Here is a 72,089-nt window from a genome sequence, read left to right as displayed (position 1 = left end):
ATGTTCGGTTCATTAAGGGTCTTAAGCTTCACTGGCGTGACTGTCCAGGTGATCCATGCTGAGGGAAACTAGAACAGGATGATTGCATGCATGCTTACAATACATATAACACATATAATCTAGGAATGTGTCAGGCCTGAGGCCTTAACTCATTTGGTGTCTCACTATATTTACTCTACTTGGCAACAGATGACCAGAGTCAATAATTAGCCCCAGAGACCCTGAGGGCTTGAAGTTTATTACCTTGTATGGAAGGTGTTACAGAAAAGAGAAGTTCTGTGTCTGTTTATAGCCATTAAACATGTACAAGATGTACCATTAACTGTGACTAATGTCTGGAACATATTTTACTCTGACTATTTTTATTGACGCCATGGGGGGGGCGTATACCCCACTGCTTTGTAAGTGTCCACAACATGTATTTTTGTCAGAAGACATAGGCTGATGTTTTCTCCTGTGTGTTAATAAACTCATCGTTTGATTGCACTTCTCTGGGGCCTCCGTGGTTTGTCTCACTGCTCTACATTGATAGATTTCGCGACACAATCCACTGTGAGCAGCACTTGGTGATGGTGGGAAGAAGAACTCCCTTTGACACAAAGATCCTCCCAGTGAAAACAGGCTCCAGGAGGAGCATCTACCATGACTGGTTGCAGGGTGAGGGGAAAGAGAAGAGATGAGCTCAGAGAGACAAGAACAAAACAGAGAGACAAAAGTTAAGGACATGCAGTAGTGACATATAAAAGCATCAGGAGTGAAAAGAGGGGAGAAGAAAGCAGAGCATCATGGGAAGTCCACCAACAGCCTGAGCCTATAGCAGCATAACTAAGGGATGGTTCAGGGTCACCTGATCCAGCTCGAACTATAAGCTTTATCAAAAAGGAAAGTTTGAAGCTGATCTTCAAAGTAGAGAGGGTGTCTGTCTCCTGAACTCAAACTGGGAGCTGCTTCCACACCCAGTCCAACATAGCCAGGCTGAGTCGTTAGATTAGTCCAACGTAAAGTCAGAAAGTCATTATTTATGTCACATTTTAGTGCAAATGTAGAAAAACTGTCCAAAAGTTATTTCTAAATCTGATATTAAACAGTTTAAATGGTGAAAAAAGCTGTAAAGAAAACAGAAAGAGTCAATAAAAGCCTCTTTAGAGGGTCACCAGTTTAAAACTCAGACATTTAAACTGGTGATTCTCCTTCTCTGCTCCATTTCCTCTCTAGACTTCCTGTTCCTAGGAGGGATTTGATTGGCTGAATGTCCTTTTAGCCTTTCTTTAGTTCTTTGGGTGCTAAGCAAAGAGGAAAACACACGAGTCATGTGACGTGACATAAGGAGCGCTCTGATTGGTTGGGATTGACAAACTATGGTGCTGTTTGCAAGCTTCGCTTTGCAGAGGCAAGAAAATCTCTTAGATAGGGATGAGATGCTCCACAGTGACATTTCCACACTTTGGAGCTTCTGAAGTGCAGATGTTTGGAAACGCTGCTCCAACGTCTGGTTCAAACACTCAGATCACGTGACCTCAGCTGCCACAGGTGGCATACCTGCGGCTTCCAGGCATTGCCAGTCTCGGGAATTCCCATTTTTCATTGACTGGTCTTTTTGACCCTTTTAATGGCTGAATGATGCTTTTATATCACTGCTTCAGTTTATTCCACACACATTCAGTCCTATCAGCAGAGAGAGAGCCACACACTGTCTGTAACATCATTAGAAGATCTCAGTAAAAACAGTAAAAACTGCTTCAAGGACTAAATCAAACAGGCACCAGGGGCCCGTTCTTCGTACCTCGCTAAGTAAGTTAGCTGGATTTGATTGTTGACGATTTCGCGTGATCCTGGATCATTCGGTTCTCCGAAGCTCATCCGGGACTTGCTGTCATAGCAACAGAGCCGTAAGCGTAAACCTGCTCGGGAGCAGGTTTGCTTTATGTAAACAGGATTAGATCGCGGCCACGCAGGTATGTCCGCTTCATTCATACGAAAGCAACAGCGATATTCCACCACTGTTTCACCATAAATAAATAACATCAATGTAACTAAAGATAATGCAGCACTTGATCCTTTTATTGATGTCACACAGATACATACAGGTCATTTCCTAAAAAAGGGAAATGTACTATTAACATTCTATTACATGTATGTGATTATTACAGATGTAATTCATATTTCAGAGTAGTAATTGTAAATTACTTCGTGTAATCAAGATGAGAGACCACGGCTATAAAAGCGAAGGTGGATTTGGGAAGTCTGTCGCAGCCATGTCCTGTCCGTATACGCGAGCCACCCATTGCGGAAGGTGCAAGATTGATAAGGAGAGTCCTCAGAATTCAGCGTATATTGCGGGATAGACAGGATCCTTTAGCTCAGCGCGACAGTGTGCTCATAGAGAGATATCGATTTTCCCGTGAGGGTATTATTTACTTAACCAACTTGTTGACGAGGGGGTGCAGGACCACCACCTGTCTTTTTTTTTGCTCTGCCCTTTTCTTGGTTGCTGTTATGAACAAACAAACAGATTATTCCAGGGTCTCTTTCCAAGAGACTAAAAGCAATATAAGTGATAAATATTACCATTCTGTAGAATATTCTTATATTTCACTTTTACTTGTTCCCATGTTCTAGTGGGTCCTGTTGTGGCTCTAATGTGACAGAGGATAAAATATAACATATTATAATATAATATAATGTAATATAATATTGGATAATATAGTGTAATATAATAAATTTACCCTACCGCCTACTGGTGTTGGCCAGAGGGGCCGATGGCGCGATATGGCAGCCTGGCTTCTGTCAGTCTGCCCCAGGGCAGCTGTGGCTACAACCGTAGCTGCCTCCACCAGTGTGTGAATGTGAGAGTGAATGAATAGTGGCATTGTAAAGCACTTTGGGTGCCTTGAAAAGCGCTATATCAATCCACTCCATTATTATTGTTATTATTAAATTACTTACGAGTTTAATTTGTCAGCAACTTCCTGCCAGCCCTCTCTCCTTGCTTCTGCAGCCTTTGCAGTGTTCCCTTGCGTTCTGATTAAACTCTGAAACTCCTGAAATCCCTCACTCAAGAGTTCTTGCTCTGCTGCCGGAAAATACCGAGCCGAGCGCACTCCTTCGACATTTTCGCCGACCAATCAAAGGGTTGCCGATCAATGTTTCTACTATCGACGCGTAGCCCCTTTTACGACACCCGGTGATCTCACATTACTTCATCCAGCTGTACTAATCGTCAACAACAGGTGTGTTCGGAGAACCGGAACAGCGAGCTCACGGTTAGCGCGATGATTTGGTCTTGGATGTGTCATTTGATCTTGGATGTAGTAAGCGAGGTACGAAGAACGGGCCCCAGTTTTCAGCTCTGTCTGCGCTTTTTTCTACTTACAACAGAAAATAGGATGTACTGCATTCAGGGATATCATCCTCACTGTCAGCTGTTACTCACAGACTGTGTGTAGAAATACAGAAAATACTGATCCTATAAAAAGGAAAGCTAGAAAAACACATTGATTCCAGGCTCTATTTTCCTTTTTGAGTCTGTCAAATCCAACAGGACTTGTGCAGGTTCACTATGAGCCAAACTCCAGACTGACAGTGAAACATCAGGCCAGTGTTAGAAGGTAAAGTTCAGGAAAGTTTTTTAATGGTTCAGAAGATGTTCAGCTGAGGACGACTTAAAGATGTGCGTGAAATGGAGGCTTCTGATTGGTCAGAATGAGCCTGTGAAAATGGGACAAACTTTGTATAAAGAAAGAAAACACATTTAATCTTTTCATGGAAATGTATCTTTTTCAAAGTGATTCCAAATCAAAGCTAACGCCACGCCAGCTTGTAACTTTGATTGACAGTGTGTAGAACTGATGACACAAACTCCCAGAAAACCTCAAAGTCAACATAACGCATCCAAAGCTTCACGGCTGGGAGCAAAACATGAGGCCAACAAACAGCTGTAAACCTGTGTGCCTATTACAGTAAACACAGCAGTCTGTTATGTTTGACTAAACTGATGTATTGTGTGTCTGTAGTTGTGTTGTGAACTGTGCTGGGCTCGTCTGTGTCCCCGTTTCACAGAACAGCATCTTCAAGATGGCACAAATGCTTCCAGTGTTTCAGTTTGACGAAGCCTGGCTTTGCCCATCGCTGCTTTTAAAACAGTGTTTGTGCTGCCAAGGACATCTTGTATTGGTCTCATGTCATGAATGGGAGTGTTTCAGGAGGCAGACTGAACCTTTGATGAGTTTGGTGTCTTAAACTGAGGAATGAAAGGACACGAGGAACAAACTAAAGAGAATCTAAAAGAGGCCGGCAGCACATGAGGAGGAGAAACTGACACTGACATAAAGACTGAGGGAAGGACAGAGCCATCTATACAGCTGAGGTCAACACAGGAGGGTCATGTGACACAGCTGAAACTCATCCAGACAACGTCTGACACCAGAGACCATACTTACCAAAATAAAACAGGTTATAATGAACAAACATGAGTGGAACAGCGGAGTGAACTGAGCAGCAGGAGGGAGGGCGTTTCTCCAAAACATGTGTCCATCAAAATTATGGACAGTCGTGTATATTAAGTAGACTTGTTCAGATTTGTCCAACACTTTTCTCTGTCAGTGTTTCACAGAATATCATCAAAGAGTCATGATAGTTACCATTAGTGTCACTGTGGAGATGCTTATTCCAGCATCACTGACTTCATGGTTCCAGTTTCCATCACTAAGGACTACATGTAGTGATCCTGCTGTTAGCCATGTTAGCATGTTAGCTCCAACAGGTGGTCAGTGTGAGAGCGGTGATATCAGTGACATCTAAACAAGGAAGGAAGAGACTGTTGAAGGCAGCGAGCTGTGAGCTGTTCTCACACTATTTTCTCCCTGTGTCAACATACATGAGGCTGCTTCAGCTGCAACACACCACAAACACCTTTATACAACTAAATATACTCAGAGCGCACTGCTGTGGTTGCTGTGGTAACCATCCATATATCCAGCTGTTTGGGGCCGAGTCTGCTTCCTCATCCTTGGGAAAAACCCTCAAAGTTTCATGTGTTTTTGACTTGAAGCTTTTTGTGATTTGGTTTTATTTGTTGTTCTACACACACAATAATGAAGAGCACATGTTTATAGTGACACATTCAGACCAATGACAACAGTCCATTCACACTGACCTCCTTCCAGCAACTTTTAGGACAGCCAATAGCAATTTTCCTTACTGAGGAGTTGGCAACATTGCCAGGAGCAGTGGGTGAATGGCAGCATCACCATGAAGGATTAGAATAAAAATACATCATCATCCACAAAGAAAACCAGTCTGAGTGTCTGATGCTCTCGTTATAAAACCGCAGTCGCAGCTTGTGGCTACATTTAGCTGGTTTGCTAGTTAGCTGGTCTGCTAGTTAGCTGGCTTGCTAGTTAGCTGATTTGTTCGTTAGCATGGAGCTAACCTAACTCACTAGAACATTTGATGCTAAACTGTCTAAACTGTGTGAACAGCTTTCATTGCTGCGCTGTGTTACTCTCCAGCCTCTCTTTAACTCAGTCCTCTCAGTTTTTTCCTTGTTACAAACTAGAAAACCTTCTTTTTCAGCTTTTCCACACCCGAGCTGTGGCTAAGGTGCTACCAGCATGCAGGCTCGGTCTGTGTCACTCAATAGTTACACTCCTCACCCAGACTAACACCACTCCACAAATTCACCACTAGGAGGCGCTAAAAGACCACATACAGTGAGATCATCACTAAATGTCTGCTGTGTCTGACGTAGGGTTGCCAACCGTCCCTTGAATAACGGAATCGTCCCGTATTTAGAAAGAAAAGTACACGTCAGTGGCGCGGCTGCCCCTCTGTTGGTCTTCCTTGGTCTCTTGTGTTCTGGGGGCCTCTGGATGTCTGGAGTTTTGATCTCCTCCACACCTGCTTCACGCCCTGGAGGACGGGGCTGTGCCCCCCCCCACACCCTCTAGCAGATCATTACATGAAGGAACCTTTTAAAAAAACAAGCGCGTCCATGCTCACAGGTGTACACACGGGTGATCACACCCACAAACTACACCCTTTTTGGCTCCTACCTCAAAGCACACTGTGTTCTGTTGATCTTATGTGCTGCACAATAATGTTTAACATTTAGTATTTACTGTCATATTCCCATATATCATTGTGATGTTGTTTATTCTATTACTCTTGTTCTCTTCTGCTTGTTTTCCTTTTTCTTTCTCAGCAGGTGATCCAGGTGATCGATAGATGCATTTTTTTTTTCCTGCCCATTCTGTTGGTTTTTGTCTTTTGCCCTTCTCCCCCGTCCCTCTTCTCAGCTGTTTCTCTTTCCCTCTTTCTTCCTCCCCTTCTTTCCCCCAGTCAAGTCTGTCCCGTATTCAGTAAGTGAAAATAAAATAAACAATAAAAGGTGAATCAAATGGACCATTATGGCAAGGCTGGGATGGTCAATTTGGTAAAGTAAATCCGTTGGGCATCTTTCTTTGCCTTTAGACAACAATTCTGATGCAAAAGAGCCAAACGGGACAGGCAAAAAAAAATAAAAATAAAATAAATAAATAAATAAAAAGTACCCGTCCCGTATTGAGCTCCAAAGGGACGCACTTTGTCCTGTAATACAGAGAGAATCAAAAGTAGTCTATAAATGTTAATGGAATTAACGCTTTGTTTGAAAACATAATTCCCAGCCCCTCTCCTGCTTTGTGACCAATGACCTTACGCACGAGTATGACAATTCAGATTACCGCTCATCTCATTGGTAGAGGAAAGGTCGCTCGCTGAGAAAATACCAGAAGACAACAGATGACCACAAAAAGAAGCATGGCCAACAGGGAAACAAACGCTGACACTGCGGTGCAAGTCTCGGACGACAGTACACCTTCGACCAGCAATGTTTGTACCCCACGAGAAAGAAAAAAAAAGGCTGCATAAGTGCAGGGAGGAATGGGAAAATGAAAACACCTCGCTGGAAAAAGTGCGCGATAACACCTATAAAGCGCACTGCACTGTGTGCCGTCGCACTTTTTTCATAGGCCATGGTGGACTGGCAGCATGCTTCTAGTGGTGGGCACATGAGTGGCATGAAAGCTCAGGGAACCCTTAACCAATTTGTTGTTCACCAGGCCATGGCAGCAGAAGATATGGTATGTAGACGTTGTTGTTTTTAAACCCTCTGGTTAAGGTTAATGTGAGCATGTGCAGTGAATATCAACTCTATGTGGCCAGAAGTGTGATAATATAATTTATTTTGTGTAATAAACAACTGCAAGGATAGATGATTACAACAAATAGATGACTAATACATAAAAGTAATACATAGATTAATAATGATGATGAGTTAAGATGCGTAATCATGGGAACAAGCGGGTTTACAAACAGGAGCAGCTGATTAGCATTAGAAAAGCTGAAATAATACCTCAACTGAAGCCAGCTGCACTAAATGCACTTTATGTGGACTGTTATAAGAATGTTTTTCTTTCTATTGTTTTCTATAAATTTATATAATTTTAAGTTAAGCAGGACAGAGTTCTTTTAAAGAAAGATTAACTTATATTCTTTAAAGTTAAGCATGACAGGCTTCTGTTTAAGAAAGAGACCTGTTTTACTGTGTTAATGTTGCTAAAAAATTCACCACACTTGGAAGGGTGGAGACAACTGGGTCGCCCGGCCCTGGCCACGAGGTGTCCCAGGAAGTTGGCAACCCTAGTCTGACGGTGACTTGGGTTTTTACTAACTGGCTACATGAGCATGATTAGCTGCAGTTCTATCTTTGTAAAAGAGACTCAGCAGCAGATTAGAACCAAACAGAAACATTTCTACTTTTTCTGCAGCACCAGCTGGATGCATGGAGCCTAAACTCCAGTGACAATGAGACACATACAGTGTGACTGCTGTGACTTTACAGCTGGGCCTCATTCACATTGGACTGTGGGAGGAAGCAGAGTATCTGAAGACAACCCACACACACTATCACCCTTATTTAGAGAAGTATAATGAATTAGCTGATAAAGTAATAAATTATTTGATATTTCAATGAAAATACTTTTTAACAATTGTTTAGAAGTCAACAATAATAGTTAAATAAATAGAAGCGTCAAATCAATAAACACGCAATAAAACCTTGTACAGCTGAAACTCATGTAGACAATGTCAGGGGAGGAAGTAAAACTAAACCTTTGACACCAGAGATGAAAACTACCAAAATAAAACAGGAAGTTAATAACAACCATGAGTGGAACACCTGAGTGAACCTAGTAAAGGGAGAATACATCATCATCCACAAAGAAAACCAGTCGCAGCTTGTGGCTGCAGTTAGCTGATTTGCTACTCAGCTTGGAGTTAACTCAGTAGAACATAGAATGCTAAACTGTCTAAACCAGGGGTGTCAAACATATGGCCCGTCGGCCAAATTCAGCCCCTGAGATAATTTCATATATCAGTTATTAAAGAATTTTCAGGGTTGCTGATATTCCATGGCAGCAGGGCTGGGACTTTATTCTGATGGACACATCATGTGGCCAATCACATTAAGAGACAGCCTGGGATCATGCCACTATTTAAAGAAAGGGATGGGGGCAAACGTTCAGAAGAAAGCAAGCTTAGTGGTACAGGCCTGGTACACACAGACACAGGTTTAAATTCAAGCGTGTCAGGAAAAAGTGAAAGCATAAAATGAGCAGCATCTGGCTGAATTTCAGTGATATTGGAGACGGCAAAGCTGAGTGCAGAATTTATAAATTAGAAGCTGGATAAAGTGATACCCATTTTCCATTGTGAAGGACAAAAGGTTTCAAACTTGTCCAGGCCTTAAGGTCATGTCCGTTCTCTTCTTAGTGGTAGTAAATGTATAAAATTAAGACTAATGAAAACACTGAATTAAAATTGCTTCCTTTAAAAACACCAAGCTTACAGTTCAGTTTTGAATACTACATATATAAACTATATATAACAAAGTGCCTTTGAATGGCAGGGATGCAGAAATGTCTGTATGTAGCACAGAGCCAGTGCTCACGGTCTGAATGAGTGTCACAGACCTGAATGTGCATTTAAAGAAATTTATAATTAAATTTCTAATTATGATCTTCAGCACCCAACACCATGACTATGTACATATTGTCGGGTGTAAGAATATTTGTGTTGTGTTCTGTGGATTCAACTCTGCAAACTCATCAGTAATTTCATCAGCAAGTTTCTACTTAGACAGCAATAAAACAGAAAGCAGTTCCCAGGAACTACTTCTTGTTTTAGAATCTTTCAACATAAGACTACTTTGCACATCAGAACACCCCCATATCTCCTCTTATTAAAGGATTACCTTATTATTAATTTGCTAATTCTGCCAGTTGATTACAAAATGCTTGATCTCACCTGAGAGTTTCCAGTGTACAGTGTGGACTCTTCAGTCCTTCAGACAGAAACTTCACGCCTAAATCCTGCAGGTTATTGTTACTTAGGTCAAGCTCTCTCAGATTAGAGGACTGAGAGCTGAGACCTGAGGACAGAGCTTCACAGCTTCTCTCTGACAGGTTACAGAGACTCAGTCTGAAAAATAACAGAAAAACAATTTAAAAAAACTTACTTTTGATCAAGTGTAATGAGATTACATAACATTTAGCAATATTCCATTCTCTTTTTGTCAAGAAAGTAACGAGCAACATGTGGAAACAATCAGAGAGAGAACAGAGAACAGAGCAGTAAAAGAACAGTGGATAGTTCAATAGGCTTTTGGTATCAACAAAACGTGCCAAATTTCTTTATTTTGTCATCGTTTAAGAAGAGTTCATGATTAAAACTCAGATAACAACTCAAGGCCAGGTCTGGGTGTAACTTTGATGACAGTTACACCCAGAAAAATTTCAGAAATGCCGACAGGTATTCAGTATTGAACAAAATGAGTACTGATTATCACTTAACAGTTGTATACACTTTTCAGACACCAGCACTCATAACTGTGGTTTTGGGGGTTATTTTGTTAGTGGTTTTAGTTGATCACACCTGCTTTTTGTCAACAAGCATATGAATACAAATGTACTTACAGAGCTTTGTTGGAGGCTTTGACCACTGGCAGCAGCCTCAGAAGAGCCTCCTCTGAAGCAGAGTATTTCTTCAGGTCAAACACATCCAGATCTTCTTCTGATGACAGTAAGATGAAGACCAGAGCTGACCACTGAGCAGGAGACAGTTTATCTGTGGAGAGACTTCCTGATCTCAGGGACTGTTGGATCTCCTCCACTAGAGAACGATCATTCAGTTCATTCAGACAGTGGAACAGATTGATGCTTTTCTCTGCAGACAGATTCTCACTGAGCTTCTTCTTGATGTACTGGACTGTTTCCTGATTGGTCTGTGAGCTACTTCCTGTCTGTGTCAGCAGACCTCGTAGGAGACTCTGATTGGTCTGCAGTGAAAGACCCAGGAGGAAGCGGAGGAACAAGTCCAGGTGTCCATTTGGACTCTGTAAGGCCTTATCCACAGCACTGTGGTGGAAGTGTTTCTCTACAGATGTTACTTCTTTTTCAGGTTTTTGTTTCCAAAACAATATAGACCATATGGACTTTGTTTGTTGTTGTTCCAGCAGATTGAGTCCAGAGTTGATGAAGGTCAGATGGACATGAAGAGCAGCCAGAAACTCCTGAACACTCAGATGGATGAAGCAGAACACCTTGTCCTGGTACAGTCCTCTCTCCTCTTTAAAGATCTGTGTGAACACTCCTGAGTACACTGAGGCTTCTCTGATATCGATGCCACACTCTGTCAGGTCTGATTCATAGAAGATCAGGTTTCCTTTCTGCAGCTGATCAAAAGCCAGTTTTCCCAGAGACTCCATCATCTTCCTGCTCTCTGGACTCCAGTGTGGATCTGTCTCAGCTCCTCCATCATACTTGACCTTCTTCACTTTGGCCTGAACCACCAGGAAGTGGATGTACATCTCAGTCAGGGTCTTGGGCAGCTGTCCTCCCTCTCTGGTTTTCAGCACATCCTCCAGAACTGTAGCAGTGATCCAGCAGAAGACTGGGATGTGACACATGATGTGGAGGCTTCGAGCTTTCTTGATGTGGGAGATGATGCTGCTGGCCTGCTCCTCATCTCTGAATCTCTTCCTGAAGTACTCCTCCTTCTGTGGGTCAGTGAACCCTCTGACCTCTGTCACCATGCCAACACAGTCAGGAGGGATCTGATTGGCTGCTGCAGGTCGTGTGGTTATCCAGAGGCGAGCAGAGGGAAGCAGTTTCCCCCTGATGAGGTTTATCAGCAGCACATCCACTGAGGTGGACTTTCTAGGGTCAGTTAGGATTGTAGTTTTGTGGAAGTCCAGAGGAAGTCGACACTCATCCAGACCATCAAAGATGAACACAACCTGGAAGTCTTCAAAGCTGCAGATTCCTGCTTCTTTGGTTTCAGTAAAGAAGTGATGAACAAGTCCCACCAAGCTGAACTTTTCCTCTTTCAGCACATTCAGCTCTCTGAAAGTGAATGGAAACATGAACTGGATGTCCTGGTTGGCTTTGTCTTCAGCCCAGTCCAGGCTGTATTTCTGTGTTAAGACTGTTTTCCCAATGCCAGCCACTCCCTTTGTCAGCACTGTTCTGATTGGTTCATCTCTGCCAGGTGAGGCTTTAAAGATGTCTTCTTGTCTGATGGTTGTTTCTGGTCTGTCTGGTTTCCTGGATGCTGTTTCAATCTGTCTGACCTCATGTTCATCATTGACCTCTGCAGTCCCTCCCTCTGTGATGTAGAGCTCTGTGTAGATCTGATTCAGGAGGGTTGGGTTTCCTGCTTTAGCGATGCCCTCAAACACACACTGGAACTTCTTCTTCAGGGTGGATTTAAGGTTACGGTGACAAACAGCAGCTGGAAGTTCTGAATAATAATAATAAAAATACAACTTTAACAATCATATTTTACAAAATGCTGATGACAATTTCTGACCCACTGAGAAATGACTGAACACACTGGTGTCACAAGTGTCTCATTTATCCAGCAGCTTAAATCTTTAGATAAATCCTCTTACGTCTCTGCAGACGGTCAGCCAGCTCCTCCTGCTTCATTCTCCTCAGGAAGTCCACTGTGATCTTCACAAATGCCTCTCTGCTGTGTCTCCTCTGCTCATCATCCTCCCTCTGAAACTCCAAGCACTGGGGCTTATTTGGATTCAGAGCCTTCTGGATCTTCTTCAGCTCGTTCTTCACAAAAGTGATGATGTTGTCCTCCAGCAGCTGGAACAGAATATTTATGAATGACCCACCACTCTGAACTTTAGTCCACACAACATCCACTTCTTTACCATCAAGGGGCATATCATCCACGAACTCTTTACCAATTATAGGTTTGACTTTATCTGATTAACTGAGACTTTGTCCACAACTCCATGATCCCAAAACGTTGATGCTGTTCATATGAATGCAGCGATTTCAGTGGGAGAAACATTTCACTGGTGTTCAGAGCTGAACTACCAACAGGTTGATGATCAAAGCCAGAAACTTGGAGATGTTTCAGGTGACTGAGTTGATCGTACAGACAACTGGTCTTAAAGGTTCACTCTGTTTACACATACAGATCAGTATTTAAGGTTTGACTCTCATCATCCACTGGAGCACAAACTGGGCGTCATCAGGACGCAACAACACAGAACAAACACCATCCCCACAGACACAGCAGCCAGCGAAGCAGAAGAACTTCACATCAAGAAGGTCCTGAGTAAATGTGAACGCTGGTTTGAGGGCGGAGTCAAGGAGGCCATTTATGTGAAAAGGAAAGACCATCTCTGAATGGAGGAGGGGCCTAAGGGTACAACTGTCACCATCTTACATGCTGTGATTGCAGCCATTCCCCAGCTCTCTGTGAACTGGACTCATGACCATTGATCAACAACCATTGATCAATGGTCCTGACAATATGCGTACCAATGATCAATGAACTGACCTCCCAGCCCATTGTTCCTTCAGTGGGCTGGTTTCAGTCATACAAATGTCCTGTTTATAAGATTGAAACCTGCAGTCAGCTGAGACTGAAGAAGTCACCTGATGATGATGAAACGTTTCTCCCACTGAAAACATCCAGATGAACAGAATCAAGCTTTTTGGGATTTACGTACCTGGATGATTGAGCATCAAGACACAACTCTGTGACTTTTCTCAGATGAATAAATCCTCTCCTCCAGCTTTGTTTACATCTACCAGCCCTGTGGCGCTGCCCAGGGAAATAATCTATGTGAGAGGTGGAAAGTCATACAGGTGTCTGCTCCTGCCTTCAGTTATTTTATCTACTGTGTGTCAACTGGCTGAACCTCCTCCAACTGTCTACTGTCTCCCTAAACTCAACAATGACTTAGTGATCTATCCATTCTCTGACCAAAGACATCCTGCTGCAGGAGGTTAACATAGCAGCCAATGATGATCCCACTCACTGTGAACAACACATTTGGACCTGATTTGCTGCTCTGGTTTACACGTGAACTTCCACTGCTGCTGTCACCAACTTGAGAGGCTCTACAGAAAAACTGGACTTGTCCATAAAAATCATAAACTACATTACAAGGACAGCATTGCTCAATCAACTCTAATTACTACTGACATGTTATCTCTTCTAACTAAGGTACAGACACTCAAACTTGCTGCTTTCAGTGAGAAGTCAAATGTCTGAATATGAGCTGGAAGCCGCTGAGAGTCCTCCTCCTTCCCGTGGGGTTTACTTTCTCTACTACTTTCACTATAAACACGCCCCTTTCATGCACCTGCAGAGGGCCACCAGCAGATGGAGCTGTCTTAAACAAATCCACTTGGATAGTTAGCTGTAGATGACTTTATCAGTATGATTGTAGGACTTTGAGTTATTCTTCAGATTTATTTAAACTCTTATATTGTGCACAAGTGTTGAGCGACCCATAATTTCTCTGTACTTTTCATAAGAGCAGCCCGACTTTCAGCTGGTTTTTCTTTGCTCTGCAGGTTTTATGAAGGTGTGTCAAAGTTGTTCTTTGGACATTAGCTGCTTATTAAATCATTTTCAGTCCTCGTACAGGAACATTCTTCAAGCTAAATCCAAGTGTGTTAGACCAGAGTTAACCTGATAGATATGTGTGGGTGTGTAACTCTTAGGAGCTGATTGGCTGCTTTTTATGGGGGCTGGGTCTTTGGAAAGTGTTTTAGTAACACACCCTGAACTGCACACTTTAACAAACAACATGAGATTTTAACAGTAATGTAAAACTCATGTGATTCACTGTTATTAAGCACAAACACATCTATGGCCCTGTTTCCATTAGTAGCTGCTCAGATCGACTCACCACAGGTCGCCACGACTGGACTGGATCCACTGGTTTCCATTACAGTTGAGGACCACCTAATGTGGTCGTCTCAATACAGCCGAGTGTCAGCTCACATCATTAGTAAGTGCTAATGCTGCTAATTTCCATCATATTTGTCATTTATTGCTCAAAGTTATTGAAGAAACAGTTATTCAGCTTCATTCCCACTGATCTCGACTACAAACTGTTTCACTTTGGTTTCTGTTTAAAGCCTCGATGTTTAAAACGTTTCCCTGTGATCACATTTGCACCGTCTGATTTCAAAGTTTGTTTTCTTTTGGTCATTTAGTCCACAGAGTCCTTGGTGTTCTGAAAGGGACCTATAAATAAATGCATTATTATTAATAATAAAGTAGTTGTTGTACATGTACAGACCATAAATATGGAGTCCAGCTGTGTTTGATGCTGCTGGGCAGACTGACCACTGGGAACCTCTGAGCTCTGCTGGTCCACTCTGTGGAGGAACCATGAAGGATTAGATCAACACAGGATAAAGATCCAGGAGTTTCTGCTCAAATAACTTCATCTGAATCAAGTCTGTCAAGTTTTAAACTCTCAGATTGTGAACATATCAGTAATTTTCAGTCTGTTTTCATGGACGTCCTTTCAGTGGTGATGTCAGGGATGATTTTGAAGAAGCTCATCAAACTGAACCATCAGCAGATCACTGCTCCAAAACCAGAACATGATCCGAGTCTCCCTCCACCACCAGAACACCAGCTTTACTAACGTGGTAGATCAGTGTAGTACAGATCAATAACTGATGAGTCATTTGATCAAAATCACTGAGTGCTTCACGTCTGACCCTCTGATGCTTCTGTAGACATTTTGCATATTTAATGAATGTCTGACAGTTTTACATTCATTCTATGAACACAGTGGAAATGTTGTGTTATAGTCTCCATGTTGTTTCCAGCATCATAAATTCTTAAGTTCAGAAAATTAGATTCTTTCTTCACAGCTGAAAAACAACAACATTTATTCTCTATTGAAATCTGCATCGTCCACTCCAAAGGTCACAATCTGAAGGTAACATCTGGTTTTGTTCCCTGTGGTTAACTCTGAGCATCAGTATGGTGGGATTTATCCACTACATCCACACCACTGTGGTTCAGTGTTGTCCTGATGGAGTAACAGCAGCCAGTATGATCCAGGCTTTAGCTGCTGGGTCTCTGTGTGACCTCTCAGACTGTTTAACAGATCAGACACAAAGAGAATCAGAGCAGCTCTGTTCTTTAAAGACAAACATGAACCCACTCAGGTCACACTTTCCCCACAGATATGAGCATCACTGTCCTCAAACAGCAAATGACCAAGTCGAACATTTGGATCTTTTCTCTTCATTGTTTTCTTTTTAATGAATCTTTGTAACAATCTGAGGATGTTTCAGGTCATATTTATCCAGGAAACACAAACATGTAAAGGAGTCATCACAGCTCTCTGACCTCGTTGCTCCAGGTTCACCACTGAAGTCTGGATTTAGCTCTTTGGACCGGTCACTCCTCACAGACGGACAGCTGGACCCTGCAGACTGTGACCTCTGACCTCTGCAGACACAAACATGATTGAAGCAGCTGTGATCACACAGACTGCAGATAATGCAGCTGTTTCCTGTCAGTAACATCCTCTTAGATTAGAGTTCAGCTTTTTACAGGAAAACTGGACAAAACTGATTTTTGTTACAAACTCATTTTCATTTCCTCTCAGCTCACAAACACAGTCAGACAATCAACCAGAGTCAACACTGATTATAATGTCAGTGCAGAATTATTTCTGTTACTCAGTGAGTTCAGCTCTCTGACCTCGTTGCTCCAGGTTCACCACTGAAGGCTGGCTGTTGACCTTTGGACCCGTCACTCCTCACAGACGGACAGCTGGACCCTGCAGACTCTGCTCTGTCCTCCTCTTCCTCCATCATCATCTTCAGTCAGTCTGAGAGGTAAACCACAAACACTCAGTGAGTTCACATTAACAGGAGGAACTGAGTTACAGTCGCTGACCTCTGACCTGTCATGTGACCATGAAACCAGGTCAATATGTCTGTAGGTTCAGTCATCCAGGTCATGTGATCTAAGGAGCTTGGAGAGAAAAGAGACGTCTTTAAGTTTCTGGAAGACGTTTCATCAGAGAAGCTTCTTCAGCTCTAAAACCAAACGGTGGAGAGTCCCAGATATTTAAACCTGAGAGGGAAAGAAAGCATGTCGCTGACCCACCACTGATGTTATTTCAAGGAGGAAACTGAGAGCCTTTGCACCAGGAGCACAAACATCAGCTCCAGCAATGATCCACTGATGTGTTTTTATTCCATGTATGAATGTTGTTATTGACAGAGATGACGTTTGTGTGTCAGTGATGCAGTGACTGTTGTTGTTACCTGTACAGGCTGGTTAGACTCTATGAAACAGATCATACAGATCTCTGCATGTTAGAAGAGACTATTAAAGGTCATGAATGAGACAAAGGCAGGGAGGCGTCCTTTACAGCTAAACAGCAGAGTGAGAGAACAGCCAGCACCTCTACATTTATCACATTATACAGCACATGTATGATACTGACAGGGATGAGAAGAATTTAGTGATTCTGATCCCATCATTGATATTACTTATTGATTCTCAGTAGCTCTGCTCTGACAGTCACCACCATCACTGAGCAGCATATCAAAGACATTTGTGCACATTAACTGCATGTTGTGGCTCAAATGTTTGTGCATGTTGGAGGCATTTCCTCTTTGTTGTGATCAGTGTTGGTCATTACTCAAAACAGTCATTATTACACATATTACACAGAACACTTTGATTAAAAGTAATGGAGTACGTTACTTCATTACTCCTCATAACATTACTTTGATGTTAAAATGAACAAATGAGCATGTAACAACATAAAGCTGAGGTACAGCCCCACACACCAACACAGATCCTGATGAGGTCACGTGATGTTTCTCTGAGTGTTTATGAACACAAATCAAAGATGAAACAGCACAAAGACACTTCAAAGTGATTCTACTGTAGAAACATGAACAGGTAGAAACCTGCAGCCTGACTGCTCATCACTTTGTTACCTGTTCAAGTTCAGCAGCAGCAGCTCACTTTATCACGGTGCTGGTCTGGGGTCAGTGTTTACTCAGCTTTAACTAGTGATGTGACGTTCTGTATCGGGGCTTCGAAGCGTGTGTCGAGTAATGGAGGGGGCGTTTCCGTGAAGCGCGTATCCAGGCTTGCTTCATTTATGGGAGGGGCTGAAAATGATGACGTCCGAAGCCTCGCTGCCCGGCTGTACCACGTGACTGGTTCAGGAAGCGGTTCGAACTTTGCCGCGAGCTATGACAGCGATATAAACCCCTCAGACAAAATGTGGGCGTTTGATGGAGAGTTGCGGTTAGTGAGAGTTAGAGACAGTTTAGAAAAAAAAAATCGCCTACGACCTGCCACAGTGGAGAAACTGTTTCTTTTTAACAAAAACCAATGATGTGTCCCCTAAACACTAATCACTGTCCTTGCCTCAATGTTACAAAAGCACAACCACTGTCCACACCTCACCTCACAGTATATGATCATTTCCATTTTAGGCATTTCCAAATAATCATGTTCCATACTGCCAGTATAAATATACACAGTACACTGCATCACTACAATATACATGTTTTACACACTCCTTTTGTTGTTGACATTTACAGGCTGTGTGCAAAAAGGCCACACTCTTCAAATTCATGCCAACTAATATTTTTACGTCCAGTAGGTGTCCTACTAGAGCAAATGAAGCTTCAAGAAGCTTCGCGTTGGGGTGAACCAATTGGATGAAAAGCTTCAGTGCTTCATGAGGCTTCATCTGCCCATCACTAGCTTTAACCTCACTCTGGGTTCTTGGCTAGCCTAGCTTTAGCTTAGTGTTAGCATGCTGTGTGCTAGCTTAGCGTCAGAGCTCTGCAGGTGTCTCGTGTGTAAATATTAATCACAGTGACAGTAAAGGAGGTAAAGGGCTGTGACGTCATCACGTACGCTGCGTCCTCTGTGGGCTCTGAGTGAACTCAAAGTACAAACTACAAGTACACAAACACGAACGTAGCTCAGAGTGGCGGACACACTCGGCCTCGTTGGTCCAGCTGTGAGTCCGTTACCGTGAACTATGGAGCGGCAGATTTGTGCTGAACTAAGCTGCACACAGCTGATGTTAGCCATGAAACATTACACACTGACTTTAATGGAGAGACCGGAAATACAAACACACACAGTTTGTTGTGTGAAGAAATCAAACACGAGCTGAACAAACAGTAAAGTTCCTAAAGACAAACTGTTAAAGGAGGAAACAAAGCAAACTTACAGTTTCTTCACACACCAACAACAAGCTCCACTCCACGAAGTTCAGGAAGTGAAAGAAAACTTTGAGCAGGAAGGAAACACCCAAAGAGACGTTTGAGGACAATCAGGAGCATTGGAACACTGTGCTGCGTTCAGTTGCACCTCGGAAACTCCAAACCTCTGGCAGGCTGTGATTTATTTCTGCTGGTTTTCCTGTTTGAAGCACAAACATCCGTCATCAATTTGTTGTTGTTGTTCTTCCTGCAGCGTTTAAATGTTTCAGCACTGAACTGATGTTTCTTCAAAGCTCATTTCAACCTGTTGAAGTCATGAATGAAAGTGCAGACTGAGAGTGGATCACATGATGTTTGAGGTGTGTCATGTGACATGTTCAGTATTGTCACACATGTCTAGATTGTCCCTGATATAATAACTGCTCAAACACTGATGATTATATTTGAAGAATTATTCCTGATGGCAGCAAAGTTTGAATGGAGCTCTCTGTCTGTGCTGATTTGTCGCCCTCTGGAGGTCAAAGCACAAACTGCATGATGTCACTGTAACCACCACAGAGACAGGAAGTGTTTTTATGACTGAAACACTGAAATGATGCTAACGGCTGTCGTTAGGCTCACTGACAGCAGTGCTGATGTGTTCATGTCAAACACTGGCTCAGGTCAGACTCCTTCATCCTTCTCCAGCGTGAGGCCGCCCTCAGACCCACAGGAGCTCTGACCTTTGACCTCCTGACCCTAACCATTTTAGTCTTGTTGCATCTTTAAATGCAAATCCTGTGAAATGGTCAGGGGCGGCTCTAGAGAAATTTTCTTAGGGTGGCAAAATCAAAGCCTTTTCCCCCCAAACACATATGCAGGTGGTTACATGTGGTTAAAATGATTCAAATGCAGTAAGTATGCACGTTTTTCATATAAATATAGTCTATAACTTAATTATTGTCTGTACCCACATGATTACACACTTTAGTTACATGAAACATGTGAGTTTTGATGTTATGTACTGTACAGCCTGTATATTAAATACATATGTAGCCCAATAAGTATAAACTCCAGAAAGCTACACAACATGGGGCGCTTCATTTACAAACACAAGTCTAACTTAAGTTTCACTGTTTTTGTTAGAAAACAGTCACATTGTTGCAGCTTAAATTACACAAAATGTCAGAAATCTGCACTGTCATGAACAAACATGTAAACCTCATTTTTCATGATTTGTTGGATTCACCCTCTGAGGTCTGAAACACAACCGGACATTTGTGACTCCTTTGAGTTTACGTTTGTATTTCACCCTCAGATTGTTTCATTTTATTTTTTCCTCCTCTTGCTTTGTTTGGTATCTTTTCAGCTCAACTGAATTTAGTTGTTTTTTCACTGACATACTGCATTAGTATTACTATTACTATTAATGTAACTATTACTGATCTGAAATCACACAAAGAACCTAAAATCCTAGCAGTATTTTTTACTGTAAAAAAAACCACAGACGTGTTGGGTAAATGTTTATAACTTGAAATGCAAATATAAATTGTACATTTTGTAAACAGATACAACTATTTATCTAAAAATGCAGCCAATACACCTGCTGTTTTTTCATTTTCTACAACCATTTAAAATAGCACTCACCTTCCTTCATTTCCACAGTGTAACATCCACCCACCTGTGTAAAATCAGAAATTCCCATGGTGTTGTTCAAAATGTGCTCTGGCACAATCATAAGCATCGCTTGTTACTGAAAACAAGAAAAAAGCCGTCCTGCTATGGGCTGAACCATTTGTTAATGTGGAGGGGGGGACACTATGGAATATATCCAGTTCTAGCATTTATATTCACTGCTGACTGTAACTACGCTCAAACTGTTAAACTTATTTTAATAAACAACACTGTCATATGCAAAACTGGGGTGGCACTTGGGGTGGCAAGGGATCATTTTAGGGTGGCACTTGCCACCCCATGCCACCCTTCTAGATCCGCCCCTGCTGATGAAGCCAACAGGTTCGCTTCATTTGCAAAAAGCAGATATGAGTTTCTGAGGCCACAGTCTTCTGTGGCAGAAGGGGAATCAGGGGAAGCCCTGGAGGAGTCCACCACCCACCAGAAACAGGTCTGAGCTCTCACTGCAGTGGTAAAGGGGCTACACAGCCCACATGAGGCTGAGGGATGCAGCCTTCTGTCAGACTGTCACTAACACAGAGAAACACCCGTGTACACTCATACTCATGGGCACATACACCAATCAACCTAACCCCACTAACTGCTCGTTTTTGGACTGTGGGAGCCAGAGAACCCAGAGAGGACCCAGACATGGGGAGAGCATGCAAACAGCTTAGATGTTGGATTTGAACCCAGAACCTTCTTGCTGTCAGGAAACAGTGCCAACCACTTTTCCACTGTGCTGCCTGTTTGACTCTGATACACCCATTTTTGAGCTCTTAAAAACAGCCCTCCACACAACAGAGACAAACCATAAAGGACTTTGTGGCTTGTAGCAACCGAAGAAAGTTTAAGGTGCAAAATAAAGAGGTTGAAAGGAAAGTAATAAAGGAAACATGTAATTATAACAGTAATGTTGGCTGTGTATCACGTGTGGCATGTCATTGTGGGGCTGGCCTCTGCTGGGATTGAGAATATGTGATGGCGGGGGCAGGGTTGGTTACTGGGGTTTATCCTGATCTCCTGTTTAGTGGAACTGTGCTCCTTTGAATCCACAGCACTAACCTGGCACACACACATAAAATGCATCATTGCTACAGAGCACAGCAGGACTCATTATGAGTGGTGGGGCAGGCTGGATGGTGTTGAGGAGTCGTATCGCAGTGACATTGGCTCCCCTGCTTCACTCTCTCCTGCCCCACTAATGCAACTCATTAATCCCTCTGTCCCCTTTAGGTGGGGCTCACGCTGACAAGATAAAATAAGCTGCACGACTGGTGGGTGGGGGCTGTGCTGTCAGCCCCCCTGGGTCTGCTCCTCTGTGATCCTCAGTGGGCCAGTATGCCTCTCCTGGTAGCTCCATGGGGGATGGTGTGGTGGGTTGGTGGGTGCCATGGCGACTATGTGCGGACTTCACATTTTTGTCTGCTGTGACAGCTCCTTGATCTGGGCGGGGCCAGTGGGGTGTGGGTAGGTCCTTTGTGGGGCTTTGGACGTTGCCTGAATATTGTCAGGCAGCTGGGTGCTGTGCCTCGACCCTTTCTTCCTTTGCATTTGTGGTTTGGTGCCATAAATGCACAACATAGAAGAGCCACCTCGACGGGACAACACTCAGCGGTTCATCTGTCTCTCTTCCACAGCATGTCTTTATCCTGTCTTCCTTCTCTCACCCCAACCAATCACAGCAGATGGCCCCGCCCCTCCCTGAGCCTGGTTCTGCTGGAGGTTTCTTCCTGTTAAAAGGGAGTTTTTCCTTCCCACTGTCGCCAAAGTGCTGCTCATAGGGGGTCATATTGTTGGGTTTTTCTCTGTATGTATTATTGTACGAGCTACCTTACAGTATAAAGCACCTTGAGACGACTGCTGTTGTGATTTGGTGCTGTGTAAATAAAACTGAATTGAATTAAGAAACAACTCTTAGATTCCTCACATGATTCTCCTGTATTCCTACGGGACGCCAAGGTAATATAACATGGAAGTGTGTCGCAGTGCCTGGTGGCCACATGTTACCCATAAACTGTCAACCTGACCGTACTGTAGCTACGTCCAAAGACTAGTTAAAGATTAAAGCTTTTTGGGGGGTTAAATCTGACATAAATAAAGAAAGAATAACATTAAAGTCGATTCTTTTGATCACTGTAGTTCTACTTTGAGGATATGATGTGTAAAAACCCTCAGTCGTAGCTGGTGGATCTCACATTCCTGGTCTTTGTAATTCCAGTTCAATGAAGCCTCATTTTCACCTTTTTCCAGGTAAATTTTCCCAACTGTTCTAATGTCCATGCTGTGGCATTGTCCCATCATTTGTATTTCCTGTTAATGGATTTTTAATATGGTCTGGGAAATTACTATATATGAGTAACTTTCTGTTGTATTGCAGCTTAAGGCCATTGTCACTGAAATAAAGCCCGAGTTGTAATAGTTTGCATCCAGAACGAGGAAAACGAAGAAACCCAAACACTGCTCAGTGGATGAGTCCGTCCTGGAATAAATACCAGGACAAAACTAAAAAGAAGAGCTTGTTTCCTCGAAGCAACAACAGAAAGCTCTTTGTCTCTACAGATGTTTCTGGGAAACACGTTAACAATATTTAAACATTTGTTCTTAATAAACGTTTTTACTTAATGATGCTTTATGATATTTCTATCTGACCTAATGCAGCAGCGTATCCACATGAACTCTGCAGTGTTTCTACCCAGAGGCCACCGTGGTCCTTCTTTACTAATGCTGAGGGTTTTCTCCCAGCCGTGATAGCCTTTGACAGGTAAACTGAGTCATTCCAGCCCAGTGCAAAAATAACCTCCCTGTCTGCTCTTAACTTCACGCATCGATGCTAAAACGTTGCATAACTGAACCTGCAGACTGTGATCCTGTAGCTGTCGAGGAGAGGGCTTGATGCCGTCCATCTTCTGCTCAATTAACAACGCCTGCAACCTTTTGAGCCTTGGTCCTGCTACAGTCACAAATATAACATCATCACTCTTTATTTGATCCACTACAGACTGCTGTCATTTCTGTTATGGCCCCACAAGGTCACTGAATCAACCCCACAGCATCACGTACACGTTTTCAAAGCGGTGTTCTAATCTGCTTCGAGCTTTCATCATTTTAGCCAGCCCCTCCGATCTTCTCCAGGTAAACACTACAAAGAAAGAGTTCAGTCTGAATGAAACATCTTGTGCATGTCACACGATACAGCATCCACAGCAGTATACACTGCAAACAGCAGAAGCTCTTCCTTCTTAGCCTTCAGTCCAGCAGTGATGACCTCCTCCTGCTTTTGGTTCACATCACCTTTCTCCTGAAAATCTGAGCTGGGCTTGACAAACCCTCAGCTCAGCGTGATATAAAGGTGGCTCTTCTAGTGTATTTGCCATCTCCTGAGCTCTCATTGTTACCATCTCACATTCTTCTCCAATCCATGGTTAGGGTGCTGCTCATAGGGGGTCATATGATTGTTGGGTTCAGGGGCGGAGCGTGGGGGTGGCTTACTGGGCTTAAGCCCGGGTTGTTTTGTCAGAAGCCCGGGGTCTTTTGGAGTGTAATTTTTTCATAGTTAGATGCCTGGCTGACAACTGTATAAAACAAAAAGTACACACAATATTCGAAGCACATAGTGCACACTGTGGGAATTTACGACTGTGCGTGAATCCCCCCTGATATTGGTATGATCCGAGCTCAGGCACTAAGTGACTGAGCGAGGGGGCGGGGCAGCTGCTGCCTGTGTGCGCTGTTGGAGAAACGGAGCCAGCCATACTAAGGAGAGCTTAAGTTTGACCAGGTACCAAAGCAAATCATTCGTACCGTACAAATAATGTAAATATGACGGTGCATCACGAAAGATTGATATCAAACTGATCACTTGACCAATATTACGTTACTCGCTCTTCAAGTGAATCAACAAATGGCGAAATGAAAAGCCGAACAAATGCTATTTTTTAGAGTCTTAGCTTACGTGTGTTTATTTCATATTTTCAGTTCTTACCCTCCCCGACTAAATCGGTTTCAGTTATGTACTGAAACATAAGAATGGACATTAGAGGGTTCTTTCAAAGAAAAAACTCAGGTAGATGTTATTTTATATATTATGCTTTGTATGTTGTTCAGTATATTTCTATGCAAAACAAGAGGGGTTTCAGTACACAGCAGGATATTCACATTTGTAACCAGATATTTACATACACTTTAGGGAGAAAACATAAAAATTTTTACTGTACAACATCAATTTAGAGTAAACTTTTGTTTTAGATAAATATTGAAATATCTTTTGAATTAGTTAAATGTCAGAATAAAGAGAGACAGAGCTTTCTGTTTTTTATCACTTTCATCAAATTTAGGAGTACATGTACACTAAGTTTATTGTTAATTAGTAAGAAACTCCAGACGATTCCATTCTGAGCTGAAGAAGCTTCTGATAGGTTCGTAGAGTCCATGTGAGTAAACTGGTGGCACAGCTGTGGATGCATATAAGGCAAAACACAGAGCCTGTTTTTTTGAAATGGGAACATCAAGAGATGTCAACCAAAACACCAGGAAAAGAATCGTGGAGCTCCATAAGTGTGGCTCAATTTTGAATACAATTTGGTGCCATTTGCAATTAAGAAATACAGATAGTTTCTCTCTTTACTCTTAAAGTTAACAAATATGTTTTTATATTTATCAATCTAAAAAAATAAACATTTAGTCTGATTTGATGTTACAATTAAAAAGTGTTTGTGTTTTGATCTGAACAGTACATAAATATCTGGTTTCAACTGTATATTTGATGATTGTCAGCACAAAGAGGGAGAGAGAGGAACAGAGAGGGAGATGGAGAATGAGGACAGAACAGAGATGAACAAGAGCAGGTGAGACACACATGTTAGTCAAATGGTCATTTGCCAAAAGTATCACCGTATCATAGGTACTCATGTATCTCGTACCAGGTGTTTCTTTTTAGGTTTGCTATTTTTCAAATTCTATATTTATTAAGTTATGCAGGCTTGTTCGCACAACAAGGCTGAATAATTATATAAACTTTTCTCAATCTAAATATTGTACTTTGGTGGAATTAAAAAAATAGTGTAGTGCAGGTCTATGATGATTTTTAGTGCTACTATCATCTAGTTCTGATTCTGGTTCTGTCTTGGTTAAGTCCTCAGTAGTCCTGATTTTGAACTGTTGTAGTCCTGTTTTAATTCTGGATCAGTTCTGGGTCTGGTTGAATTGGGGTTTAGTCCCTGTGTCTTGATACAGCCCCGACTTTGTTCTGCCTTGCTGCTTAATTAAAAAACTAGTTTAAGATGTCCTGCACATGTGATATACATTTTTCCCTATATGAAGTCATTCTTTTTTGAACAAAACTCAAAACAGAGCCTATTAATCTTTCAGTCATTTCTAAACCCCCCCCCCCCCCCCCCCCCCCCAAAAAAAAAATAAAAATAAAAATACCACATGCATACTACCCTTTAGGGCTAAGCCCCGGGTGTTTCAAATGTCTGGCTCCGCCTCTGGTTGGGTTCTTCTCTGTATCTATGAAGCGCCTTGAGGCGACTTTTGTTGTGATTTGGCGCTATATAAATAAAATGGAATTGAATTTTCAGGGTCAAAGTTCAGAGGAAAGTTTGTTCAGCAAATGAATGACAATAAATCATACATGTTTGCTGATTCACAGGTTAACAGCCTGGAGGAACAGGGCTGTGTCGTTCCTGTGATGTGATTCAGCTTTATTTCAGCCACTCAACAAAACAACATTATATTAAATATAATATATATATATATATAACACCCAGCACGCCCCTGCGGGCGGTTTATCCTTCAAGCTCGGGTCCTCTACCAGAGGCCTGGGAGCTTGAGGGTCCTGCGCAGTATCTTATATATATATATATATATTAAATATGTGCCAACTGATTCAGTACGTTTCATGTAGAAATATGTGTGGCAACTTTTTGTTGCAGCAATGATCTCAAAACACAAGGGGGGGGGGGGGGGGCTAAGATGAATGTCTGCTGTGAGGACAGGGGGTGTGCATGTGCTCAAGTCACGTGACACGTCATTTACGCAACATTTGGTCGATTTCAAAGTTACAGTGAGATAAAATCATGTTATGGATTGCACTCAGTATATTGTGCCGACATGGTGAGATTGTGTCTGTCGAGCCGAGGAGAGCGTCGCAGTGCCAAAAGCTGTAAAATGAACTATCAGGCTGGAGTGTGCTGCCACAGCACAGAGCAGTCACAGAGTCCTGCAGGCAGAAGAGGAGTGATCGTGTTAGCCACCTTACAAAACAAAAAGACATGAAGTGAAAAGCAGAGCGCAGAGTGAGGCAGAAGAAGACAGACTGGGCCAAGTCCTGCATGTGCGAGAGCGAGCGAGACCCGGGACAACGTCATCCGCCTCGCCTGGACTAGTCCGCCGGCCGGAGGAGGGACAGTGGCTGCACTGTGCAGCCGAAGACTCACTTTGATCGCGCAGGAAACGAGCGACGCAACCGGTCCACCGTCCGTGCAAACTGCGCCAGGCAGCGTATTGCACGCTGGAGGACACCGAGGAAAGTCACAGTAGGAGCGGCGTTTAGTGAGAGGTGATGTCGGGGGGACATGGCTTCTTCTCCGGTCACCCCAGCATCGCTTGAAGGAGAAACACCTTCACCCACCGGGAACGAGGAGCCCGCGACCACCCGACAGGTACGACACGCCTCCGAGACCCTCTGCGCGCCCGGTAACGTTGTAACGTTTTACCGAAGTTCATTCGCAAACACACCAGTTTAAGATGGACCCGAGAATCAGCACACGGGAGCACTGGTGTCTGACTCAGCAGAAACGGCGCGACGTGCGTGTAATGCTTCGTATTTGATAACGATGGAATAATTCTTTAAAATAAGCACACAGATAAACACTGGTGGGTGGAAAAGCTCGTGTTTTGCTGAAATGAGTCCCGCCTAGTCCGGTCTACACCTCATTCAGCAAACATCTGAGTCACCCTGAGACGCCAGTGCGCGTCCTTGTGATGCAAAAAGCCGTAAGTGACACGCTGTTTACACGCAGGAGCAGTTTAACACATGCAGGTTGTGCCAGTAGGCGTTTCCTTCAATGTGACACCAAACGTGTAAATCAGTGCTGGGAGCGGATGTTGGACCTGATCAGTCTTAATCTGACAAACTGTAGTTCCTGCTCTGTTTCTAATTCAGCCCCATGACAGACAACCAGCATGTTCTCCTGTCACGTGTTATTGACACGCACATATTTAGTCCGTGTGTGGGATGTTAAAGGTGAGTTTGTTCAGGGCACGATCAGACTGAGGCCATTTCAACAGGTGCAAGGAAGTGTTAGTGTGGTTACTACGGCAGCACTGATGCCCTGATGAGTGCACATGGCTGGAATGAAAAGTCAATGCTATGTATAGCATGAACTACTTGTTGTCTAAGGCGGTGCAGAGAGTGAGCAGGAAATATCTGAGGTTGGATATTTCAGTACATACAGAGCTGTGCAGAGACATTAGGATCTTAAACTATTGTCTGTATCTGGCAAAGCGAGAATCTGAGCCTTGTGTACAAACTGTCTGGTGTTTGTTCTGGCAGGAATATGAAACTACTGTGCACAGCATGCTTATTAAGATGGCCCAGGACCAGGTCATCTTGCAGGATGGTAGTGTTACATCGAGAAGGTTCCTCTTTAATTGTTGGATTTCTGTGTGAGTTTTCTCCCTGTGCCTCTGTGGCCTCTCCCCACAGTATCTGTGTTTGTGTTTAAAGTGTTTAAAGTACAGCACTAGATGATCGTATGGGTGAATGTGACTTGTTGTAAAGCACTTTGAGTTGTTGTCTATATAAAGTCTAAATGGAAATCCACTTATGTGCAGAGGACCAGAAGATCCAGCGCATCGAAATAAAAAGTTCTTTGCTTAAACAATGAATTGTGCGATAAAATATTAATTTACAAATTCATTTTTAAGTTATTTTATTTATTCAATACAAAAGTAATTTATTATCTAGTAATTTAATTGAAAATAAAAAAAAATTTATAAATCAGTATTTGAAAATAAATTATTATTCCATTAATAAATACTTCAAATCAGAAAAAAAAGAAATAAAATCTCAATAAAAACCTCACATCAAAAATCCTTTTCCTGTGTCGTCTCATGTCCAACATCTGTGTAGGCAGAGTGTAAACACAGAGGCTGAATGGCCTTTGGTATAGGTGCAAAGCTAAGACTGTCTAACCAATGACAGAGCTCCTTACCTCGCACCGGCTAATTTGCATTGCTCCGGGATTTTGGAAATTTATCCATTTATTCATTATGATGTGGTTCAGCATCATAATGCTGAACCACAGAAACACACACACACACATATATATATATGTATATATATGTGTGTGTATATGTATAATATATGTGTATATATATATATATACACATATATTAGGGGTGCAACGATACTCGTATCGATATTGAACCGTTCGATACAGTGCTTTCGGTTCGGTACGCATGTGTATCGAACAATACAACATTTTTAATTTATTTTATCAACTTTCCTTCTGACGATGCTGTCTGTGTTGAGCGCTCAGTGGATCTGTGTTCGACTACTCCGCCTAGGCTGCACTGTCGAGCACAGATCCACTGAGCGCAGCGCAAGCTAGCAGACAGAAGCTAAGCTCGTTGCAACATGGCAAACTGAACCTCCCCCACTAGTGATGGCCAAATGAAGCTTTCTGAAGCACTGAAGCTTGTATTGAAAAACGGTTCATTACTCGAAGCTTTTCAACACAGTCCTCTCCGGTGACATCTGGTGGTGAAAACTTTGAAGAGCAGCTTGAATCTGCAAAATAAAACGGACTGCTCAATCATCGCTGCTCACTCAAGAGTGGAGTTCTCTCTGATATTGGGCCACCGTTCCGTTGCTTTGAACATGTAATTGGTTTTGTTTTCTCGATTGGGGGGCTGAAAAAAATGTAATGCGTATTTGCGTAATACATTTTGATCAATAAACTTTCCCTATTTAAACATGCACTATGGTGTGGCCTTTCTTTGCTCATAACTCCTTGATGTTGGTAAATACAATAAGTGAGCAATATATATAATATACATATGAGACTGCACAGCACATTATGGAGTATGCCCCTGCTGTGGAGTCCTGCCTCCATCTACTTGTCGTTTAATCACTGGACAGCTGGACAGGTTCATACAAAATATTAGATGAGGCCGATTGTCCTATACATATTTTTGACCTAGGGGTAGGATTGATTGTGAACTGGAAAGGGAAAATGCTTAGGAAGCTGAGTACGGCTGCATCGTCACTGATTTGTAGAATCCTTTTGATTCGATACAGGATCCGATTTGATTGGAATCTGGAAAGTTTTGCCCCAGTCAGAAATATTACAATTCTGATCATTTAACAGTATATATCCATAATTTCGTATCTATTAAAAGAAAGCTGACACACGTGAGACTTAATTAGAGATGTAAACAGAGAGTTATGAAACCTGCAGCTGCAGAAGCCAGCGGAAAAAAAAGAGGCAAACACAGCGCGGACCCGACGACACATCAAAATCTGACTCTGACGCGTCTGTGTTCACGTTTGTATGCAGAATCCGTAAACCTGCTCCCAGTTACTGTTTTAGCTGTATGGTGTTTGACGACATGTTGTGAGGTTTAACCTGAGATGCTGGCGTTTCAGGCATAATAACGTTAATTTACAAATCGACACGGGATTTTAATGAATCAATATCACTTTATTCAATTTAGCATGGATTGTAATCAGAAAAGCGATAATCAAAACCCACCCCTAATCAAGAACTTGCAAAGTAAAAACATGATCTATGTCAGGTAGCCCTTTTGTTATTTACATTTAAAAAGAGGATTAGTGTTACTGTGCGCTGGCTGAGTCTGTTTCTTTTCTTAGAAATAGTTTCTCCTGCCCTGGAGAAAATCCACTTGCATGGAACAGAAGAGGCTGTGGAGTGCAGGAACTACACTGCAAGCTGGTAGATATGCAGGTATTCCCACACGCCAGAACGTCCTCTCTTCCTCGCTGGCTCCATATCTGTCAGTGGAATGATCACCTCTTCACTCTCTGTCACCATCAACACACTCCACGAATCCCGTGGATGATTCACTTCCTTATATCCGTTTGAATCAGGTACCAAAGCAGTTACGTGCGTAATGAAGCTTCGGACATCACTGGTCACGTGACTTTTGCCAAACGAAGCAAGCCTCGACACAGTGCTTCTGAACCAGTGTGTTGTTTTTTTCGACACACGCTCCGGAGCATCAGCTTCAAGCGGGCCATCACCATCCCCCACCCTCATTCAGATCTGGCCTTTGGAACTATTTTGGTCTTCATGTGACGTATGACCCTGAAGGTAAGCGCGTCATGGACTAAAGTAAAACAGTATGTTGGATGTGCCACGCAATGCTCAATTACATGGGTGGGAACTAGTGTGTTAGCGCAGTTAGCTCGTTAACGTGTTGGCCGTCTAGCCCCACGCACGGGGCGATCCGCGGTAGCTCGTTAACGGAGATTTGCCGTGTTGTGGCGTTAACGTCATTTCAGATTAACGCTGACAGCACTAGTGGGAACACAACGAATATGACTGCACATTTACTCCGACATCATCCTGGTGCAAAGACAAGAGGAAGGAGACAAAACAACAAGCACGCATGCTGCAAACTTTACCCGAGTCATTTAGACAGCTGTTAGCACAGGATTCTCCTTATGGGGACCTGATATGTTTAATATGCTGCTGAGAATATAGCCCAGAAGAAGCGTATAGTAGAGCTTTTATTTTGAAAGAGACATTTCTCTGTAATAAACTCTCTTTTCCAAAGATGAGCGATTCCTCCATCAGATAGATTTTTTTATTATTATTTTGTTGTTTCAGCAACATTAAATTTAAAAACTGTACTTTTGAGTTAAAATATATATTTATAATTTTAATAAATGACAAATTAAAAAGGCATGAACATTTTTTTTGTATCGAAAAAATATCGAACCGTGACACCAAAGTATCGAACCGAACCGTGAATTTTGTTTATCGTTGCACCCCTAATATATGTGTGTGTGTGTGTATTTATACATCAATCCATTTTCTTGCTTATGGAGTTCAGGGCCTGGGACCTACTCCATGTCAGCTTTCAGTGTTTATGAACATGAACATTATGAACTCATGACTCCCTTGGGAAGCCTATGGTTTTTCATAGGCAGGGGATATTTGTTTTATCACAGTTCATTACCAAACAGAGCAGGGTTCTAATTGATTTGTGGCTTTTAGGATATTATGTACAGGTGTGTAAAAGTGGAGTGAATATAGTTACAAACAGCAATGCTAGTGGAGTGATGACAGACAGGGCGGTTGGGGGGTGGTGAACAGTTTGCCAACAGTTCTCCCCTGTAGAGAAGGACATCTGCCATTTCTTTTTCCTTTTAGTCAAACAATTCAGGTAGTGATGAAAGAAAATCAGACTGTGGCAGTGCTTGCAGCAGGTAACGGAGTGATAATGCAGAGTTTTTACTAGAGATGGACCGATCCGATATTACGTATCGGTATCGGTCCGATACTGACCTAAATTACTGGATCGGATATCGGAGAAAAATAAAAAATGTAATCCGATCCATTAAATATCACGAAAGCACCTCACAAAACTTGCAACACGCCGTAACTCACCTCAGAACGTTAGCACGTCGGAGCAGTATGCATCACGTGATAGAGCAGCTGTGGCATGCGGGACCTGTCGGTGGTCTGGATAGCATGTGGAGCTTCGCTAGCAACCCGGCATTTCATCTCCGACAAAGTTATCCCCGAGAGAAGTAAAGCAAGTGTGTAAGTCCATCTCTGAATGTTTGTAAAGCATTCCTGCGTTAAGCTTACCAAGCGACTGCCTCTCGCTCTCCGGCTGCTACTTCAATCATGAAACTGCTTAATGATCAGCTGATCGGCTTTTCTGTCTCGAGTCCGTCTCTCTTCTTTGTTTTTGGCCCACTTTGCACCAGAAAGAGGAAACCAGCGGCTGAACAACAGCAGCACGTTTAAGCTTGATCAGCTGTTGTTAGAATGTATTTAATATTACTTTCTACTCCAGGATCTTTTTCTACGTAGCTGACGGCTGGTAACTGTGCAGGGGCGGATCTAGCAAAGTTTAGCCAGGGGGGCCGATAGGGCATTAACAGGGAAAAGGGGGCACAAAGACATACTTTTCTTTCTTATTCTCATTTAAAATGTCTAGCTTTTAATAAATAATTATCTGACACCCAAAGTTTTAATTTGATGTAAAATGAATAGAAGTCAATTACTGTATATAGTGACTATTAAGTCTAATATATATACCCTAGTAAGCTATAGTACTTTTTCCTTTGGGAAGGTACCATCTGTGCAGTCTGCAATTTTGTTGAAGAAAGATGTTGAATCTATTTAATATTTCTTGAAAAATAATTGATTTCTGTGCATTTTTATTCACACTGCATCAAATTAAGGTTGATTACGTCGATTAAGCATCATGAGGTGGAGCGTGAGGGGTGGTTCCCTATATTTTATTTATTTATTTTTGTTGTTGCTGGGAGTTGGAACCCTATTAGTTAGGTTGCTTAATATTTATGCTAAGTACTCTTTAAAATACCAGAATAGGGAGGATGGTGTAGGTCTAAGTTTATTAGATTGATCAGTATTGCTGAACTATGAAATATTTTTTTTGTATACAGGTATAACAGAATAGCTTTAGTGTAGTTGTTGTTTTAAACTTGAGTATGAACTTATACAAAATGCAGCAAGATATTAAAAAAACAGTTTTGTTGATTAAAAAACACTATATCGGATTCATATCGGTATCGGCAGATATCCAAATTTATGATATCGGTATCGGACATAAAAAAGTGGTATCGTGCCATCTCTAGTTTTTACTGCAGTGGACAGTCCCTAGTGTGACCATCGCTGGAACCAACCAGCTGATTTACACCATGGCAGCAGTCATCAGTGAAGTTCTTGGCTGCAACATGAACGATCTCAAGTAGCAATGCTACTAAACTTGCTGGAGAACTTTTAGTTCAGGCCACTTGATGAGTTTCACACAGTACTGCATATTATTTTATTAGGTTGGCACAAATGTAGGATTGTGTTTGTGATATCACGATGTGTCTGTTTCCTTTTCATATTACACTAAAGAGATCATCGCCTACAAGCCTCCGTAAACGAACAGCATGTCTATAAAAGCCCATTCATCATCCGGCCCTCCTGCTCAAACACAACCATGTAGCGCTCATCCCTCCACCCGTCTCATTCAGCATCCACACACATGTTGCAGGGAACGGGAAATAGAGTAGAGCAGCAAAGCTTGATTTCCTTTAGGATTGGTTAAACTAAAAGACGTTGACAAGGAATTTTAAGGGTTTTAGGAAGCATAAAACCGAAATCAGTTGTATTGGATACGAGTATAAATGAGTGCTTAGGCTCATGCAAGAAAAAACATCTTAGACAGGATATGACAAAACATACTGTGATACAATTCTTCATTACTACAGCTCTTTGAGTGCTTTTGTAAAAAGTCAAATCTGTGTGCTCCATTAAACCCTGTAGAAGTTGTTTCGAATGCTGACAGTGGACAAACAAAGTTGTCATTTAGCTTAAACATTAACAGTAGAAAAGGCCCGATAGGAATCTAACATCCTTGGAATCAAGCTGTGGGAGTGAGTTTTGAAACCTTTCTGTAGGACTGCTTTAAACTTGCCTTCTTGGTGATGTGTTGTCTGATGTCTTGTTTGACTTGAGCAGATTCTTTACGTGCTTTAAGTTTCTAACACATTTGCTTTAACCAGTAATTGAAACTGCTGAGTAGGAAGTACTAAAGTGGGTGTTGAGCATGTTGGGTGTGTTCTTATTACCTGTTTCGATGTTTTCTTTTAATTGAAAGCGTTTCATGAATATGAAATGCTTCTGCGTAATGTTAAACGTTATAAAATATTCTTATGATTTAAACTCTGTATTCATGGCTTATTCTTTCCTGTAAGCACTTTTATGCTCGGTGGTAAAATATCACAGAACTAGCAGTTTGGCGAGTGTCATACCGCCTGGATTAGTGGCTCAGCTGGTAATTCAGAGATTTATGTAGCTGAGTTTGCTGTGTCATGCTGATTTGGGGAGACTGGACACAGACCTGAGTCATTCTCTTCTGGGTGATCACAGTGGTTACTCTCCTCCCTTCCTCATCTCACCCTGCAAAGAAATCTGCCTTGACCTCTTCCTCTGTGTTAGTTTGCTGTCCTTTCATTAGCTAGCATTAGGTCTGTCTCATTCTCCTCTCCTCCATGAATTTATCCCCACTGATCCCATTACATGCTTGTCCTGCAGACACACCAGCAGATGACAAACCATCCATTATCTTGGACGGAGGTACACGTAGCGATGAATTAGGCAGCAATAAAGCTTTTATTCAGCTGCAGTTATTTGTCTTTCACAGAGATACGTTGGGTTGAACACTGTTGCACTGCTGTAATAGAAACATGTACACACTAGTGATGGGTCGGTCGCGAACGAAATGGCTCTTAGAGCCGGATTTCTGACATGAACGACGCGAGTCGGCTCCTAATCTATTTAATTGTGTTGTGGTTTGCAGTGTTTTGTGTTGTTTTCACTTTAAATTTGTAAAAGGAAAAAGCTGAAAATTTAAATAGTTAAAAGTTGAAATGTGAATAGTTGATTTTTGTATTATATGATTTATTTATTACATTTTATGTGGAGTGAATAAATAAAAGAATATTTACGGTGGCCCCTACAGACAAAACACATAAAAACTCCAAAACACGTAAAAACACGTACAAACTCCAAAACACGTAAAAACTCAGAAGCACATAAAAACTCAAAACACGTACAAAACACAACAGAAGTGCTCCAGGATGCTGGGCGCAGTGTTGAGCTTTTGTTACCTCGTGGCTACACAAGCCAGCAAGTACCAACGACCGGATTTGGTGTGTGGTAGTAACAGGTAAATGAACTTTTTTTTAAATTATTTGACTATATATGAGTGCCTGTGTATAAATACACAAACAATACACACATGCTTTCATGCTTTCAATTGTGTAATTTAGGTGATCTAGTAGCTCTGCTTTGGAAGTTCAGTTCATGCTAGAAATGTGTTTTGGAGTTTGTACGTGTTTTGTCTCTAGGGGCCACCGCATATATTTATATATAAACATATATAAATAAAACCACTTTTGTTTTTTTACATTAGTAATTCCTTTTGTGCATAATTTTATATTATTGTTAATAATAATGTAAATTATAGCAACAAAACAACCTGAAGAGCCGGTTCTCTAACAAGAGCCAGAAATCCCATCACTAGTACACACTGACTATAACATCAAATGTGAAGTCGTGCAGGCCGTGGTCATTTTTTAACATGTCTCTTCCAGATTGGACATGACCTCACATTTATCAAACATACTTTATAAAATCAAACAGTTAGAAATGACATTCATTACTTCATTATGTAACATGTGATCTAAACAGCCCTCACAGCACATTTGTTTCCAAAGCAAAGTAAATTGAAATAATTGTGCCAATAAATTAGATTTGAAAGCTCTTATTCTAATTTTCTGTTTTGATGATATTTGGGATATGCTGTTTATGTAGAACAGCTAAAACTAGTTCTTTATATTCCCATATAAATGATAAACACACATTATTTACAAAACACTGCCCGGTGGACGCCAAAGGACGGCCTGTTTTGATTACGCTGGGATCTTTTTGGAGCGCACATTTTTGGTCTACGATCAAAGCTGCCACACCACGCTGGATTAATCTCCCAGTAGCTGAGTTTATGAAGTCATAAGAAAGGAATGTCCCACACGTTCCTGCTGTTACACCATATTTGGACTGGGACACCTTTGCTAACCTCTGTTGCTCAATGACACACTGATTTGAATCTGGAGGCGCTGGCGACATATTTGCAGCAGTGTGGGTTCACAGAGGCTGTTTGGACTCTGAGCATGTGACACACCAGTAGCGTGCCACGCTGGGCCTCTCGGGGTGGCGTACAGTGTCACTGTGTGTGTCTATTTAAGTGTTTGTCGTGTAAATGAGGACAACCAAGATATGTGAAGTATAGAGTGGTGTACCACAGTGACAGGTTAATGTCAGTGTGAGTGTGTGTAGCAGTTTGTGTGGCCAGAGAAGGTCAGCAGCCTCCAGAGGACAAAGCGCTTGTGTTCTTCCACAATCGCCCGTTTGATCAGACAGATCATTTGGCATCTGTCAGGCTAAAAACAACAACGCAACATAAAACCAAGCATACGCTCTGCAGTCCTACAGCTAACTGCTGACAGTCTGTCTGCTGTAGGCTGAAGAAATCAGGGGCTCATTCATCATTCACCACTTAACACACTGTTTGCTGCTACAACTACACATGTTTCTTTTCCAACTATTTATTTATGAGTGACTTATGTATGTATGTATGTATATATATGTATATATTGTACTATTCTTAGTTAGTGTATTGTCTGTCTTGTCTTAATGTTGGTTTAAAATGGAGCAAAAAACAAAAAATAATAACAAAACAATAATAAAATAGTAACAAAAAATAATTTCCCCCAGGGATCAATAAAGTATTCTGATTCTGATTCTGATTCTGATCTGCACCTGTCAGCGTCTTTATGCTAACAATAGATCAAACAGTATGTGTCCACAGGATGTGTAATGTTGAAGGTTACCGTACATCCTTATCTCCAGCACTGAGAATCAGTTATCACTGATCGCTGTCTCTGCTTTGTTTTGACATATTTCATATTTATATATTTCATATTTATAAGGTAAATACCCTACAACATTACAGAGAAGAAGAAGTAACCCCAGGCTCGGTGAGGGGCAGCCATCTGCCGTCACCAGCTGGAGGTGATGAGTGGAAGACTCGATAGGCCACTCTTATTTTCATCCACTGCTTTGTTACCTCGACACGATGTTTTGGATCATCGTCATGCTTGAACATCCATCTTCATGGGACGAAGGTTCCTCGTCACAGTACGATACGCGGTTCTGTCTATTGGCCCTCCATGCAGGGAGGTCATCTTGTGCTCTTAGCAGAAAAATGACCCATGTTTCCACCGCTTTACTGTGGGGGTGGTGTTCTTTGGTTTTTAGTGATTGTGAGGACGTTTTCACAGACAAACCGTCACAAAAAACCCATAAAGTGCCAAAATAACATAAACCTGTAGTTTTAAAATTTTTAAAAAACTTCTCAACAGAAAATCTGTTTAAACAAAAAGGTTTTGAAGTGCTTTTTAAAAGAATGGACAGAGTCAGCTGTAGACTGGTGCAGAGCCTTGGTGGTTTCTCTAATCCAGCACAGAGGCCAGTACATTAATCTAAATGCAATGACGGAAACGCATTGATAATTTCTTCCAGTTCAGCAGAGGAGACCATGTTTCACAATTTAGAAATGTTAGGAGTGAGATAAAGATTTTACACAGTTGAAACTCAGAGAAGACTCAAACATTACACCAAGATTTTGAATGCTGAACTTAGCATGTGAACAAAAACAGAATAGAATGCGTTTTATTGTCACTACACACATGCACAATAAGCTTCAGAGCATCTCCTATTCAGTGCAGACGTGGGAAAGAAAGGGGGTGAGTTGCACAGTTCTGCAGCACTATCTACAAATATAGAAACAAAACATAGTGCTATATATTACAGTGTGGGTTACTGCACGTAAATTAAGTGTTGCACAGTGGTGATGATAGTTGTGTAGTCTGTGTATAGAGGTCCTACATTGGGGGGTGGAACTGTGTTTATCATGTGTGAGTTCAGGTTACGGGTGGAAAAAACTGTTGTGAGTCTGTGGGTCTCCTTGCTGATGCACCTGTAGCGCCTCCCTGAGGGAAGCAGGTTGAACAGGTTAGAACCGGACTGGAGCTGTCATGGATAATGTTTGCTGCTCTGCTGAGGCAGCGGGAGGAATAAATGTCCATCAGGGAGGGGAGAGGGCAGCCGATGATCTTCTGTGCTGTCTTGACCACACTCTGAAGCCTCTATCCGCCTTAGTGCAGCTGCCGTACCATACCGTGATGTCAGCAGCAGGTTGGAGTTCAGCTTGTACTTCCTGAAGACTCTCAGGAAGTGCAGCCGCTGTTGGGCCTTCTTGACGACCGCTGAGATGTTGTCTGTCCAGGAGGTGTCAGCAGAGATGAGGACACCAAGGAACCGGGAGGTGTGGACCCTCTCCACACACTCCCCGTTGATGTAGAGGGGGGCCAAGTCAGTGCCTCCTGATGTTGACAATGACCTCCCAGTCCCAGGCTGTTTTCTGAACACCATGCTGCCAACTTCAGGACTCTGTATGCTGATTCTTTCATCCGGGCTGGACTTCTTATTCTTGACTGAAACTTGGCTTTGCCCTGGTGAGTTCTTTTCTTTCTCAGAACCAACCCGATTCACCTTTCTGAGCTCACCCCAGTCTACTGACAGAGGTGGAGGGCCAGCTTCAGTTTTTAAAAACAAATTCACTGTGGTGTGCCTCAAGGATCTGTGCTCGGCCCAGTTCTTTTTCCTTGTACATGCTGCCTTTGGGAGTAATACTTGAAAAATATAACATTTCCTTTCACTGCTACGCCGACGACATACAAATTTATTTCCCTTTGACATCAGATGTCTCTACGTCTCTGGAACCCCTATTTGACTGTCTAAATGAGGTCCAAACGTGGTCACGTCTCTCACACTGAACGAGGATAAGACAAAAGTTTTAGTTTTTGATAGTCACACCCCGCTGGAACAACTTACTGATGCCTTAGCCCTTGGTAGCCATCTCTCACTCACTGTTAGAAACCTTGGTGTTTTCCTGGACAGCTCAAGAAATCGACCTCCTCTGTGGTAAAAAACAGTTTCTACCAGCTGCGTCAGATATCTAAAGCAAAGCCATACCTCCCTTTGAAGGACCTTAAAAAACTCATTAATGGTCTTATCACTTCCAGATTAGACTACTGTAATTCTCTCTACTCGGGCCTCCCACCTTCCTCTATTCACCGGCTCCAGTTAGTTTGAAATGCAGCTGCGCGTCTCTTAACTGGAACTAGAAATTATGCCCACATCACACCAGTTTTAGCCAACCTACGTTGGCTCCCTGTTGAATATCGTGCCAATTTCAAAATTCTTTTGCTTACCTTTAAAACTTTAAACAATTTAGCTCCCAGCTATCTATGCGAGCGCCTCCATTTGTGCATCCCTAATAAGGCACTTAGATCTTCCAATCAAATGCTCCTGACGCAGCCGAGGTCTCTTCTGAAGTCCAGAGGTGATCGGGCCTTTGCTGTCGTACCTCCCAGACTCTGGAGTACCCTCCCTCTTTATATTCGTTTCTCCAAGTCCATCCAGTCTTTTAAATTGCGTCTTAAAACTTATTATTTTAGTCTGGCTTTTGATCCAAACTACTATGTTATTTCTATTTTATTTATTTATTTATTTTGATAACACTTCTGAAGCGTCAGAGCTGTCCTTGCCTGTGATAGAGCTGACCTGCCATAGGACACTGGGACGAGTGTAAATCCAGGCTGAATTCCTTGTGTTGGACAGTATTTGTGTGCAGCAGCAGCAGAGCGCACAAATCAAACTGTATGTTTTGGTAAGCCTGGCCTTCTTGTACTGGATGTCAGTGAGCCAATAGCTGGTGAGTTTATCACATTAACATTTTTACTAGCAATTTCACTAGCTGGGACCACAGAAGTGTTGGTACCATTTGAAGGAAGTCATTAAAGCGCCAGAGCGAGCAGACAAGGCAAGCACTCAAAGAATGTGGAAGGCAGTCGGGGAAAGTTGCCATGGACGGACTTAATTCCTCCCAGCCCCAAACAGCTTTTATACTGTGGACAAAAATACATGAAAGTGTGTGTGTGTACCTGTTTAGATGTCTCTGTGGGGACCAAGAATTGGAATGTTACTATACTTGTGGGGACCAACAGTCATTTATGAGGACAAAAGTGCCTCACGGGTTGGAGACTCACAATGTGGTTCTAGTGTCAGGGTTACAGTTAGGTTATGGTTAGGTTTAGGTTGAGCGTTAACCATCCATTATTGATGGTTACAGTGAGCGGCTAGGAAAAGGATCATGTCAACTAGGTGTCCTCACTAAGATATCAAAACTAGAATGTGTGTGTGTGTGTGTGTGTGTGTGTGTGTGTGTGTGTGTGTGTGTGTGTGTGTGTGTGTGTGTGTGTGTGTGTGTGTGTGTTAGTGAAAGGAGCTGTAACTGGTCCCAGTAGCAGCAGGATACAAACGCCATAATGACACAGCTGCCTCTTGTCTGCCTTGTGAGTGAAATAAGATATTTGGGACCTTTGAATAGTTTTTTGAAAATATTTTTTTGTTTAAAGAAAGGAAAGAGAAGTTTAATCCTTTAACTATTTAACTGTTAGGTGTCAATCCCTGGGAGGGTTTCCCCCTTTTATTTGGCGTGGAGTCAGAATTATGGCTTCTCCACACTGTGGAAGTAGCTCTTTGACACAGTCGAGCAGTCATTGGTCATAACAGGATCATTTAAGACTCGATGATGAATAAGACTGTTGAAGTGCATGAGAAGGATCTCATATAAAACAGTCTGTGTCTGGTCCTCAATTCAATTTAATTCAGAAGACCCCTATGAGTGCAAGATCAAGGAAACAGTTCACCCTGCCTGGGATAGTGTTACCAGGGCCCTGCCCTGGAGCCAGGCCCGGGGAGGGTGCCAGAAGCTGTACATCTGGTGGCCGGGCACTGGTCCATGGGGCCTGGCTGGGCACAACCCGAAAAAGGGACATGGGCCCATTCTTATGCAGGCCCACCACCTGCAGTGGGCGCCATAGAGGTCGCATGCAATGTGTGCCACGTGGCAGCCAGGATCAGAGGCCATGGCGGACGGATCCCCGGCTACCAAGACCAAGACTAGACTTAGTGTCTCATAGTCATTGAAGAACTCTGACTTGCTTCCTGTTCTAGTTGTTCTCTGGAAAAAAATCTGCAGGTCAAACAGGTGCACATACAAAGAGCACATTATTGATTAAAGCCTGGAAAACAACTGAGGCATTTGTCAGCCCGGCACGCTTGAAATGTCCAAGTGTTGAAAACAGTTTTCCATTCGTCACCTCCCCAATGTCCACCAGATGGAACGTGTTTCTAAGATCAAGCTTAGTGAAGATTATTGCTCTATGTAGTGGCTAAAAGCTCCAGCTGAAGCTGTTCTACAGTGGCTGGATGCAAAGCCCAATCACCATATAACACAACGCCTCGCAGATTCATTCCCCATTCTGACTCTGGGATGTGTTGCACTCAGAGAGAGGAAATGTTTGCTGCTATTAGCGTGAATGCATCCCTCCCCGATGGCTAATATAAGCCCCCATGGTGGTATTGTCAATCCTCACAAGAACAGTAGGAAGCGCCTGAAGAAACCACCCAGCGCTGAAACCCTCTTAAACAGCCAAGCCAGACCACCAGGATGGCTGAGCCATCATACCCAGTAGCCGAAGGTATAATCTAAAGGGGACTGTTTTGTGCAGGCGAAAAAGAGTCAGGAATGCTGTGAGCAGGGCTGTGGAAGCTCTGCCATAGCCACCACCAAACAACTGAGTTATTTTTACACATCGGCTAGCATCTGGCCAATCCACCACCTTTCATTGCTCATGCCGTTACAAAACAAACAAACAAAACAAAACCCATCAACCCATAAATACGAAGAATCACTGTCGGCCCACCAGGCAAATGCCCAGTATGCCCGATTGAAGGCACTCACAGCTATGGCCTCTGACAGAGTGATGTAAAAGAGATGGAGTCCAGAGATAAACCCAGAATTGTTATATGTTGTACTAGAGACAACACACTCCTTTTGCAGGATCCACCTGTGTTATCGCACAGGGAGAATTGATGTGGCCATTCTTCAGTCCTTCTCTACCACTCCTCCTGAGTAAGTCTGCTCAGCTGCACTGACTTCTCACGATGTTCTTGATGAGGAAGCTGATCGTGACTTGTAGTTTCTTTCAGTATTCAGTTATGGCAGTGGTGTCCAAACCCAGGCCACGAGTGTCCTGCAGGTTTTAGACGTGTCCAGCTGATTTAAATGGCTCAACATGCCTTGAAGTTCTCCAGACACCTGGTAATGAACTAATCATTTGATTCAGGTGTGTAGACCCAGGGTGAGATCTAAAACCTGCAGGACACCGGCCCTCGAGGCCTGGAGCTGGCCAAGTTATGAAGCTAACTATTCTCAAGGCTAATGTAACAAGTTCTTCAAATGATTTCGTTTGCAGTACGTATTTTTCAGACCATAAGCTGCAGGGGATTATAAGGCACATTAAGCGAAACAAAGCAGTCAGATAAATCAAACTTTATTAAACTCGTTCTTCTTGCTTCCTCCACTTCTCTACCATTGATTCATTAATGTTGAATTCTCTGGCAGCTGCTCTATTCCCATGTTGTTGCAGTATATTAATGACTAACCTCGTATTGTGGATGGATTATCTCAGTTGTTCTCCTGACTGAAGTTTGGTCCGTTTACAGCAGGGGTGTCAAACTCAAATACACAGTGGGCCAAAATTCAAAACTGGAACAAAGTCGCGGGCTAACGTTAATATTTATTGAAATATATTTATTCCTCCAGATATAAGAATGAATCTTTTCTTATGGACTCAAACACGTTTTGCTGAAAAACTGAATATGGAACAAGCAAAGCTTAATACTAAACAATATATATATTAGCTGTATAATACCAGTAGGCCAGCTCTAATAGTAATTTGGTATGGCTTTGCGGGCCAAATGTAATTAGGTTGCGGGCCAAATTTGGCCCACGGGCCAGAGTTTGACACCTATGATTTACAGCAGGGGTGTCAAACTCCAGGCCTCGAGGGCCGGTGTCCTGCAGGTTTTAGAGCTCACACTGGGTCAACACACCTGAATCAAATGATCAGTTGATTACCAGGCCTCTGGAGAACTTCAAGAGATGTTGAGGAGGTCATTTAGCCATTTGAATCAGCTGTGTTGGATCAAGGACACATTTAAAACCTGCAGGACACCGGCCCTCGAGGTCTGGAGTTCGACACCTGTGGTTTACAGCATCCTGCCATGCGATTGCATTTGTCTCTAACCATCAGGAACCCTCACGTTAACTTTTATCGAGTGGAAAAGTGTTAGTGTTCGTCCTCCAGCTTCACTGTGTTTATGCTAACATAGCTGTGTCGCTAGCGATCACGTAGCACATCATTATATAGCAGCTAGCCCAACTTCAGTAACCCTACAAACCTCACTGCTGTTTAGTTTTCTGTCTTCATTTATGTTGGAAGTGACAGCAGAGCTGTACGTTTTAATTTGTTCAGAAATCTCTCAGTCAGAACATGCTATATCATGCTTAGCCACTAGCAAAACCAGTGAGCTACCTTCCGCTAACTTCCTGCTAACTTCCTGTTAACTTCTAAGTCCGTTAAATATAATAAATTCTGTTTTCATGGATGCCTGGATGTTAAAATTCATAGTTACACCTGGTAAAGCAGCAACACTGATCGTTTTATTAAAGATGAAAGAATTTAGACCGTTTTTAACTCTCAGTGATGTCGCAGTGTTCGTTTGACTTTGGGTCCTGAAGGACGGAGTTTAGGACCCAGATTACTCCCAGATTTAAGAGCACCTTAGTCCAAAAAATATGGCAATAACGACGGCCGCTTGCATGTTCTACAAAAAAATGGTGCTTTGTTGTGTATCTGACGGACAAACACCAAACCAGTTCCACACCACTGAAGTTGCAGCATTTTTACAAACCAATTCTGGTTCATGTGTTTCACTCAACGATCCGCTTTCCCCCTTCTCATTCTCTATCGCCACCATGTGGGTATGAAAACAAAGGCACTGCGCATGCGCACTTTACCCATATTCTATCGCGATATTTTATTTTTTTATCGTTGCCCAACATTAAACCAGTATTACCATGAACAGTATAATGTGGCACAGCCATAGGTGGGCTGGTAGGAATGCTGCGGAGGGAGGAGAGAATGGGTTAGCCAGAGTCTAGAGTGAGATGTACACTTACAGAGAGAGTCGAAACCATCCTACCGGGCGATGTGGTGACAAGAAGCAGGTAGTAAGCGACGTAACAGGCGTGTCTTTTCCTCTGTAGAGCTAACACTCCTGCTGTTTTACTTCTGTACTCCTGTGCATACGTCAAGGATGTCAGAATCACATTTTACAGCATCCATGTTATATGTGAGATACTTTAGTCCCAGCAAAGTAGTGTACTGTTGTTGTTTGCTCCATTGCAACAAAACATGCAATGATATTATACTGAATTGCACCAGTTTTTAGGACGTCTATCTTTTACTTTCTGTGGGTTTTTCACTGCTTCTCTGCGATCAGATGAATTGTGCACACTATTTGCTCTTCCACAGCTTTATTTTTTAGTCTTTGAATGTTCCCATCACTTCTGTGATGACAAAAGTCACGATTATGCCATAGTCAGTCTATTTATATAGACCAAAGGCTCATCAGCAGATCCAAACCGACAGAAAGGCCACGGTTTCCTAAGAATAGAGCACTTACATTCACATTGAAATGTCCTGTAACGTAGACGCCGTTATCATGGTTTTGTTAACCTTAAAGAACAAAACTATGTGCCTGTTTAAATATTTATGGTCTGTATATACATTAATAATATTTACCATTAAAGGCAGTTTACTTTATACCTAGATCATCGATCACAGTGCATCGATCCGCTTCCTGCTTTACTTCCTCATTGATGACTGAGATGCTGCAATTAGTCCTCCAAAATATTAAGCAGGGTGCACGCCATCCCATCAGTTTCCATACTCCTGATATAGAGTGAGATTTCCTGAAGCCTTGCTATTTATAGCTGCAGGAGGCAGCTTCTAGCTTCTCCCTGGAGGAAGCTGTCCTTGTTTTTGTCTTCATCAAAAAACCTTAAAATCTAAAAATACAGACAGCAGGTTCTTTGTTGGGCTTCTCTTTGTGGTTTGCTGTGGCTTTGCATCTGCTCTGCATCCCTGACCATCAATGTCACCAACATGTGTTCAATGATCAGCCAGTTCACCTCTGAGGGACTTTGGTCTATTCAAACTGGCTGAGATGCTGTGGCTTAAAAAGGCGGTTCAGACTTGAAAACCCTCCGATGGGCTGAATTATAACTCTAATAAGAATAAATAGCTACATTTACAACCTGCATGTTGTGTTTACTTGTGTTGTCTGTGTCTAATATTAACATTTTGTTGATGATCTGAAACATTCAAATGTAACATTTTTGGATTCATTCCTGTGGAGCTCAGGTCGGCACTCCCAGTCAGCGAGCCATGGCATGTATGTATGTGTATGTGGAGACATGTGTCTGTATGTTCGCATGCATGTATTTATACATACATGTATGCATGTGCGTGTATGTTTGTATGGGTGTATCCGTATGTTTGCAGGTGCATGTATAACTTGTACATATTGTTCTTCTGTAAATGTAAATTTGTCTGTGATTGTGTAAATACTTCACACACATGGAGAAATGTCAAACAGCCTTTCATTGTTCTTGTAACAGTGACAATAAAAGCTATTCTATTCTATTCTATTGCTCTGTCATGCATTCTTGCATCTCTTGCCTGCAAGCACACTTTGCAGAGTGCACTCTGTAGTTTATTTTACATAATAGTTAATACAGTACTTGTATTTAAGTGTATTTCGGTTTATTTTTTTTACATCTCATAGCACTGCAAACACTTATAAAGCATAAAGTTTACTAAGAACCGATTAGTAATTAGGGATGGGTACCGGTGTCCGACATAAACAGTGGTAACCAGACTGAAAGGCAGCGCACATTTCGGTGCTTTTTTTCTGTGCTTTTTTTTTCCTGAGCTGTGACACACTTTAGATTCTAGCCAATCATTTTACGTTTCCGAGGATAGTAGGCGGGCCCAGGTACGTACGTTCTTTTAGAGCAGAGCTCCAGATTAAAAATGCCCAAGGCGAAGCGGTCAAAGTCTGGCTGTACTTCACAGCAAAAGATGCAAACTCAGCAGCAACAAGTGCTTTAAGGTGATACTGTGATGCTGTCAAAGGAGGTAACACCTCGAATCTGATGACACACCTGGCGACGCATAGCATTTTTTTTTAAAAGTCGAGAAATGCGCCGTATTTGATAGCTTGCTGCTAGACCTCACACCGTGCACATCTACTGCGGGTGTGGTGCCTGTTATCGGACCCGGAGTTAGCAACATCCCCAAGAACCCGAAGAGGAGAGTCCTGGCCCCTAGCCCTGCCAGTGTAGCAGGAATGATGAGGATGATGGTGCAGCAGCAGCCGTTCTTCTCTGCCTGAGTAGCTTAATGTTGTTCGTGTGTAATTTACGTTGAGTAGGCTAACCACGTTATTACATTAATGCATGTAAGGTGAACTAGCAAACATCATCATAGCTACATGCGGCTGTCTTCTTGTTTGATGACAGATACTCCCTTCACCCTGGCCAAAAAGGCTAAAATGACCAAAGAAAAAGTGGAAAACAGTTAAACATGAGAGGTTTTTGGACAAAGTTTGTGTTTTTTCCATTGTTTAAGCACTGCTTCCAGCCAAGAGTGATACCATATATGCCCCATAGCTGCAGAAAAGGCTAACATTGTTATCTTTTTACAAAAAACCAGCTGAACATGAGAGGTTATTGGACCAATTTTGTGTTCTCCATTCTTTAAGCACCGGTTTGAGCACCGTTTAAGCACCGGCACCGTTTCAAAAGTAACGGTTTGGCACCGGTATCGGATCAAACCTAAACGATACCCATCCCTATTAGTAATAAGAGCCTTCTTGTAATTGCACTAAACTGCACGATAAATCATAGAAGTAATTCAGACAGGGAGTTTTACAGTGGGGCAAAAAAGTATTTAGTCAGCCACCGATTGTGCAAGTTCCCCCACCTAAAATGATGACAGAGGTCATCTTTGCTCACCGTTCTCATGATCATTTTGACCCCACGGGATGAGATCTTGCGTGGAGCCCCAGATCGAGGGAGATTATCAGTGGTCTTGTATGTCTTCCATTTTCTGATGATTGCTCCCACAGTTGATTTTTTCACACCAAGCTGCTTGCCTATTGTAGATTCACTCTTCCCAGTCTGGTGCAGGTCTACAATACTTTTCCTGGTGTCCTTCGAAAGCTCTTTGGTCTTGGCCATGGCGGAGTTTGGAGTCTGACTGTTTGAGGCTGTGGACAGGTGTCTTTTATACAGATGATGAGTTCAAACAGGTGCCATTCATACAGGTAACGAGTGGGGGACAGAAAAGCTTCTTACAGAAGACGTTACAGGTCTGTGAGAGCCAGAGATTTTCCTTGTTTGAGGTGACCAAATACTTATTTTCCACCCTGATTTACGAATAAATTCTTTACAAATCCTACCATGTGGATTCATGGATTTTTTTTCACATTCTGTCTCTCACAGTTGACGTGTACCTCTGGTGCAAATTACTGACCTCTGTCATCATTTTAAGTGGGGGAACTTGCACAATCGGTGGCTGACTAAATACTTTTTTGCCCCACTGTATGTCAGTGTTCTCCATTGAAACTGGTTATGAGTATTCACAAGATTTGTATCCAGGGATTATATCCCAGTCACAATCACACTGTCACATTTCATAAGCTGGTTTGGTATCTCAGTGCAGTCCCCTACTTACAGAATAGTCTGAGGCCAGGGGCCTTTATAAAGGGGGCCAGGGGATCCCATGTCCTTGAGTGATTAGTCTGCCTTAGACAGATGTAGTGAAGCTTCCAGGATCGGTCACACTGCAGGGAGTTCTTAAAATGGAATCAAGTGAATCTCCGTTTAGGGAGCGACTGTGACTTAAGGCTGCATTAAGGTAAAATGTACACATGCCAGTGGAAGCTCGTCTGTTCAGAGCATTTTATGGCATTTGATGTTTGTATATCTTCTTTTCATTCTATCATTTTTTTAAAATTAGATTTTTTGTATGTGTGGGGGGACATATGAAGAACACTGGAGTTAGAAAGCTTATGGCTTTTCCTTTTGTGCGGAGCCTAAGAATAGCTCGGCGGACTTCATTCACATGTTGCTGTTATTTATAGCTGCCAGTGACACAAACAACACGCCTGTGGGTGCTGCTGCCTGTGCTGGGATTGGTTTTTGTCGTAACATAAACAGAACTAAAGTGGATCCAAGTGTTAAAAACAATTTAAAAATGTACATTGCAGCCACTGTCTGTGCATCTGGAACTGTTTCTGATGATCTGTGATGGTAGCAGGTACTTAGTTCACCAGATATTAAGAAATGATTCCTTTTGTTTTTTAAGGTAACTACTTAATTTGTCTTTTCTCTTGCAGGTAAGTTGACATGGAGCTGTCCAAAGCCTGACTCCTGCTGACGGCCCCGTCGTTCTGTATGTGTTTGTTGTGGGGCTGGTGACAGAGAGGTAAATATGCCTCAAATAGTTGTTGACCTTTCTGTGTGGAGACACGAGGCAGCAGCCACTCTGATTATTGGACGTCCTGCTGTGACAGTGGACAGTGATAGAAAGGCCAGCGCTGTCTTTACTGAGCATCTTAGCTTCGTTGTTTTGTGATTTCATGAAGAAATAATTATAAATAAATGATAAATAATTAGCCATTTGTCAGTAGTAGATGTGTGGTTATTATAACAGAGGGCAGAGGTCCTCTAAGGGCCTGGTTTAGGTGTTCAGCAGCGTCCTGTGTGCAGCAGATTAATCACATCATGTTCGGTTTGGTGGCTTTTTGATGTGATTGTTCGGAGAAAGCTGCCAGGAAACGACTAATAACTGATCAATGACAGCTCAGACAGTTCAGTCCAGTCTAGCTGGCTTTCCTCACAAAGTGATTCATTCGTTACCGTCTGTGGTCTCTGACCTGAGGAGGCGCAGTGTTACACTGATTTCATCTCCACAAAGCTTCTGCTGAATGTGAGTGAAGCAAGATCACTCCAAGCTGGTCAGTAATCTGTCCAGACCAGTATGTCATTACTGTCTGGGTTTATGCTGAGCTGGGCTACTGGTACATGACTGGTAATGAACTGGTAACAACCCAGAGTTCAGTAGAACCTCTGGCTCTCTGTGCGCAAAGAGAAAGCCAATCCATAAATAAATCATGAACAGCCAACATGCACACATGCTTAACATAGTGTGTGTGTGTGTGTGTGCTTCCTTTGAGTACAGCTGTTTGCATTAATATTTCAGGAAGATGCCCTCAGAGAGACATTATATATGTTTGCATGCTGCATAATTAATATAATAATAAATACCTTTCTAGCGTGATAACAGCAGGGGGCGCTGTGACTGCAGAGTCCTTTTGATGTGCTGTTTTTACGTGACAAATTGCTGCTGACAGATCTATGTGATCACTTATATTAAGAGAGGATTCCTGATTCTCTGTTTAACTTTGTACTGTGACGCTAACGGAGTTTATAAATAAGTCTTTTAATCGTATTAGTTGTAATTAGAAAGACGAACTCCTCTCTCCTGATTGTTTATTGGCTTTTTATGAATTAGGGTGAAAACTTCAAACCCACAAATACCCAAAGAAACCTGAAACGATGATTTAGCCATGAAGTGAAATCACACAGGGAAGCTGAGATTGTTTGTTGACCTGTGCTTCAGCATGTCTAACTGGGACCTTTACAGCAGTATTTCTGTGTTAGTGTGTTACTGTTCGACACCCTGTGTATCCACGATCAGTCGTCTGCACGTGTCCAGCCTCGCCCCTGTGTTCTACCTAAACGTTTCCATTCTGGTCATTCCCAATGAAGAGTCGACCATCTTTAACCGTTCCAGCTCCGCCTCCTGGGTTTGTCAGTGCCACCGTCTCCGACACACAACAGCTCGCCCGACTGCCATCACGAGCTACCGTCTCCTAAATTTTCCCTGTCAGGTTTTTGTGTTTCTTCTTTCACAGACCCCCCTGACCCTCACCTCCACCCACCCCACCTCCTCTGCACCTGCCCTGTGCACTGTGTTGTTCTGGACCAGCTTCACTCAGGCACCTTTCTCCTTCACACACATGTATTCAGTCTTACTGGCTCCACCTCTCCACCTGCTCCCTGTTCTCACTATAGTTCCCAGTGTTGTCTGCACCATCGCACACATGAAGGGCCTCAGAGTCGAGTCCTGATGTCATCGCGCCCCCGCTCTAAATCCATCTGTCCCTCCTACAGCTCACCTGTGCCTTGCTGTCTCCTGCACAGCCTCAGTATGTGCTCAGTATGTGCAGTACCACAGTACGTCTCTTGGTGTCCCGTCGTGTGCTTTTTCCACATCCACACAGATATGATACAACTCCTTCTAACCTTCTCTGCACTTCCTCATCTACATGTAGAACCTCACTTCAGTAGCTCTTTCTCACGGTGTGGCTCATCAGCTCGCTCCCCCTGTGGCTGCTGCAGCTCTGCACCCTGATTCTTCAGTACCAGGACACAAGCATCTGTCCCAACACTGTGTTAAACAATCTAGTTAAAAAGTCCCCTTCATACCTCCAGATGTTTATCAGGACCATCATTCTTCATCTCCTTCATGGCTGCCCTCATGTCCTCCTTACTCTGACGTGCTGCACATCCTTCCAACCTCAGCCAAGTCTTTTTCTGCTTCCTCAGCATGTGCTCTCTCACACAGGTCACTGTAAACCTGCAGCCACTGGCCTCCCGGTGCTCCCGTCTACTTTCATTTTCCACACTCATCTCTGCTGTCGAATATATGTATGTTGAAGAAAGACAGAACATCCTTTCACACGATCCTCTGACACACTTGTCTCTACAATTGGATGTGAAACAGACTTGAAAGGAAAGAAGTCGTGTCAGGTATTAACAGATATATCAAACACATTATCTTCATATGCAGGGGTTAAGACTCTGTCATCAAACACCTTTACAGAGAAAAGTAGCCAAGTGTGTGAGATGATAGCTACAGTGAGTGACAGCTTAGCAAAAATCCTGAAAGTTGGACACTTAATGTCAGCTTTGTCAGCCACACTGCAGAGCTCACAGAAGGCCCACAGCTCTGATGACTCAGTGGATGGAATAAAGCCCTCCAATGTGAATTGCACAGTGGTGTCATCATCACGTGTCCTTCATCTTCTCTGGGATGGATCAATAGATGGCTGATCCAGCCCCGTGTCATGAGGCAGCGCTGCCTGGTTGGCAGAATCTGACCCCAGACCAGCTATATACCATGTACAGTGTTCAATCAACCTTTCACTGGGCATGTGTATAAGGTCACAGCTGTCAGTGTGCTGGATATTTGCAGTGTTTTCAAATGTATTCCACTACAGACTACAGATTACATGCCCCAAAATGTATTCTGTAACGTTACTCAATGAGAGTAATGTATTCTGAATACTTTGGATTACTTAATATATTATCATGCTGTTTACAACTACATGAATGTACTGTTGCTGTGATTTATTACTGAAGGTCCGCGGCTCCGAACCGTAGTAAAGGGACCTCTGGCTAATACGTCGGGTTCGTGTCGGGCTCGTAGCTGAAAACGAGCTTTACTTTGTTGTCTGGGTCGACTTTGCTAGCAGAGACAGAGAGGCGTTGAAAGGCTGCTCCAACAGAACTTATTGTCAAAGGAGCAGAACAGAGTCAAACCTTCTGTTCTTAGAACTGAAGAAGCTTCTGGATGAGAGGTGAAACGTCTTCAAGCAACTTAAAGAAGTCCAGACGCTTTTCTTTGCAAGCTCCTCAGACTACGATGGCCTGGATGACTGAGAACTAGGGCTGCCACAAACGATTATTTTGATAGTCGACTAGTCACCGATTATTTATGCGATTAGTCGACTAATCAGATCATCATAACATAAAACTACAGCTTATTGCACCAGCAGCATCTGGTCTTATATAACTATCATTAGCTTACAGCTTTAAGTGTTTGTGCTAACTAAAAATAAAGACAAGATGATAGTTTATTAAATTTTAATGAAATTTGCAGATTGTTTCGGTGAAGTTTAATAAACTCCTTGCTATCTAAAATATAACAGGACACTGGAGTATATTCTCCAGCATCTCACACTTCTGATGATCAGCTGTCTGCTTGAGTTTATTCAGCTGTGTAAAAACTTTAATCTCAGCCAAACCGATTTACTCAGGAACAAATAAAATACAAAAAAAAAAAAAGCCAAACAAGAACATTTTTAATTTATCTAAGTGACTCATATATATTTAACCTGAGTCGCGAAAGACGGCGGTGGGTTTGAAAACAATTTGCCGGGAGTCCGGTGTTCTCACGGCGCTAGTGACCTAGCCCCCGGCTCGCTAACGAGCTAGTGGGTAACAGACGTCTCCAAAAACGTCGGAGCACTTTTGAAAATATGTGGTGTCTTGATAAACTGAGCAGATATTTGAGGTTTACACAGCTACATTCTCGCCTGAAAATATGTTAAACGTTTATTTTGTGACCCAGAAAGAATAATAAGAGTAAAGTTAAAACTAACTAGCTGCCGCCATTGTTGGAAACTAAGCTGGGCCGCGCTATGAATTCTGGGACACAGCTGCTTCTTCTTCTTCGGGGTTTAACGGCAGCTGGCATCCTTGTACATGCAGTGCTGCCATCTTCTGTTTCAGTCCGTTATTACACTCTTAAATCCTGCTATTATTCCTGCGTCTTTTGCGATCTTACAAAGCTTCAAACGACACGTCGACTATTAAATCAGTCGTGGACGATTTTGATAGTCGACTAATCGTGACTAGTCGACTAATCGTGGCAGCCCTACTGAGAACCTTCACAGACAACAGAACTTATTGTTTTCGGAGGAAAACAGGAACACGGTGTACGGTCGAGTCTTAACGGCTCGTCAGGCTCTCTTCTTGCAGTGGTTATTATTATATTTACATGCTTCCAGCTCCCGTTTCTGCTCGGTGACAGCTCGTGCTTTTCCTTTCTCTCCCTCCCTCGCTCACAGACACATCACGGGTACAGCAGTCCATTCTCCCTGCAGCACGGACTACACTGCCCATGATGCTACATTCTGCCTGTTAGCTTAGCACAACAACAAAAAGGCCTCTCTCACCCAGGAAACACGCAGCGTGTCACCCTGTAACCATGGCAACCACAACGCTGCCGCCTGGAACAACAGAACATGTCAAACAAACCCAAACAGTCCTGACCCGCCACAATATGAAACAGGAAAGTACCGCAGTGTAATCCATTTATTTCAACAAAGTAACTGTATTCTAAATACCACCTGTTTAAACGGTAACTGTAACAGAATACAGTTACTCGTACGTGTACTCTGTTACTCCCCAACACTGGATATTTGTCATATAATTGAAATATCATTAAACTCACTACTCGTACTCATAAATATGGTCCGTGCACAAAGCAGCGTCGTCTCTTTCTAACCATCCCTGCTCCAACCCATATGGAAAAGATATATATAAATCTTACAAAGTTTTTATCTGTCTTGTATGAAACTTGTATGAAAAGCATACAAGAGTGAAAACACATATAAGATCCCTTGAAAAGTTATACAATGAAACTTGTATGTTTTGTATACTTACTAAAAAAATATATGAAAGTAATGAGAAAGTGGCCACTTTCATGAGTAAATCATATATGTTTTTACTATTTCTTTTCCATATGGGAACAAACACGAGGTTGTTTCCATCGCTGCTGCTGTTACATGTTGTTCAGCTCTTATTGTTACTGTAAGTCTCGTGTTTCTTATTTGTGTGAGGCTTTGCTCCTGCCCGTCACTCTGCTGCTGTTACATGTTGTACAGCTCTTATTGTTACTGTAAGTCTCGTAGTTCTTATTTGTGTGAGGCTTTGCTCCTGCCCGTCACTCTGCTGCTGTTACATGTTGTACAACTCTTATTGTTACTGTAAGTCTCGTAGTTCTTATTTGTGTGAGGCTTTGCTCCTGCCCGTCACTCTGCTGCTGGAGCACCGGGATTTCCCCAATCAGGACAATAACGGATGTTTCTGTTCGTTTCTGGTCTATACATGTTTTATATCAGAGCATCTCCCAGAATCTGAACTGATCAAAAAGTGCCGACATGTCCGGAGGGATTTTGGCCCACTCCTCTTTACAGCTGCTTCCACAGATTTAGTAAAGGAGGCTCTGGAGGCTGGCTAGCCCACTTCTTCTTCAGCCACTGCTTTGTTTGCACCCATCCACGGCCACCACTGTGTGTTTGACTGTGGGGATGTTGGTGTGTCACACTCAGCATTTCTCAGCCTTCAGCCAATCATCCAGACGGTCAAACCTCAGACGGGCTTGTACATGCTAAACCGCGTGGGTGCTGCAGTAGTTCAATCCTCTACCAGTGTTACCAGTATGTGGTGACTGTCATCCACCTGCCTTCTCACCATTAACCAGCTCCTCCTGTGTGAGTTTGGGCCCATCCAGCACCTTTCCTATGATCATCCTCCGCCCATGAGGCTGACAGATCACATCATGGTCAGAACTGCTGCACCCACAGTCACCGAGCTTCATGCTGACGCCCTTTGCATCTGTATGCTGAGAGTCCCACAGCCAGTCTGTGGGATCCAGGGTTGTAGAGGATCACACACTTCATTCAGGGACATGCAGATCTGTTCATAACTGATATGTTTTTTGTTCGATGTTTCTAAACTCAGGTAAAAATCAGAGACTGTTCATTTCTCTGTAAGTGAGCAAACTTATAAATTCAGCAGGGAGGATAATTGTTTCCCCGTCGTAGTTCAGTGTAGCTAGTCTCTTAACCCCCAACCAACCCGCTGCACCTCCTCCCTCCCTCTCATAAAATATTGAGAGAGCCTGGCACTAGGCCAGACGCCCCCCTCCCTCTCTGCCAGGCAGACGGCCAGCTGACGGAGCATGTGGCTGTGGGAGGGGCACGAAGGGCGGCTCGGCTGAGGAGATACAGTAACCATGAACATATTCGTTCTCTAAATGAACGCCACGAGTTGTTCCCACATCGAGCTGCTCTACTCTGAACTCATTCACACGAGCACTTTCTGCTCGAGTGCTTCCTCTGTTCACAGCCACACTCACGGATGCGCTGGAGAACAGCTCGGGTAAGAAGTGTGAACAACATGCTGGCATTTCATTCTACCTGCAGTGGTCAAATCAAGGCAGTGGTCAAATCTAGCTTCTTTCAGCTCAGGCAGCTGCAAAAACAAAGCCAATTCTTTCACGGCAGCACTTTGAGACAGTGATCCAGGCCTTTGTCAGCACTCGGCTGCATTACTGTGATGACCTTCATGTTGGGGTCAGCGCATCATATATTAGTCAAAATGCTGCAGCTCGTCTTTTAACTGGCACTCGAAAGTTTGAGCACATTTCCCCTGTTTTAGCTTCACGTCACTGGCTGCCCATTTCTTTTAGGATTCATTTTAAAATTCTTTTATTTACTTTTAAAGCTCTCCATGGCCTCGCCCCATCTCATCTCTCTGAGCTGCGACAGCCTCATACAGGCCAGCTGATCAGCTGCTCCTGCATGTACCCAGGACTGGGCGTAAACTTAGAGGAGATCCTGCTTTTGCTGTAGCAGCTGCAAACTGTGGAGCGAGCTTCCTTTGGAGATCAGACAGGCCTCTTCTTTACCTGTTTTTAAGTCTTGAAAACCCGCCTCTTTACCCTGAACTTTGACACCACGTGAGATGTTGGTTTTTATTTCAGTTGTTTTTAGGTGATTCGATGCTGTTTTATCTTGTTTTGTTTTCATTTGATGTTTTATGTGTTTTATTTATTTATTTTGCTGTTTTCTGTTGTTCTATTGTTTTAACTTATTTTCCGTGCAGCACTTTGTTCCTGTGCTGGCTATTTTAAAGTGCTTTATAAATAAGATTGGATTGGATTGGACTGCCACCAACAGCTCTGTAACACACTGTGCACACAATGCTATCATTGTCTTTTCTTTTTAGCTGCTTTTACATTTTAGTTGCTGACTTCTGATAAACTGAATAAAACAGGAGAACACACAACCTGGAAATCTTCAACCACACACAAAATACATACGTTTCCCTGGTAAAGTACACAACCTCTGCAGTACCGCTGAGTTTTCTACAAGCGCACAAAGCTGCTACCAGCTCTGCTGCTGTGACCTGTGTTACCTGTGTTAGGCTCTTACATCCATACGATGGTTGAAGGACCGGCCGTGTCCCGTCTTCCTTCTGTGCATAATCGTGGCCCCTGCTGGAAGCTGACCCCGTGTGTGTGGATCTTCTCCTCCCGGCCTATCACAGTGAGGAATGGAGGTGGTGTCAGTGTGGGTCAGTGTCACTGGGAGCTGTGGGCGTCTCCACAGTGGGCCTGGGAAACTTTGAAAAGATGTTTTCTTCTTTCGGCCATAAAATCCAGATCTTGGTTTCCTCTTTGTGAGCACAACAGAGACTCCCCTTGTCTCTTACACAGCCCCCCTTTGGCTTTCATGCACACACACCCACTCAGGGAATAAAGTCACTGCAGCCATTTAGCTGCTTCTCAGCACTCGCTGCATAACCTGAGGTTGGTCAGCCGGTCGACTCGTCGTGCATAGTGACAAATGAGGGATTTCAAATATTTCCAAAGCGATGCATCAGGTTTCTTTGCAGATGAAGTGAGACGTGGATGTTTCACAGCACCAATGAAGATTGTGTTTAAGTGCAGCCGGGCGCACGCTCCCCCAGCGACGCCAGCTTCTTCTCACCGTGCAAACACTTTGATTTGAAATAGATTACAGCCGTGAGTGTTTGACTGTGATGGACTGGTGATGTGTTCAGGGTCGCAGGTTTCCACCCGCCTCGTCTCTTTGCATGCAGTGAAGGAAACTATGCAAACTATGCAAGGTGTGCAGTAACAGGTCTGAACAAACCAGCAGCAAATAACTTCCAGTCTCCACAGGTTCAGTGCAGCTGGTGTAACAAACGTTTGGTTACAACATATTAATGTTCGCACACTGCTGTAAAAACAGTTTTATTAAAATGAACGTGCACTTTTGTAGAAGCTCGTGGTGAACGCTCCACTGCCTTTGTTTTATTGTTACTATTATGTTGTGATGGGTTGAACAGGATGACTTGAGACGTGTGCGATGTGACAGAATAGACAGATGGAAGCCTTCATGTTGGATCAGAACGACGTCGGGCTTGTTGGTCTGCTGTGGTTTGATCAGAAGACTTCCTCAGATCAGCACCGTGGCCCTCCTCTTCCTCTCCCCCATCTGCTTCTTCTAGCAGCTTCCAACACACTGAGGTCTCTGACAGTGAGAGTGACTCCAGTGTTCCTGTAACTTTGAAGCAGAGGTTCAAGACAGATTTGATCTTTCCTTTCCTTCTGTTTGGGATTGAAGTGATGTAATATCAGGGGGGGCAGGGGGGGCTATGATGTCCTGTCATTCTCATGTAAATCTGTGTTGGGAACATTAATGTTTAGTAAATGTGAAGTTAGCAGAGCAGTTTTGGTCTGAATCACTGACGTCTTTCTTAAATACTGCAGGAACAGTTAGGAGTGTAACTGTAATCTGTAACTGTAGTTTGGCTGAGCTGGAGTCTTTGGGTTCATCATGTCGTTGGATGCTCACCTCCTGCAGCTGCTGGCTGCTCTCCCACATGAGACATGATATCTGTATGTCCTTTATAATAACCTTAATTCACCTCGCACACACACAATGAGCTGTCTAATCAGCTGACCGGAGCAGGTGCTGTGTGTGAGAGCGATGTTGGGGTTGTGAGGGCCCAAAGAGCTGGATCTCAGCCCCTGTGGAGGACAGAGGCGTGCGTGGACACCACTCCTCAGCTACTAGCTGCAGATGTGCAGTGCACATGTGGAACATGCAGCACCTTAAACCAACTTTTCCTCTGGAGTTAAACACTCTCCCTATCTGTTCACATACAGGTCTGTGTCCTCTGTACAAACCGCCGGTGACCGTAGCAAACTGGCAACCAGAGTAATGGTAAATGGTAAATGCACTGGTTCTTATACAGCACTCTTCTACCCTCCCTAAGCACTAAACCAGTTCCTGAGCATCTAATAAAAGCACTGGCAGCAACAGGGGCCAGTATCCCGCCCAAGGTGACTTTGGCACGCAGACTGGAGCAGCCGGGGATCGAACTACCGACTGACGTCCTGAGCCACAGTCACCTCTTTTCCAGTAGAACATAACTGCCTCAGCTCTACTCGACTCTGTCTCTCAGTTACAGTTGAGCACCACCTCGGTGTGGGTGGGGCTGTTACAGCAACACAACCTGAAAGTCCCGTGACGCAAACACAACAAGCGATGACATCCCGGTGATGGAACATCTGCACCCCGTCACTGGACTTCCTGTGTAGCCGTTTCCCTCGTTGCCAGGCAGGTTTGAGTCTTGAAGGGTTCGCTCTCATAACTGATCCAGTGATGTCACTTCCTGGCCATCAGTGGCATGTATCTGGGACACAAACTGGGCTTGGAACTGGGTGAGAGATGAAACTCTGAGGACCTGCACAGACTTGCTGCCTCGCTCTTTGTGAGGAACGTCCTTCAGGAGTATGAAAGGGAAACTAGCAGTTTATTGAAACCAGCTCCGCTTCAACCTCAGATGCACACAAAGTAGACTCGTTCCCCAAGAGTTTGCACTTTGGATCCCAGGTATCGAACCAGCAACCCTCTGATTAGCAGATGAGCCAGTCGGGCTACAGCTACCCTACGTGTGTGTGTGTGTTGCCTTTTCATTCACATAATCCATCTTATCTCTAATGAAAAAGCCAAATGAAATCCTCAGATTTGCCCCTCAGGTTCCCACAGTGTTCAGGTCACACCAGGCCACAGTCCCACATTTGAGCCACGACTGTGGGTCACACAGAGCATGTCCTTTAGCCTTCTTTGTTTTTGGATTGTGTGCCACAGAGTCTCACTGAACATGATTTTGGCACGTTTGCTGAGATTGTTTGAAAAACAAGCTGAAGAACACGTCCACGATGTCACAGCAGCTGTGGGCCTCGATGGAGCCCACGCTTGTCCTGGAGGCGTCCTCTGTGGAGCGAGGCCGGCTCACATGGTTCAGTCTGAACAGGGTGAAGCTCCAGCTTTGACCTGATTAACTTCCAGTAGTGGAAAAGCAGCTGTAGCTGCATTTTTCATCACTATTAATGAGATGCTGCTATGACCTGCTGTTAGTGGGAGCTCAAAGCCTGAGGCCATCATTAAGATCTGTGTGTGTCTGTGTGGGTCTGTGTGTGTGTGGGACACTCACTGAGTAGTAGTCGACTGACCGACCCAAACACGGTGACTTCATATCACAGGAAATATTCAGCTCAGGCTTCTGTCTGACGCTTTGCTGTCTCACATTTAAATCACAAAGGTTGTTTCTACAAACACCCACTCATCTATCGTCCTCTTACACACCGGTCACAGACCCACTGCTGAACTCACAATATCATTTATTTTCCTTGTGTTTGATTGGTGGTACAGTTGTTTTATTTTGTGTGTTTGTTACACAGGAAAGCTGTTATTGATCAGTTTGAGAGTAAAACAGAAACTGTGAGTGTAAATGTGGAGATTACAGTCGTTTCATGCTGTAACCTACAAAATGCTTTGTGCAGACGAGTCCGTGAAATCATCCTGATTTCTTTAGCTCATGAACACCGTGTGGGGTCAGTGTTAACAACATGGTGCAGAAAGGAAACACAAGCGTGGATTCGGTGGTGCAAACGGTGGCTCGTGCATCAATCAGCTCCAGCTGTGATGCATCTCTTTGATTAGTGGGAGCAGCAAACTCCATCCAGACAGCTTCCTTTGTTTTTTTCACTTGACTGATCGATCAGCGCACAGCTCCGTTTAGCACACACGCCATCTTTAATGACGGCGTGGAGTCTGTGCCCTGTTCCTCCCACACACGAGTGTTCGTTCATGTTCGGCCTTTGTGTCTGAGCGTTTCCTCTCGGTGTGTCTGTAACGAGGAAGCCACGGGCAGGTCGCACACAAACGTGTGGCTGCCGAGTGTGCGAGTGTGGCAACGTGTGGCAACTATTCTGGTTTGCCAGCGACGTTTCCAGATAAACACTGGTGGCAGCTGCTGCCATGGCAACACCATTGTGCTCCCTCCCTCCCTCGCTCGTCTCCCCTCCCTCTCCCCAACCACTCCTCTCTCTCATGCTCCGCCGGCTCAGAGAGCGAGGACCAGAGAGGAGAGAGGTCAGCTCGATTCAGAGGACAGAAAGAAGGAAGGAATAACCCGGAGTGGACGGGGACAGGATGAGCGAGGACAGCCACTCCCACTACAGGCTGGACCCCAGCGATCGCCTCAATGGGCTGGGACAGAGGAGGAAGAGACCCAAGAAGGTAAACGAATAGATGGAGAGCCACGTGGTGCAAAGTGTGTAAGGATGGAGCACCCCACCCTGCAAAAAGAGAAAGGAGGTGGGGTTAGGTGAGCTTTGTTTATGTGCAGACGAGCGTCCACATGATGTTAGGAGCACCGAACCATCCGAACTCTCACCCCATCGTCTCCTGTGGAGTGTGTGGCTGCTCCCCCACAGCAGTTGTATCCTCTCTCGTATCCTCCGTCTCCTGGTGTTGTGTTGCTCCACAGTGAGTCGTAGTAGGAGGCTCACATGCTGTCAGGGTGGGTCCCTGCTCGCTCTTTGTGTGCCTGTCGTTGGGGGTTTTGCTGTTTGCAGCTATCAGGAGGTTTGTGTTGTAGCCTGATGTGAGAAGTGTTGTTATTATCATCATTTTTAACATTTCTGCACCGCTACAATAAACAGACACACACCCATCAGCCTGTTTACAGATCTATACGCCCATAAAGACGTGAAACACACATTGCACAAATCTACTATAACGTGTTCATATGTGTTATAAAATAAAGAGGTAAAGTATTAGCTGTTCAGGTTGATTTATAAATATGACCTCAGCACGTGAAATCCTTCTGCTGACATCCCTAAAAGCTCGTCTTAATATCACGTCAGACTAACGAAGCCGTACAACACAAATAATCAGACAAAACCAGGATTGTGCGTCTGTTGTTGAGAACATTGTCAGTAAACCACAGATCAGTGTTTATGTACCAGTGACGTCCTGTCAGTCTCGATGTAATGATTCCTGACAGCGCGTCTTTGTGTGCCACCTGCTCGCTCAGCAGCTACACAACCCAGGAGCTCAGTTTTGAAACAAACCTTAGCACAGTGTTTGTGTGTCCGCCGGGAGCGATGTCTCACTCTGTTTCCATCCTTTTCTCGTGAACAGCGATCTGGTGTTTCTGAGGACACAGAAGCATCCAGCGTCATTATTTTTGTGTATGTCGTGTGAGCTGAGAGCTGTAACCAAAGGTAGTGAGCGCGTCAGCCTTTAATGTCGCGGCTGGTTGTGCGATCGTGTCGCCGCTGAACTCGTGTGGCCTGAAACTGAGAGTTTGTCTCAGGGATCTTTACATTTGAAGTCAGGTAAACAGAAGCAATCATCCAGTGAACTAACAGAACATTCAGGAGCATTTACTCTCATGAATGTCAGACAAACTGAGGTTTGTGTGTCAGTTAGATTCTTTAAGTCGTTAAAGTGTCTCTGTTAGGAAAAGCATCTGTTTCCTCCACCTCTGCAGAACTGCATGACCCGTAGCATCATTGCAGGAAGTATCCTGTGACAATGAGTGACTGCACATCATCATTATCAACACATAAACCTGTGGTCTGGACCTGCAGTTCTTATTTTTACTGTCTGCTTTTGTGTAAAGCAGCACTTCAGTAAGCACCTGTGAAGCACACAGTCATAGTCGAGTAATGAAGCGATCCATATGTGAAACATATTCCACGTCTACAGGATAGTGGAGGTTACATGGGTCAACCTGGCAAACTGTACCAGCACATGTGATCACACTGATAGCAGAACACAGGTATGTGAGTCTCTACGACGAGGTCAGAAACCAGTAACAAATGTTTCATGTGATTCGTTTTTCTCCAGTTTGTCTGCAGTGAACCTTAAATACTCACTGAACCAGCTGTTTCCTGATGTGGTGACGTGTGTCGGTGATGAAGCCAACACTCTGTCCAGTGTTGGGCAAGTTACTTGAAAACAGTAATCAGTAACTAATTACTTCCCAAAAAAAGTAATCCCGTTACTTTACTGATTACTTATTTTCAAAAGTAATTAATTACTTAGTTACTTTTTAAAAACCCGATTTCCAACCTGAAGAGGTGATAAAGCGATAGATCTTTCAGCCCAATTCTACTTTTTCTGCATAATCCATCATACAAAATGTAATCAAATGGAAAAGTCTCTTTTTAAAACTTGTTTTATTAGTTTTAATCTTTTAACTTTATGCATCGAGCAAACATTTAATTATCTGCAACATTCTCTGACTGGAAGAAATTAGTTTAACATTTAAACCTATTTTCTGCACATTCCAGCACATAAAATAAAATATTTTGTGTGTTTACACTCAGTCTTTCAAATAGATGCAAGTAAAACACAGCAGAAAATAAATAAAGTCAAAGACTCAGCGGTCCTGTTGCTCTATTTTCACCTGTAAAGCAGGAGTTGGGTAGGCGGAGGTTTACCCTGGTGCAGGTGTGCCGCGGTCAGTGGAAGAATCCGCGAGTTTCTCTGTGAGTTTCCCATTACGTCGTAGCTACTCGGTGCTTGTTTGGAAGTTTAGGGGTTTTTTCGCTGTAAAAAGAAGTTTTCTTCCCACGCACAGCGGACACTAATGTTTTTGTCACTTTTTATGGAATCAAACTCAAAGTAAGGTCAGTACTTCCACGCTTTAAACGCTGCACGCTCATACTCTCTCTGCACTCGATATGTGATCCACTGTTGATCTGCACACAGCTGTTGTCACTAACGGCGCACTCGCTTACGTCACTGTCATGAGACATTCTCGCAAAAAAATCACGGTTTTAGTAACGCAGTAACGCAGCGTTCCTACGGGAAAGTAACGGTAATCTAATTACTGTTTTTGCAATAGTAATCCCTTACTTTACTCGTTACTTCAAAAAAATAATGGGATTACGCGTTACTGGAGCGTTGTTCTCCTCTGTAACAAAGCAGTGATAAAGGAATAGATGCTGATTTTATTAACTTGTGTCTTTGTGCTGCTGGATTCAGTCTGAAGCAGGCAGCAGTGCTGAACCTACCAGTGTAAATGTGATGGTGGAAGCAGAGGCCAGCACTTGGCAGTGCTAAACACAATAAAAGACTCACAAGTTCCTGCTCAAAGGTCAGCTGCCTTCAGATCAATCATTAACCTGCAGCAGGTTGTGGCCTGATGTGTTTGTAAGAGTTTCACTTTCAGGAGGAGAAGATTTAAACGAGTCACACAAATGTGAACTACAAAGTCTGTGACACACAATTTATGCAAACTGCATGAAATCTGACCTGAAGAAATCCAGTCTTCTGCCTGTTGTGGTTGTGACAGCTGCTCGTAGGAGAGTTTGTTTGTAGGAGGTGGAGATGTTCTCAGATCAAGTGCGTAATCGTCTCTTTGTGTAGACACTAAAAGCTGTGAGCCAAAACTCTCTCCTCTGAAACTCTTCACTCAGTCCTCACGCTGAGAGTTTAGAGGCTGAACTTCTTGTTCCTCCATAACACTTTTCATGAAACAGCAGAAATGAGCTTGTGTTTCTCAGCAGTGCGCACACAGAGAACCGATCCTCTCTGCTCAGTCTGAACAAATCAAAGTGAAACGTCAGTGAAAACACAGCTGCTGATCAAACTGTGTCAGATTAATGCCTCAATGTTTCACTGTGAGGTTAAAAAATACATAAAAATGATTTAAAGAAGTAGGAGGCAGATTTTCACAATAAGAGCACTTTGTTTTTAATTCAGTTAATGTCAAACTGTCATCAACACCTCTGTGTTGTCTCCGTCTCTGAGCAGATTCAGGCATTACTCAAATAATAAAGGCTTTTTTTCACTATTATACTTTTCATTAGTCTCCAGGTTGATGATTATAAACAGAATTATTAAAGTTTTTATCATTTCAGGCTGAAAATCAACATGAATTTGGTTCTAATCAAAGAAGCTCCTTTAATGTGTGTCATTAAAATCCTCACACAGACTTAAAAAGGCGACATTAACATTAAAATAAATGAAAGAAGCTTCAGCTGAGAGCTTCATGCAGTCATCATCAGCAGCTCATAGCAGTCACAGCTCTTTATTACGCAGCTTTGCAGGAATTAAAGTGGCTGAAGTGTCAGAGTTTGTGTGAGAAGCTGCTTCATGGACAGCTGTACACACGTCTTTATTATTTCTTCATAAATCAAACACACAGGTTTGTCTGCAGATGATTTAAAGTGTGTCGTTGTGCAGTTAAAGCTGTTTGTGTGACGCCCTGACCTCCTGTGAATGAAACAGCCAATCAGATCCATCAGAGAGAGAGCAGGAAGTGTTGTGTGTTTGTGACAGAACAAGGAAACAGTGATGATGATGAACATAAAGGTCCTCTGATGTTTCCTGTTACAGTAACGCTTGTTCATTGGTTGCTCTCCTACACTTTCCTATAAATAAAGGAGAAAAAGTCCGTTTAGTTTCATTTCCTACAGCTCAGAGTTACACTTCACATTCCTGCTGTCACATCAAAAAGCTTCACTTTGGTCCAACATCTACATGTTAACATGAAACACAGACAGACTCAGAACATCTGGAACATCTGCACTTTGACCCAAACTGTTATAGCAGGATATTTTCTGCATATTTCTTATGTTGGACCTGTTTGAACTGTAAACGACCTGTAATCATCTGTAAATGGTGTGAGACACACTGAGGCCACCTACAGGGCAGCTGGGGAACAGCAGGGATCTGAAATCATATGAGACGTTAGTGAGTGAGAAGAACAAACGGACTTAAGATGGCTCGAAGTGATCAAAGTTGATCTAAAACAGAAGATAAATCCACTGATTCTTTGTAAAGTTCATCTGCTGCTCACATGAATCCATGAAAGATTTATTTCACTGAATGTTTCTTCAAAGCTCATTTCAACCTGTTGAAGTCATGAATGAAAGTGCAGACTGAGAGTGGATCACATGATGTTTGAGGTGTGTCATGTGACATGTTCAGTATTGTCACACATGTCTAGATTGTCCCTGATATCATAACTGCTCAAACACTGATGATTATATTTGAAGAATTATTCCTGATGGCAGCAAAGTTTGAATGGAGCTCTCTGTCTGTGCTGATTTGTCGCCCTCTGGAGGTCAAAGCACAAACCTACAGGGCAGCTGGGGAACAGCAGGGATCTGAAATCATACGAGACGTTAGTGAGAAGTTAGAACAAACGGACTTAAGATGGCTCGAAGTGATCAAAGTTGGTCTAAAACAGAAGATAAATCCAAAGCAGCATCAGATGAATGTTACCATTTCCAGTTACGGCGCCCTTCATCTAATATGGAAATGTGTTGTTTTTTTTTAGCCGTGTTGTTGTTCTTCCTATTGTGTTTAGGCCAGAGATGCTCTTCAAACAGCTGACAGACATGACCACATTACAAGAACATGGTGTGAGTCCGATTTGATATTCCAGTCAACGCTGAGAGACCTTAACCAGGAAGTCAGAGGTCAGCTGATGCTGCGAGCAGGAAGTGAACCAAGGGAAAGGTCCACTCTACTCAATCTCAAAGAAAATATGCTGGTATTTGTTGATGTTGATGGTACAATAAAAATATATAATATAATAAATAATAAAATATCATGTGATGATGAGATGTGTTGTTGGTGTTTGTATTTTCTGTAAATGTCTTTTTTAATGTAAATGCTTTGTTCCAGACGGACAGGGAATCAGTTGCTGTACGATGACATCATCTTGATGTTGACGAGGAGGGCGAGAAAAACTAGTTTTGTCCTGCAGATGGCGATCTTGCACCGTGTTCAGAGAGCCGACACTTTGATGGTGCTGCTCTACTCAGCTTACTTTAGCCTGGGTTGGACTCTATATGAGCAGCTTCCACTCTGGTTTCACTCTTAAACACACTTGTTTGATTTCACTTGTAAAAGTTGAAGAATAAATATTTTATTACAAAATTATTTGTTGATGCATTTTTTTAGGGTCAAATATCTTGTTTGATTTGAGGAATGAACTGTTAGGGTGGAAAAAGTGAATCAGGTTAAAATAGTGGTGCTTTATATCAGTGAAGATGTATAATGTAATTTAAAATGTTGATGATGGGTTGTAGTGGGCTTGTACTTACAAAACTGCCTCATTTTATTGGAACGATCCACAGTTGCATCCATTCACGGATGACATCTGACATCATTTGACATCTGGTCTGAACACGTTTGTACACAAGATGCCTCAGTTCTGGATGTTCCCACAGACTCCTCTGTGCACCTAAAGAAAAGGTCAAGGGTCAGCAGCACATGTAGTTGGGACAAGTCTTCAGTCGCACAAACTACACAATGATTTTCCTCCAATGACGACTTTTCACTTGCAGAAATGGTCCTGTGTGATTTCCAGGCTGTGATATAAAAACTAGTTCCTAATGGCAGCGACTCACTCAGTAAACATGTGTTTCCTTCACCAACCTCACACACAGATCCAATAAGATCAGGAAGTGGGCAGTATAGTACAATATGTGTTATTCTGTGCTGCACTGCCCAAACTAAAGATCTGCTGAAGTGTTGGAAATGATCCAGATGTTTATTTTGGACGATACAGCAGAAGATCAGACATGAAAGTGGAGATAACACAGAAGACCTGCAGCAAAGGTCAGAGGTCAGACTGGGCCCTGGATTCAACAATGAGCCAATGATCATCAAGCAGTGACTAAAGCAGAGCCCTGACGTTCTGACATTCATCACACAGTCAGAACAAATGTCTGCTGATGACTTCATCTCATGAAACGACTGATAGATGTCAGTTCATTGATCAGCTGAGCTGCTGATCTTCATCGTCACAGAAACATTCAGCTTGTTTCAATCAGTAAATAACTCCCACTACTCCCAGTTTGAACTGTTCCCACTCAAAATGCTGTGAGAACAATGATCATTGTAGAACTTCACAAACATCACGTGTTGTTTTCCACATGTAAGATCAGCAAACACACAGAAACTTCCTGTTGCCACACACGGCCTCTAAAATCTCTTCCACGCTTTCTGTCTGAAGTCCACTCTCTGTGTCGGATCCACAGGAAACAACAAGATCTTATTAACATGGTTTTCAATGTGTCTCCTTACAAAAGTCCAACCAATGAACAAATGTGTGTATTTGTGGAGGCCGAACAAAAGCATGACACATTTCTCTGTTTCTATAAACTGGAGTCAAACACAAACATGAAGAGTTTCACTGACAGACTCCAAAATGCCCCCACAGTGGATCAAAGGGAAATCCTACAGTGTGGCCAGAGACTCTTAATGGCTCCAACATCAACACATCCACAATGTTGGATCCAGTTCTGCCTCACAGAGTTACTAAGACACACCCTCTGCAGCATCACAACAGCTCCACCTGCTTCACCTGCCTCCTCAGCATCTGTACACCTGAAGAGAAAAGAAAGGCTCCAACAGCTCAAATCTACAAAGGATTCATGAAGTTTCATCCAACAATAACATGTTTGCCTTCCACAGTGTGCTGTTAGACACCACTGTACCTCTGCCATTTCAAAAAGAGCAGCTTGGGAACATTTTGGCTCCAAACACTTTGTGTTTAAGTTCTTTGTTTTCTTTGTGAAGCCGACAACATCTGGAGCTTTGTGACTCATAGAAACATCATTTTGTTCTTTAGATGACAGCAGATTGGGACTGAATAATCAATCACTATCAAACCAATAAAGACAAACATGCTGATTTTACAGGAACTTTGTTGGAGAAGCTGCAAAGACATGAAACTGGTGGAGATCCCAAACCAGTTGATAGTGCTGGTTATTCCAAATAAAGCTGTTTCCCTTTGAGATGAAATGACTTTGTGTCCTGATATATAATAAAGATGTTGTTGTTTTTGAGCCCCTGTATTAAAAGTAGTTTAAAGTCAGCTTGAGTTTGATGTCTTTATGTCAAAGCTGCTCATGATGTTGAGCTGCTGATGGAATAAAAACAATATAAAAGCATGTAGTCCAGACTTAAATGTAGCCTGTTGTTAGCTGAGGTCCACACACAGTGTTTGACAGTGTAAAGTGTGTGAAAGGGCTGCTGGTGGAGCTCACTAGGATGAGCAGGTGACCACGAGGTGGAGAGCAGCTGGCCTGGCTTTGACCCGGGCCACGCCCCCTTTCTCTCTGCTTTGCTGTCACTTATCTTCACTGCTCTGTCCAATAAAGCTGAAAAAGGCCCCGAATCAAAGAAATCTGCTGCAGCCTCTGAAATGTCTTCTGTTTCCTTCCCGACGGCTTTTTCACCGTCAGCCCATCAGACAGTCCAGCAGCATTTATGATGATGTCATGATGTTGAAGAGGCTGCTACGGTGGCCTCCCATGACCCCCAGCCTCATCACAGCTGAGATGCAGACATTTGAAAACATTCAGCAGACAACTGAATAACAGTCCAACACAACAGTCTGTGTGCAGACACACACTGACCTTTCATATAGTCAAACACAGCTGGTTGAGTCATTTCTCTGTGAGTCTAAAGTGAATCTAGTATTTGAAAGTCCACTTCCTGTATTTGTTGTTGAAGACTTCTTCAGCTTCTTCTCAAGGACATCAGCTGCTTGTTTGGCAGCAGAGGCAGTTAAGAAGCTTCCTGAAAAACACTGAACAGTGAGTTCACTGTGGCATATGACAGATTCAGCTTTCTGTGTGCAAATGTGTCTGTGTCGACCTTTCAAATGCTGTTGAATCCAAAACATCAGCGGCTCCTCGGCTGCTCGCTTCATGCACTTCTGTCTGTGTGACAGTCCAATGACATCACAGCTGTTTCCAGCCCCAGTGTCTCAGGACTGGACACCTTTAAACATGTCGAGGATCAAACAGCGTCCAGCTAAACACACATGAAACTATCAGAGCTGACAATCATTCCAATAACATCTAATGGTTCATGTATGTAGACACAGGACTACAAGGAAATGGCTCTCAGCATCTGGCTGTGGGAACACATGAGTCCCTGTTTGTGTTCAGATTGTGTGCATGTTTTAGACGTGTGTCACATGTAGAAACACAACAATCCCACAATGACACACAGATGTGTTTGACACAGCTGTGCAGCTGTAAGTTGTTTCTAATGATTCATTGAAGCTCTTCTAACATTCTGGAGACGATCAGTACATGAATCTGTTCAACACGACAACAATTTGACTTCAGTGTGAACGTTTGCATTAAATAACCTTCTTCATCCAGCTGACAGCATCTTCATCCTATGATGTGAACAGTTCCTCCTGTTGATGACAAACCTCTGACAGGATCTGCTTGAGGAGCTTTTTCATGTGCAGCTCTCTGAGCTCAGGGCTGAGCTGCTGTTTCATCTTTAAGAGCTGCTGCCTCCTCGCCGGACTTGTTCTCCTCTTCTTCTCCTAATGACACCATTTCTGCTTCATATTAAATTCAATAAAGATGCTGACATGTATCTGTAGCAACAACATCATTGAATCTAGAACAACTGGAGCCAAACCAGTGGCTCTGCTGGGATCACTGGTGAGCCAACACTTCCTTGTTGATGCAGATTTCAGGGCTTCCTTTTGCTCCTCCGTTATAACTGTTCTCTCTTCTCAACACATGATGACACAAAGGAATCAGCAGTGACAAAGATGATGCTGAAGAGAAGCACACACTTCACACATATAACAGAGCAGTGCAGTTACACACACCTCTGCTCGACATCAGGCCTCAAACAAAGACACAAAACACTAACTTGACTCTAAACAGAAGAAACGAGCAGCTGTTTCTGTTCTGTGCTTATTTATATTTGACACACATGCTTCTCTTTGTGCAAACACACATCGCACTATAAGGGTAACCTCGCACACAATGATTGGACAGCACAGTGATGATGCTGGGAGATCCTATACGCAGCAACACAGAAACACTGAGAACTTTAAACAATGATGGAAAGTGTTATAAATGACTTGTTGGCCTCTGATCTGTCACAAACAGCTGAAACGTGTCTCTCATGAGTCACATGAAGGTTTTTGACAGAAAGGACAAAAAGTAGCTGCAGTCAGTTTGTGTCATTTTTATATTTATTCATCTGGGAGAAAAATCTGAGGGACATTAAAATGTGTTTTCAACAGAGACAAGAACATGAATATAACAGAACAGGTAAATGAACATGTTTCAAGTAAACAGCTGGACTGATCAGGTCCAAACACAGAGTGATAAACTTGTCAAACAGCTGTCATATCTTTATATAGAAGCTCTTTATAAATGCTGCTCACTGCAGTCTGTTTACTAATAATGTCAAAGTGTTAGAAACACAGAAACATCAGAATGGTCTTTGTTCACAGAAACCTGTCTGGGATCCTTTGTTGTTCTTTTGATGCAGAGTTACATTATAAATATAAAGAGTTATTTCAGAGTCTCATCAGTTTTCCTGCATGTCTTTATTTAACACATCAGCAGGGCTGAAGCTCTCATGTTAAACACACACTGATCTATGGACACGTTCATGTGTTTCTAACAGAACCAGGCTGTTATCAGCCTGCACTAACATGATGTCACACACACTGAATGTAACAGTGACAGTTTACATCATCACACAATCAGCTGTGATTGTTTCACTGTCATCAAACGAGTCAACAGGAAGTAGAATCAATAGAAACCAATCATTTACTGACAGCATGTCTGATGGAAATAAGTGCAGATTATGTATGAAGTCTAACTGCACACAGTAACTGTGTTACAATAAGGACTTAACAGCGCCCTCTGCTGGAGTGTTTCAGTACTGCGTTAACTAGAATACACCACCTCCTCCTCACACCACCTGCTACAGCTCTACTCTTCTATGACTACAGTCATCCACAGCACTGATGTGAGGTCACATGGTTCATATGTAAGGAGCACAGCTGACCTCAGGTCAGTTTAATGACTGTGAGCAGCAGCTGTGTTATTGTCACTGTGACAGGGAGACACTCTCAGACACAGCGCTCATGTCAGCTTGTTCTCATGCAGGAGGATCAGGAGCTCCATGTTTGTCTTTCTGTTTGAATCATGATGTGTTTGTGCCATCAGAGTCTGTCATGAGTACTCAGGGTTTCACAGCAGCTCTTCTGGATGCTGACGAGGACTCCAACCTCATGTTTCACCTCTCTGAGCTTCTGATGTCTGTGAACACTCGTGTTTCTTCTCTGGGCTCATCTGGACAAAAACACCTTTCTGTGTTTGGCTGCAGCCTCATTCTGACTGACAGGAAGTGTGTTATCCATGAGCTGCACTTCTGTGAGGAAGTTTCCTGCTGTGTTTCCTGTCTGTGGACAAACACGAGTGTTCCAGCTGAGGACTTGCTTCCTTCCACCTGTCCATACAGGACATCACGCTGTCTGCAGCTCTGTAAATGCAGCTCCAGGTCCTTCCACGTGCTGCTCTGTATTTGTGCAGTTTGTAGTGTGTCCTGGGAAACGTAGCACACATGGTGTTCTTCTGCTGTTTCCTCCTTTCACTGAGTGTGAAACACTGACGCTGTGCTGTTGTTCACAGAGGGGAGCTGATTCTAGCTGCAGCTGGACTCTGTCATCTAACTGAATGTGTTGGTGCTGATCACGGGGCTCTGAGGGGGGAGCAGCAGGAGGACTCTGGATGCTGACGTCAGTGTATCTGTGGAAGCTCCCACAGCGTGTCTGTCATTCAATATTGTGCTGTATATTGTATCTATGCAAAGATGAACAGACTGTGTGTTCACTGGTCTCTGTGCTGCAGCTCTGATGTCATCATCACTCCCTCCTCCACCCTCAGCAGTCCCAGCATGCTGCTGTGGTGCACCCCACCCTCACTCTACACCTGAGCCACAGACCACACCCTCCACCTCAATATACACCACAGTTTTCTCTGCTGTGGAAATGAGATCAGGAGGAAATCATCATTATTATTATTTAATAAACGCTCACATTAATGTGGGCTTATTTGTTTCATATTAGAAACATTAGTTGAGTGTTTTT

At 43.0% G+C, this 72,089-nt stretch overlaps 1 protein-coding gene and 2 long non-coding RNA genes across 3 annotated transcripts; 2 read left to right on the top strand and 1 right to left on the bottom strand.

Moving 5' to 3' along the window:
• Nucleotides 1-9,611: 9,611 nt before the first annotated feature.
• Nucleotides 9,612-14,303, bottom strand: LOC145422801 (protein NLRC3-like). Its single transcript, XM_080294615.1, has 2 exons — nt 14,264-14,303; nt 9,612-11,838 (listed from the first exon to the last, which is right to left on the bottom strand). The coding sequence occupies exons 1-2, from the start codon at nt 14,301-14,303 to the stop codon at nt 10,010-10,012; spliced, it is 1,869 nt and encodes a 622-aa protein (XP_080150741.1). The 3' UTR covers nt 9,612-10,009.
• An 11,829-nt stretch (nt 14,304-26,132) lies between these two features.
• LOC145425112 (uncharacterized) lies at nt 26,133-53,512 on the top strand. The gene is made up of 2 exons (XR_013905778.1): nt 26,133-26,911; nt 53,111-53,512. It is a non-coding gene; the product is annotated as an uncharacterized LOC145425112 (long non-coding RNA).
• A 4,348-nt stretch (nt 53,513-57,860) lies between these two features.
• Nucleotides 57,861-66,094, top strand: LOC145424576 (uncharacterized). The gene is made up of 2 exons (XR_013905656.1): nt 57,861-60,427; nt 65,520-66,094. It is a non-coding gene; the product is annotated as an uncharacterized LOC145424576 (long non-coding RNA).
• The last annotated feature ends 5,995 nt before the right edge of the window (nt 66,095-72,089 follow it).

The sequence above is a fragment of the Astatotilapia calliptera genome, chromosome 3, assembly GCF_964374335.1.
Source record: "Astatotilapia calliptera chromosome 3, fAstCal68.1, whole genome shotgun sequence".
Lineage (NCBI taxonomy): Eukaryota > Metazoa > Chordata > Actinopteri > Cichliformes > Cichlidae > Astatotilapia > Astatotilapia calliptera.
Note: the sequence above shows the minus strand (reverse complement) of the source record. Positions and strands in the feature narration are given on the sequence as shown.

Bases quoted from the DNA above. Each gene is read 5' to 3' on its own strand.
- LOC145422801 (XM_080294615.1), bottom strand. From the start codon at position 14,303: ATGGAAACCAGTGGATCCAGTCCAGTCGTGGCGACCTGTG. The intron at 11,839-14,263 runs GTGAGTCGATCT...ATTATTATTCAG, and splicing joins TCCAGTCGTGGCGACCTGTG to AACTTCCAGCTGCTGTTTGT.